The 71,833-nt window shown below is 34.6% G+C and overlaps 6 protein-coding genes across 7 annotated transcripts; 3 read left to right on the forward strand and 3 right to left on the reverse strand.

Annotated features, from left to right (window-relative positions):
* The first annotated feature begins 2,876 nt into the window (after positions 1-2,876).
* Positions 2,877-6,858, forward strand: LOC110803434 (uncharacterized). The gene is made up of 4 exons (XM_022008941.2): positions 2,877-3,174; positions 3,336-3,449; positions 5,119-5,223; positions 6,112-6,858. Exons 1-4 carry the CDS (start codon positions 3,018-3,020, stop codon positions 6,354-6,356), a joined length of 621 nt encoding a protein of 206 aa, XP_021864633.2. The 5' UTR covers positions 2,877-3,017; the 3' UTR covers positions 6,357-6,858.
* A 528-nt stretch (positions 6,859-7,386) lies between these two features.
* Positions 7,387-19,789, forward strand: LOC110803442 (ABC transporter F family member 3). The gene is made up of 18 exons (XM_022008949.2): positions 7,387-7,940; positions 8,588-8,803; positions 10,059-10,251; positions 10,384-10,592; positions 10,709-10,867; positions 12,485-12,613; positions 12,690-12,791; positions 12,908-13,054; positions 13,294-13,356; positions 13,635-13,681; positions 13,790-13,849; positions 14,077-14,159; positions 14,713-14,807; positions 15,459-15,545; positions 18,180-18,267; positions 18,493-18,578; positions 19,145-19,207; positions 19,416-19,789. The coding sequence occupies exons 1-18, from the start codon at positions 7,740-7,742 to the stop codon at positions 19,536-19,538; spliced, it is 2,151 nt and encodes a 716-aa protein (XP_021864641.2). The 5' UTR covers positions 7,387-7,739; the 3' UTR covers positions 19,539-19,789.
* Positions 19,790-20,277: 488 nt separating this feature from the next.
* On the reverse strand, positions 20,278-21,487 carry LOC110803431 (protein STRICTOSIDINE SYNTHASE-LIKE 10-like). Its single transcript, XM_022008939.2, has one exon. It carries the CDS (start codon positions 21,370-21,372, stop codon positions 20,341-20,343), a length of 1,032 nt encoding a protein of 343 aa, XP_021864631.2. The 5' UTR covers positions 21,373-21,487; the 3' UTR covers positions 20,278-20,340.
* A 10,907-nt stretch (positions 21,488-32,394) lies between these two features.
* On the forward strand, positions 32,395-38,473 carry LOC110803420 (probable trehalase). The gene is made up of 11 exons (XM_022008929.2): positions 32,395-33,720; positions 34,764-34,883; positions 35,561-35,676; positions 35,797-35,897; positions 35,986-36,095; positions 36,596-36,668; positions 36,756-36,911; positions 36,997-37,084; positions 37,389-37,485; positions 37,597-37,810; positions 38,009-38,473. The coding sequence occupies exons 1-11, from the start codon at positions 33,119-33,121 to the stop codon at positions 38,090-38,092; spliced, it is 1,761 nt and encodes a 586-aa protein (XP_021864621.2). The 5' UTR covers positions 32,395-33,118; the 3' UTR covers positions 38,093-38,473.
* Positions 38,474-48,981: 10,508 nt separating this feature from the next.
* On the reverse strand, positions 48,982-50,388 carry LOC110803414 (uncharacterized). 2 transcript variants are annotated; one of them, XM_022008922.2, is made up of 3 exons: positions 50,091-50,388; positions 49,583-49,726; positions 48,982-49,385 (listed from the first exon to the last, which is right to left on the reverse strand). In XM_022008922.2, exons 1-3 carry the CDS (start codon positions 50,149-50,151, stop codon positions 49,252-49,254), a joined length of 339 nt encoding a protein of 112 aa, XP_021864614.1. In that variant the 5' UTR covers positions 50,152-50,388; the 3' UTR covers positions 48,982-49,251. The 2 variants fall into 2 exon arrangements, 1 of the variants encoding a protein (XP_021864614.1); XR_008922708.1 differs by having other exon boundaries at positions 49,379-49,409.
* A 3,736-nt stretch (positions 50,389-54,124) lies between these two features.
* On the reverse strand, positions 54,125-71,618 carry LOC110803425 (glutamine-dependent NAD(+) synthetase-like). Its single transcript, XM_022008934.2, has 13 exons — positions 71,172-71,618; positions 64,124-64,429; positions 61,379-61,602; positions 60,074-60,177; positions 59,045-59,179; positions 58,278-58,446; positions 58,007-58,142; positions 56,840-56,978; positions 56,588-56,764; positions 56,108-56,275; positions 55,342-55,437; positions 54,633-54,761; positions 54,125-54,543 (listed from the first exon to the last, which is right to left on the reverse strand). Exons 1-13 carry the CDS (start codon positions 71,408-71,410, stop codon positions 54,310-54,312), a joined length of 2,256 nt encoding a protein of 751 aa, XP_021864626.2. The 5' UTR covers positions 71,411-71,618; the 3' UTR covers positions 54,125-54,309.
* Positions 71,619-71,833: the final 215 nt, after the last annotated feature.

The raw sequence follows: 71,833 nt of genomic DNA on the forward strand, positions 1-71,833 counted from the left end.
TTATACTCACCAAACTTTTCTGCTTTTGTCTTAATATTAGTGCAAATGTTAATCCAAAGATCTTTATGAAACGTAAGTAGCACGTCTTAAGTATTTGTTTTTATTAATTATTTATGATTTACAATTTATTGTATTATTTATTATTATTTATTATTATTTTGTGAGAAAGGAGCTTATGTTTTTTTTTGGTAAAATCATACCTTAATGTAATTTTTTTTTGCGAAAGACAACCAAAGAGAAGTTTCCGGCATTGACTGAGCTTTTGGCTATTGACTTGCATGTGTCTCTTTTAGTATATAGTAATAGATATGAAGCTAATCTACATAGGGAAAACTACTTCCTACATGGCTACATTCAACCAAACACGCATGGAGATGTAATCCGAGTCTATGATTGGATCTAACTCATTTAGCCTTTAAAATGTTTTTAAGTTAACAAGCCGATGTTTTCAGCATGAACCATGCAGCTTGATTCAACATGGTTGTAATGTAGATGGTGGACAAAGATGCACAATGAGCATGATACATATAATACTTTGTATAAATACTTACGTAAAAAATGGTCTTAATATAAAAAAAAGCAGGAGTTATGTTTCTTATTTATACTTTTGAGTTAAAAGAGTATATCTCTTTTATTTTATCGAAATATCAAGTTATTCTACTTATAGACATGTGTTTTTTTTGAGATGTATCATGCTCGCTGCGCACCCTTCTTGGTTGAATCTGTTTAAATAAAATAATTACAAGCGATACACACAATTTTATTTTATACTTCATACAATACAATGCAATGATTGTCCCCGTCACAAAAAAAAATGGTAAAACATACATAACGAAAACCAGTAATGTTTTTCTCATTTAGATACTTTGTTATAAAAATGGTTGTAGGTTATGATTCGGCCTAAACCATGTGTACCTTGGTGCTGACTAGACCCGACTTAGGATCCATCCCCACCACAAATACGATATGACATAATTTTCAAAAGGGAGGCTCATATATGACCTAAGCAACTTGTGCTTGTGTGTCTAAGCAACTTTTCGCTTATCTAACATGCTTTATTATGGTGGATTATGCCGTACCAAGTATTATTGGAATTACTGAATTATACACCCAAAGTACCGTCCAAATGGTACTCCCGGGGTAAAACGCAGCAAATACAAAACAAAACGCGCGCGGCATAGAATGTTGGATAACATAAAATAACATGTGAAACGACAGACGTAACATAAGAAATGAAAAAAATAACATAGCATAACTGCCAAAATTATAAGTATAAATAGCCTTAAAATGAAGAAAAATTACTGTTTCATTTCATTTCCATTTCGAAGTTTTCTCTCTCCTCGATCTCCACTTTCTCACTCCACAATTGTCACAAACATCCATTTTTGGAGATTTTTAAGCTTTCTTTCTCTTCTCCATTAACATTTCTTAAAAGTCTCTTCTTCATTTACATTTCTCCTCGCAATTTTTTGGAGATTTCTGAAGTAAGATGGAAGAAAACTAGCTTGAAAAACATCCGGAAAACAAGGAATTCAAAAGTCAAGGTGAGTAACACTAATTTCTAAATAATTATGTAGTTTCTTCCTAATTTTTGTTCATATTTTTTTAATTTTTTACTTACAAACACTAATTTTTTGAGTTTTTTTTTCTTTTTAATTGTACAATTGTAGTTCTGAATAACTTGAAGACGATGACACAATTGCATCATGAATTAAAATTTAGTTCGTAATTTCCGTCAATATATAAGCTAATATGTTTTCATAATTTTGTACTACGCATGTTATTTTTGACATAATATATGTTACTTTACTTATTTTATTGATTGTATATTCGATGATACCCAGGATTTTTGCAATGATTATTTAAAATCTTGCTATTTTGCAATACAGAGAAACTAACGAAGATGAAAATAATCTGAATGAGGAGAGTAATGATGATAAAGGGGATGAAAAGCTCAAGCATGATCGAAGAACAATGAAGATGAAAAAAGATAATTTTTCTCCTAAGCCAAAACAGAGTAATAATTAATTAAAATCTTGTGTTATGTATGTTATTGTATATGTTACGTCAGTATCAGTTTGCATGTGTTATTTGTTTCTTAATCAGGTATTCAGGTTAATACTTAATATGTGATTTTCTTTCTCTTCAACCTTTAACTTTTTTTTTAAATCTTTTAAACCATATTTCAGTCCATTAGATTCCAAATTGATGTAAATTTGCAACATAAGCCGTTTAAAATTTAGAGACAAATACTTTTAAACCGATGTTATTTTCCTATAGACTTATGTAGTTATGTTATTTTCCTATAGACTTACGTTATTTTCTCTTTCAAATTAGTATTTTTTACAAAGTTAATGTTATTTTTTTCATAAAAAGCGAACATATCGTTATTTTAACGCGCGAGAGTACCTTCCTCCCAGTACTCTCTAGTGTATCTAACAATTTGCTGTACATGCTTTCTAAAATATGGCACACACTTAAACTCCGTTTGGTAAGGCGTAAAACGTTTTCATTATAAAATGATTTTCTATGGAAATCATTTTTCAAGGGAAAACTCAATTTCAAACTAGTTTTCCTTCGTTTTGTACCTTAAAGGAAAATGGGAGAAGATGGTGAAAATTGAGGGAAAGAAAGGAGAGGAGGTAAGGAGGAAAGAAGGAAAAGTGATTTCCCTTCCATTTCAAATGGAAAAGGATTTTCCACCTTGGAGGGAGTCATGGAAAATTGTTTTCCATCCCTTACCCAACCAACCAACGTAAAATAATTAAAAAAGTGAAAATCATTTTCCATGAAAACGTTTTACGCCCCTACCAAACGAAGCCTTAGGCAATCACGTATAAGAACAACTCGTGCTCGTGCCATGCTCTTTTCGTGTTGGTACTCATTTTTAGGGGCGTGAGAAATTTTGTGCAAACTGCAAAGTCCTGCAGCTTGCTTGTGAAAATAAAAAATAAAAAAAATCGATTGAATCAATTAGGAGTACAATTTACAAGGAAGTACTCTCTCTGAAGCACAAAATGGCAAATTCTTCCTCCTCCTCCTCCTCCTCCTCCTCATCATCATCATCATCAGCAGCAGTGGTCGCTAAAACGCCAGATGTGGAAGCTCCTCCGTCAACTCCGTCGTCATCGGACGGCTGGATGGAGCGGATCTTCTATCCCACACTTCTCGGAGGTCTTTCTCTCTCCTCCCCACCCAATTAACAAAACCCTAATTCTTCTGAATTTTCTATTTTCTATAGTACAAATGATTTCATTCATAGTATCAAATAAACTCGACTCTGAGATTAATGACGGGCAAAAAATGGCTGACATTTTAATTTTGTTGCAAATCAGGAATTGTTGGGGGAGCTGTTGGGGCGGCGTCAAAGTATCGAAAAGTCCACGGCCTTGCGAATGTTTCAGCTACTTATGCTACTAATCTTGCCATTGTCGCCGGTTGTTATTGTGGTAATTCTCTTTATTAGTCATCTTGTTCAACCTTTTGGTCTTGATAATCACAAATCTCAAATTATTATTTTTAGTGGTTTGAAAGACATTCTGTTCGATTATGCTTATTGTCGTGTGCTGAATGATGTTTTATGTGATCCACTTTTTCAAAATGTGTATTTGAATATGCTAGTGCTTTGAAAATTGAAATTGCTACATCATATCAAATTATCAGAACGCTAGTGCTAGTCATTTGAAGTGTAAGGGTGTGTGGATATTTTGATGGATCTTGATGAGCGAACTTGCTCTTGAAAACACGACCAGTGTGTTTGTGTGTGTGTGAGGGTAGTTAGGATAAATAGTCATAAAACGGGGTGTAGTCGATAAAAATCATATTCCGCTCTTGAACTACATTGATAAAAATCATATTGCTAAATGTCGTATTTTGTTCCCTAATAAGCAGAGGATGTTCTCAGAGTTGCTAGATAGGTATCTTTGACGCGGGGTTTCAATCATAGAATGTATTTAATGTGTGATAAAAGAAAAATGAATCATTTGGGTTCTCTAGGGAAGTTGATGTGAATGAACGGAAATTCTTTTGACCTAAATATTGAATCCTAGACCAGTTCTAAATTTGTAATACATAGTTTTTAGTTATCTTTTTGCTTTTGACTTGGTTGAAAACTTGAAATGATCAATTCTCAATTCCTTAGTCTCAGGACGCTGATTGTAGCATTAGATCTTTGGGCTCAGCTCACTCGAGCCTTAGATTCTTGACAAGGTTTAGAGTTTAAGACTTAAGTCTTGCTTTCATCAAAATCCTTGTTTCTATTCCAACTCATCTACCTACGAGAAAGGGAGTTACTGAGATAGTAAGATAGTTGCATTTGAAAGTCTGCAATTGCACTCACCATTCAACCTACTCGACCTGATTATTTTCCACATGTAAGTCTCTTTTAACATGTTTTAAGAAAATGATAATCATTCTTGTGCAATAGAAGTTTTGCATGCTCCTCGAGAAACTGGACATAGTTAGTTTGAACATTTCAAGGCGAAAACTAACCTGGGATTGTGAAACAAGAAATATGAGAGTTCAGCGAGACCTATACTAGAGCCGCGAATAGTTGACCATCTTGAAAAACTGCTAATGAAGATTTGAGAGGAGTTTGTTCTTAAATCTTTCAGGGGGAAAGGGTTTGGTGTGTTACTATGTTGGCCAAATTAATTGGAGGATCGACGGCTTAACTGCTCAAGATGACGATTTTAAGTTTTGCGAAAAACTGCGGGGATAAGATGTGGGGGGTTAATTAGCCTCTTGACATTTCAGAGAAGTGTTGGGATGTGGTTAAGGTTAAACTTTTTATATATTAAACTGCTAGCTGAACACTGGACTTAACATCCCTAAGTGCAGTGATCAATGCTTAATATCAGATGAGGCTTAGGGCTCAGGAGTCAGGTCTCATGAGACTATCATTAAGGAGTTTAGTTTCTGTCTTGGGGTTGTTTTATCAAACGTGAGCATAACATGTGCTTGCCCTTGTCTTCCTATTATGATGGTTTTATATTGTTTCTGATTTAGAAAATATTTCATATAGATCGACTGAATGATGTCACTATGTACTGGCCATACCATGTGAAAATGGCATTTATATTGTAGTTTTAACTGAGAATTATGATTTCTGACTTGCAGGAGCGCGCGAGTTTGCAAGAGTAACCCGAAAATCTGAACCTGATGATCTTGTCAACTCTGCTATTGGAGGATTTTGTAGCGGAGCACTTCTTGGACGCCTTCAAGGTTAGTATTTTTTTTGAGTAATTTAGTTCATACATGGCATTAGAACTTCGAGTACACGTTGAAAAGTTATTTCTTTGTCCAATCCTTTTACGATCAGGATGTCATTCTTGTAGATGATTTTAATCACTTAATTTCTTTCGTAGAACAATGAATGAACTTATTGGTGGATTGTCTGGCATGGGTACATATTCAAGTGTCATACATGCCAAAGCTCCCAATTTTGGACATACGGGGGTCCTATTCTAGAATTAGATACAGTTGTGTGGATTTACACCTTTGATGAAATTCATTATTAATTTTAAAGACTTTCAAAGTCATTTTACACTACTATGTATATAAAGTTACAAACACTTGTTTGCTAGCTTAATTCTTATCTCCAGCCCACTTTTGAACATATATCACTCAACCTTCTCTTCATTTTTCTTGAGCATAAATATCACTCAATCTTCTCTTCATTTTTCTTGAGCATAATAGTTTAACCCCTATGATATGTAGATTAAGATAGGTGTCATGTGGTGCATTGCAATTGTGCCAGATTGCAATTTTTAGCCTTTTTTTTGTCTGCATGTGCCTTCATTTTCAGAGAAATTGCTAGACCTGTTCTTTTCAGAAGCCTTTAGATGGCAATTGGTGCACATTTATCTTCTTTAACCTCCAAATTCAGAAACTCAGCACATAATTTAGTAACATAATGGAATCCCTTGAGGAGTTGAGGATTATTGCATTTATAAGTATGGCAGTATGGTAAACTTGTGGCATAACATGTTCCTTGCCTACAAGATAAGTAGTAGAAGGCCAATTAGTTATTATCATTAGAAAGTGGATTTCAGATCTTGTCCATCATTTGTCTGATCAAATTGCTTTGTACTTGATATTGTTTCCTTACAGGTGGCCAACGTGGGGCTATTCGTTACTCTTTTATGTTTGCTATTGCTGGAACAGCAGTTGACTTCACAACACTTAAACTCCAACCTATTGTGAAAAGCTACTACGATTCATTGCTCAGTAGCGACTTGAAATTGCCTGAGTGGTTACCTATCCAGATACTTGACGAGGAAGCCCTTGCCGCTAAACGAGCTCGTGAAGAAGAATTACGTGCTCGAGCCGTAGCTATTAGGGGCAAAGAATCTTGAATTGAGGCTTTTTACTTTTCATTTTTGAAACTGCCTTTAGTCATACTGTTATGTTCCAATGTGAAGGGAATTAAGGAAATGTTGCGATTTTCCTTGAAAAAAGAGAGAAGGAAATCTAACTATTTTACGGTCACATCCTCACAGGTTGTAAAATTGAGGAGTTCTATTTCTGTTAAGTGGTCTTATTCGATATTCAGTCTGTAGAACTTTTCGGTTAAAGATGGAACCGGCGAAGCGGTCAACCTCAAGTCAGGACTCATCGATATGCTATTATGCACCTTTTTGTCCACTATATGAATGATCTGAACACTGAATTTGCAGTTTCAGCTTGTAACAGCTCAAAACTGAGTTATAGATTTGGTTTTATCCTGCTCAGATACCTAAATAAAAAGCTTTGAGCATCATTTTTGAGTTTTAGTTGTAAAATTGTATATCGGGGATTTCAGAGGCTTTTTTGGTTGATGGCTTTCAATAATGGAAATTGAGACAACATTTTTGTGTTCTTCTTTCTCCGTTTTTGTTTTTGGAGTTTCCCCAAACCCCTCCAACATATGAAGTACTTCGTAACTAGAGAGCAATGTGAAGTGTAGATGAGATTCGATCTCAGGTCTTGGATACCTCTATTTCAAGACTTAACCAACTAAGCTAGTTGACATCCACAAGTTAATCGATAATGTGCATCACATAATTCACATTTATTTGTAGTTTTACCGAGTAAAATGTTAGTCATTCTCAACTTGATAGATTATCTGTATCATTTTTGCTTTGAATTTATCTACATTTTCGATTGAAGCGAAGATTATCTTCAATTGTGAATAGTGTCAAAATTCTAAATTGGAACATCATTATGGAACGAAGGGAGTAACAACTATTTTCCAAAAATATAGTAGGCCAATTTGATATATTTTTAGATTGTCAATTCTTTTGTAGTATGATTCTTAACGCAATAGGTGAAAATGGTGAAATATTGATTGCCTCCCTACTCGACTCGAGTCAAATGAAACAATCTTCCGTTTAATTCATTTAAGGATTTTGTTCTCTGTAATTTGTTTCACTATGTAGTGTTTTTTTCTTTTTAGTCTTCCGGTACATTCATTGAGGATATTTTGCTCAATAATCTGTTATACGGTGCAGTAGTTTTTTTTTTCCTTTTCATTTTTGCATCACTTCATCGGGCATCAGGCTCTATCCAAAGCTTAAGACCTGCACATCAGCTAAAACGCCGTATCTTCACTATCCCGCACCTTCACACATCAATCTCTTCTTCATTCGAAGGAGAGAGAAACAAGGAATCGCAGACTTGCAGGGGCGAAGGAGAAGACCCTACGCTTTTGTTCTCCTCAATTCTCTCATTCTGTAGTTTCTGCTTACATTTAGTAGACGATGACGGAGGTGGCGAGCTCGGTGGTGCAAGAAGTGTTGGGAAGACGCGCTGATGACATAGACCAGCCTATCATCGACTACATCGTAAATGTCCTCGCCGACGAAGACTTCGATTTCGGGGCCGAAGGCGACGGCGTTTACGACGCACTCGGCGAACTCCTTGTAGATTCTGGCGCCGTTGATTTATCAGAGTGTCGCTCTGTTCGTCTTTATCTCTCTAATCTCTATTGATTGATTCCTTTGGTTATTATTACTATACTGTTGGTTATGACCTAATTGTCTGATTTAAGAAATTACTTTGCTATACCTATTTGCATCATTTAGTAATTGTTCTTATACTGTTGCTTTGCTAATTGATTAAGATGCTAGGGTCTGTGGATTTTTAATTTTTATTTTTGTGATTTTAGAATTCAAGGAAATGGAGCTATCAAGAACTAGGGTTTAATTGCAAGGTTTATATGATGTTTGCTAAGAAAATGTCTGGATTTCCCGAAGGAAGTCAATAAAGCGTTGAGGATGGTGAATTTAATATTATGCGAAGGATTTTTAATAGTGAAACTTTGCTTAGGCTTCCATTGTAGTGGTATACTGCTGCCTATTACGTGATATTAACCGCGGTTTTCTTTAAAAAGCTTCATTTTGCCATATTCTTAATTGTGTGTGTCAGTGTGTGTGTGGGTGGGGGAGGGGAGGGTTAGGTTTTGTAGGGTTATTTTCTGCTAGCTGTTTCATGTGAACAATTGTCCATCAAGGTTTAAAGCGAAATGGCTGTGTGCCTGTGTCTTTGAATCTGCTGTCTTCTGATTGCAACATGTTATCCGTTGTTTATGGTTTGACTATCTTGGCAGGTGTGTGGCATATTATGTGATAAATTTGGGAAGCAGGGGTTAGTGAAGCCCAAACCGACTATAAGAAGTCTAGCAGCACCGGTGAGGATGTTCGATGGGATGGACGAAGAGGTGGCGCCAAAGAAAAAGGTTGAGGAACTAGATGGCCCTCTATTGACTGAGCGTGACAAATTGAAGATTGAGAGAAAAAAAAGGAAGGATGATCGTCAAAGAGAGGTAAACCTTATTTTATTTCAAGGTGGTATGTCATATTTCTGACTTTTTACTTGTATGTGATTATGGATGCAAACAAGAGGCATTTAATATCCCCTGTTTAAACTTCTTCCTGTACATTGGTTTTGAACAGAAAATCGGATGCCTCTTGTACTAGTTTAATTTATATCCTGTTCATTGTGGACATGTTAGTTATCTGGCTTAATTGTAAACTGCCATTCTGATTTGCTTGACGGGGTTAGCTCACCATCTAAGCACAAATGAAAGGCTACACTAATATTTTCAGTACTAGAATACCATGGACCAGAAAAAAATAGCTTGACTATATTCAACCTTTTATTTGCTATGAATTAGTAGAATATCATGGATCAAAACAAATAGCTTGGCTAATTCAATGCTTTCTGAATCTAGCATCAATGGAACGAACAAGATTAGAGTTGCACATGCCTTTGAGCCTTTCCCATATACATCGCCGTAGGAAGGCGACTCAGAACATGCATTGTGTGAAATAGTGATGTGATTTTGGTCTGTCAAACGGACTTCACAAAACCTGGGTGTTAATTTAGAGTCGTATTTTAAACAATTTGATCAAAGGGAAACAATAAACTAAACTAGAAACTGCTTGTATGGGCGAATAAGCATCTCACTTACTCTCACAAGTTTTATCGTAAAACTTTGAACATCAGCCTAACGCCCTTTATATAGGCAATTTAAATTCTAGTACACTCTAACGAAGATTCCTAGATTACGTGGAAAATACACTATGACTTCTAACGAAATAACATACATCTTTTTTCTGACACGTAAAATTCAATCCTTAAGGGATTAGGAAAACCGCGTAGGACTCCTACTAAGACATTAAAAGATATGACCCTAAGCATGATGTTGACTTTGAAGCTCGACCATAGCTACTCAAATCCACAATACATTTCTTACTAAAACATTAGAAGATATCCCTAAGCATGATGTTGACTTTGAAGCTCGACCATAGCTACTCAAATCCACAACACATTTCCTACTAAAACATTAGAAGATATGTCTCGAACCATGATGTTGACTTCAAAATTTGACCATAGCCACTCAAATTCACATCAAACAGCTTGATTGGCTTCCCTTAAACTCTATTTCACTTGAGATGATGCATAGAATTCACAGGTCTTAGTGAGTGTGGTAACCTGGCATTCCTGATACCTATAGGTGGTCCATATCTTTCTTGTACGCCCTTTACATTAATTTTCTTATTGTTCAAATAATACAGGTTCAATACCTTAAGCATGTGGAAGAAATGGAAGCTGTCAGAGCAGGAATGCCTCTTGTATGTGTCAGTCATGGGCAAGACACTGGTGGACCTACTATCAGGGATATCCATTTAGATAGCTTTACTGTATCTGTTGGAGGCCGGGATCTCATTGTAGATGGTGCAGTAACTCTTTCTTTTGGGAGGCACTATGGTATGTTTTCCACCATCTGATGACCCCCACCCACTCCACCCCGCGCACGTCTTCTTTATTAGAATGATCAGTTATAAAAATGAAGCAATGTATTTGCAGTGACTCAATTAATGCTGGTATTCTCATTGGCAGGACTTATTGGAAGGAATGGTACAGGAAAAACTACATTCCTCAGGCACCTGGCCTTGAAGGCCATTGATGGTCTCCCAAGGAATTGCCAAATACTACACGTGGAGCAAGAAGTGGCAGGTGATGACATATCAGCCTTACAGTGTGTGCTTGATTCAGATATTGAACGAACCCAGCTTTTGCAAGAAGAAGCTCGCTTATTAGCACTGCAGGTTAAACTTAACTTCCAAAATCTAACTCATCATATGCTGCTTGTTAGGTGCATTACATGGTTACATTTGCTTGGAGCCTTAGAGTCTAATTTCTTCTTATCCATCTTTTTTTGTAGAGAGAACAAGAACTTGAGGGTTCAGATGGTAAAACCAATGGTACATTGAATGGAGATATTATTAAAGATCCCAACGTGGAAAGGCTGCAAGAGATATACAAAAGACTTGAACTCATTGATGCTGATTCCGCTGAGGCACGAGCAGCTTCAATCCTTGCGGTCAGTATGGACAGTGTGATATTGCTTCCTTTTGAATGTGTTCTTTGTTAATCTGGAGTTTGCTAAACATTTAAAGTCTTCTTTACTAAACTCTTCTTAGAATGCTGTGGAACGCATTTTCTTTTTTTTTGCTGAGTTTAAACTTATTCTTACATGGGTTACTGAAGATAGGAGGCACACTTAGATTTACACCCCAAGGGAGGGATTCAATTCATTCAAGGCCTGCACCTATTAATCATTAATCATTCAGTCATTTGTAAATACAAGTGGGTATGACACAACTGCTTATGAACAATTTGGATTCGGATCCGTGGGAAGTTCATCTTTGCTTGACTCGTTTGTAAATGAGCCTAGTTGAACTCCACATTATAGTTACAATACTAAATGAGCTGAATTCGGCTCATGGGCTTGCGAGCGTTCACATTTTTATGAGATTGTTGTATATCCTTAGCCCTAAGCATAAATTTCCAATTTAATTACAAAGAGAAGTTAAGTTTTAACACGGCTTGTCCAAGTCGAATACTACTAAGGTGCCTAGCGGCAATGGCATTAGTATTTTATTGTGGTTCTGTGCTTATTTTGTATTGAACTAATATGGAGCCTGGGCTCTAAATGTACCTTTCAAGCCAAGCCCGAACTAACATTTCCAGTTTGTGGCAACTTTTTGTTACGTATATGTATTTGACCTGTTACTTTTGACGGCTATCATAATCTTTTCACTGAAATGTAGCTCTAAGAAGTTATCAATTCATATTCGATGACATGGATAGTTTATGGGGCATGGGCTGCCTTGTTCATAGTTAGTGCCGTAGTGGGCTTGTCTCTCAGCAGACTTCTAGCTTTCAAATCATGTTTAATCCTTGGAAAGCAAACAGTATTTTCTTAGTGTATGCTACCGAATTGAAAATAACTTTAGCCATGTGATAGGAGCTTATTAGAAGTGGCCAGTGGGTTGGTTTGGGCCCTCCCCATCCTGTCTAGGCCTGTCCTTGAACTGCATTTACTGGGGTTTGAAGCTGGGGGTTCAGGTTGCGGTTCATTTTTTTCTCCCGGACAAACCCTATCTGCTTTGCCAAACCTTTCACTTAAAGCACTTTGAAAAGTAGAAAATTTGTCCTATAGTTGCATCGGCTGGTTTACCAGTTCAGCCTAACTGGCGCAAAAAAAGGCACAGCTCAGCCTGTGTCTAATCCATATTTGGAGTGAACCAGATCCAGTTTGGTGGCTGAAACATCATACGCCTGTCTTGCCCACCTATAGAGATCACAACACAACACCGCTCTTCGGCTGTGCCTCTAAGTGGCTCTTGCCCATGATAAAGGGTGGAGGGGGGGGAGGTGTCAGAGGTAGTCATCATGTCATACTCTAGCAGTAACAATGAGCTGCATGATTGGATCTCTGACTGGATAACTTCCAATTTCATGAAAAATAGCTGTATGAACATTACACACTACACAGTTACTTTAGGGGCATACACAGAATTACCGTAAAATATCATATGAAGCTCAGGGGCTCGGGGATGTCCTTGATGCGTCATTATTCTTGAGCTGTCTTTGTGGAACAGGTCACTTGCTAGTGAGTTACTGAATAGTTTGTTGGCAATTGAAATATTTCCAGGGTCTTAGTTTCTCACCAGAGATGCAACATAAGGCAACAAGGACCTTTTCTGGAGGATGGCGAATGCGTATAGCTCTTGCGCGTGCATTGTTTATAGAACCTGATTTGTTACTTCTTGATGAACCGACAGTAAGTATTATTCTAAATTTATTTTTCTTGTTATTTGGTGGTACATATGTAACGGGTGCCTCTGTTTTTTGGACAGAACCATCTCGATCTACATGCTGTGCTTTGGTTGGAGTCTTACTTACAGAAATGGCCCAAAACCTTTATAGTTGTTTCTCATGCCAGAGAGTTCTTGAACATGGTATGAGTTTTAATTTGGAGCCATTTGTCGGCTAGGAATTTGTTTTGATTTGTTGTACCTTATCCCGAACTTTCTCAAGTAGAGTTATTGATGATATCGTCTCAAAATTCTTTCAGGTTGTCACAGATATAATTTATCTACACGGGCAGAAATTGACGACATACAAAGGAAATTATGACACATTTGAGAGGACACGAGAGGAGCAACTGAAGGTTCAACAGAGAGCAGTTGAGGCTAATGAAAAATCCAGGTCACATATGCAGGTCAGGTTGTCAAAACTTTCTGCAATCTTTTAACGTTTTAGCTTGTTTATATTGTGTCAAAATGTCAATGATAGCTTGCAGCACCCACTCATTAAAATTTCACATATTCAAATCTTTTTTTTCTCAATTTTGTTCAGAACGTGGCCTAGTCCATAGCATTCCCTTCAAGGTCCCATATTTATTTTGTGTAAATATCTGGTTTGTTGATGTGTGATAATGTTCTTCTTCCTATGTTGCAGGCTTTTATTGACAAGTTCCGTTACAACGCGAAGCGTGCATCTCTTGTTCAATCTAGAATCAAGGTGCTCATTGATTTTCTTCTAACTTTGTTGATTTATGATGTCTTTGCTACTTTCTGGATAATCTAGATTCTCAATTTTCCACATTATGTTCAAGGAGACAAGCGTGCATTTCGTTGAAGTTGGTTTAGCATACCTTCCAATTAGGAAGTATTCCATGGCATAAAATATTATTCCATGATGTTGGTTTCCCTCTCCAGATGATTAGTAAATAACTTTTCCAACATGTTGAATTCTTACTGTAACAATTTTCTCTTTTCTATAAATTTTTATCTCGTCAGGCACTGGACCGCTTGGGTGTTGTGGATGCTATTGTTAATGATCCTGAGTATGCATCGCCATCTTCTTACCTTTACTTTGACATTTGAGGTGGCTTTGGCTTTCATTGATGCCGTATGGTTTCCTCAAGTTAATATTTAGTTATTTTCTGTGGCAGTTATAAATTTGAATTTCCCACACCAGATGACCGACCAGGCCCTCCTATCATAAGTTTTAGGTATACAAATCATTCTCATCTCTTTGTCTGGTTTTGATTTAATCAGAAGTGTGTTTCGCCTTAATCTCCATACAAGCTGAAGCTAATTGTTTTTATTCTTTTGGAAAGCATGGAATCTGGTTCTTCAATGCTTAGTTCTTTTGGTTTGAATTCAATCTTTGCAAATAAAGTTGTGTAATGTAGCGAGAAATCGAGAATTAATTCTTAATTTTTGAATGTCGTTACAGTGACGCATCTTTTGCTTATCCTGGTGGACCGACATTGTTCAAGAACTTAAATTTTGGGATTGACCTGGACAGCCGTGTTGCTAGTAAGATTATCATCTTTGTTCTTTATGCCTTTGTCTGCTTGTACGTGCTTATGGATTTCCCTCCTGTAACCTGTGTGATTTGTGTTCTTCTGTTTCTTTTGTCTGACTTAGTCATCTTAATGCAGTATGTGAAGTTGTGGAAAACTGCATATTTAAAATTCCACGACTTGTGCTAATTTTGGGTCTATGTTTGTCTGTTTGAATGATCTCCTTGTTGTCGATGAATCTCTTAAGTTTGGTGTTATTAAATCCGAAGTTATTCCGAACAGCTCCGCCATGCTGCCTTTTTGTGTGATTATTTTGAGTATGCCTCCAATCTGTGGACATATTCATTAATTGGTTTTCTTTAGCTTAAATAATATTGAGGATCATTGTTCAGTTCAGAGAGGCGTTTGCTTTATTCGTAACTGATAGTTCCTTTAGTTTAAATGAGCATTTTGTTACTTGATAAATGATCTTGGCTTGAGTTGGATCAAGCATCTTTTCAATTGGAGTATTTGAAAAGTCTTGATTATTGGATCTTTCTGATCAAATCTTTGATATTATTCTGCAGTGGTTGGTCCTAATGGTATTGGTAAGTCCACAATACTCAACTTGATTGCCGGGGAACTGCAACCAAGCTCAGGAACTGTTTTCCGTTCACCCAAGGTATACAGTGTGTACATTGATACACTTTATTATAATACCTTTATCCTTGTTGCACCCAACTTCATATTGTTTCCGGCGATTTGGTCACTCTAATCAGCCATGGCATTTGTAATATTCATGTGTAAATAAGATTTATGTCCATCGCCAATACAAAGCGTCATTCTTCTTTTCCAGAGTCTTAAAACCTTAAAAGTCTTTTTGTCTTGGGATTGTAATGTCGTCATGTGTGAAGTATAGCAGTACCTTTTATACTTATATCTCTCTCTTTTTGATTTGCACTTTATCTTTTGACTATTCTACTTGATCTTGCATTGAATTCAGGGAAATGCCTCTTTCTATTTATTCTTCCTTGCCGCCTCTCACTCTCTCAGCCTATGATAGCTGGAGTGAAATCGGCTTCCTGAGCTACTTTATCTATAGATTGATAGTCCCAGGGTCACTTATTGTTTTTTCTTGACCTTGTCACGCGTTGAACGGCCTGTGTTTTTGTGCTTGTTTGGTTTCACTGGTCACTTAGGCTAGAATTCATGCTTCTATGAACTGAAAGTAGCCCATTGCTCTCAAACAAGTTCGTGAATAAAATTTTGGGTGCATGCTTTCTCATGTTTGTTTAAATGGCAGTCAGTTGCTAATCTGCTATTCTTTACGCAGGTCCGTATTGCTGTATTTAGTCAACACCATGTCGATGGATTGGACTTGTCCTCTAATCCCCTTCTCTATTTGATGCGCTGCTTTCCGGTAAGTGTTTCAGCAACATTATTTTAATTGTCTATTACATGATATCATGCCATAGGATTACAAATAAAGACCATTGCATTGCATCATGACTGTTCCATGTAAGGCCGTTTTGTAAAGGATTTTTAACTTGCTATTCCTTGGAACCTGTCACACGTACTTTAAAATCAGAGCGTGATGTCCTTTTGTATTGGTTGTTAATTAGTTATGTTACTTCTTTAGCAGTTACAATCAATTACTACTCAACATTCTTATCAAACTAATAAGGTGCTCAAAAGTACATGTTCAAGTATAGTGTTTAAAAAAAAAAAAAAAAATTCAAAACAATACAACAACAACAATATCGAAGCCCAATAATGGGATCTGCTACATGAACCATAATTTTAGTTAATGTGGTCGACTGGTTGTCAACCATTTCTATCAAGTGCTATATGCTCCTTTAGCCCAAGTTCATTATATTATTCTTACTCCTTCCATCCAAGTCATCTTGGGTTTTGCTCGTCTTCTTCTAAGATCTTCCAGAACCCACCTCTCTACTTCCTTACCGGCGCATCTTCTGATCTCCGTGTTACATTCCCAAACCAACGTAATCGGCTCTCCCTTATTATATCACTGGATTATCACAATATTTGCAACTCACTTTCCTTATGATATTCATTCCTACTTCTACCTCTTAACTCTTAAGGTGTTCCACTTCCCACACATCTATCTGAATGTGCGCTCTTTGCCTCTTTCTAATATGCTCCTTCCTGAATAAGAAACATTATGTGATTGAATATCTGGATATTAACCTACCAACACAGCCCAGGACTCTCTCTCGAAACCCGGGTCAGATATCTCCTAAATTCTGTTCATATGCAACTCGCAAAATTCTTCTGATCCATATAACAGCGCTGGTCTAATAATCATCTGATAGAATTTTTCCTTTAACTTCAAAGGTATGCTACTGTCACACAATACCCCTATTTGAGTCACCCAGACTTAATCCTATAGGTTGCATTTTGGTCAATTTGTCAATTCTTATGGAGAATTTACCCGAGGTACTTACACCACTCACTTTTGGGCAACTCCTAATATCCAAACCATGATTAAGAAAAAAAAGGAAATCAATTTACCAAATCAGGCAGCAGCAGCTTTGGTATAGGATGTGATGGCTGTGAGATGCAACTATGCCACCGTTGCTTTGTTCACGAATCACGATTACAAATGTGGCCACATGTTAAATATGCACAGTTGCATGTTGCTATATTGTATTGTGTTTCCTTTTGCATACTTTGACTAAACAGTTTTTGTTGACAACGTGAGTCCGCTGTTGAGACGTACTAGTTTTAGTTTTATGACATTTTGTCTGCAAGCTTATGGCTATGTTGCTTAAGAATTGGTCCCCCCCCCCCCCCCCCCCCCTCCCCTCTCTTCTTGTGCTTGTGTGGTCACTGGTAACAGTTCCCGGTGTCACTTTTCTGCTAGCTGCAGCAACCCACTGGCTACTGTCCCTTAACTCCTTAAGTGCAGGAGACTAAGCAACTCTAGAATAATGAAAAAGTTTCTCATTGTTTCTTTTCAAAAGAGGTTGAAATAGAGAGCTTTTGATTTTGAGCACTGGATGGGCCTCCGAAGTAGACATCTGCTGCTACTTCCTTTAATAGAAAGATCAGTGCAGTGTTTACAAAGGTGCGCATGAGGCGCAAGGCGTTTGGAGCCAACGCCTTTTGTGGTCTGGGCGAGGCGTTTCCGATGAGGCCCACCTAAGGCGACACTATTTTTCACAATTTTTTTTATGGAGTACTCCCTCCGTTTCAAAATGTTTGTTATGTATTCCTTTAATAGTGTTTCAAAATGTTTGTTACATAAAGAATCTTTCTATTTATAAATTTGTTACTATTATTATTTTTTGAGCCAACTTGTATTTCTAATTGGTCCAACCTTCCAACTCAATAAATATCATGCAACCAAAAGTCACATTATGACAAGTTAGCAATGCGTGTGATTTTTAATTATTGGTTCATTTTGATATTATAACAATCTTATTGGTTATTTCAATGATTAGTGGATTGAGGTATATTTTTTTTAATAAAAGATGAAAGTAGATTTGCACTATATTCAAAGAGAGTAATAAATGTTAGAATTTGGAAAGATGAAATCAGATTTATTATGGAATCTAGAACATTTAAATTTAAAAAAAAAAGAATCTTAATTATACATTAATAAACGTGTCAAAATCCAAACGTAACAAACATTTTGAAACGGAGTGAGTACTTTTTATTAGGGGCGCCTTACTTCAATGAGGCGCGCCTAAGGCGTTGGGAACACCAAATCGCCTTGGTGCGCCTTAAGCATTTTTATACATTGGGTCAGAGTCCTACTCAGATTTTAAAACTAGTTAATGAAAGAATAACGAAAAAGTGGGTGTGGATTAATTTAATCGTACTCCGTAGTTACTTTCCAATGCAGTTGACCATATATACAGTAGCATTTATTAAATAGTTTTAGCATAGAGAAAAATATGGAAAAGTGGTCAACATATTATCCTTTATATGAGGGAATTATGAGAGAAAACCTGCTTTAATGGCTTTTGTTGTATTGTATTAGAAAGATGATGATAGGACTCTGAAAATAGTATTTATTTTATCATTTCAGGGTGTACCTGAACAGAAGTTGCGAGGTCATTTGGGTTCATTTGGTATAACTGGAAATCTTGCGCTCCAGCCTATGTACACCTTATCTGGTATGCTCCTTTCCAGCACATCAGTATGCTAGACTGCTAGTAATTATGGTCATCAGGGAAATTAAGTTATTATCTTAGCTCGCAGGATGGATGAGAAAAACTCTGATAGTCTGATCCATACCTTTTACGTAAATCTTGTATCGATCTAGGCTGTAGTTGGCTCTGCAATTTATGGTTGACGTTTTGTGAAACTCCAGTAATAGACTGAATGATTTTATGTAACAGGTGGTCAAAAAAGTAGAGTTGCTTTTGCAAAGATTACTTTCAAGAAGCCACATATGTTGTTGTTGGATGAGCCGTCAAATCATCTTGTAAGTCTCATTTTTTTCGTTGCAATTTTTGGTTTAAGAGAGTTGAACCATGTGTGCAGAGACCCCAAATCTATCAGGTGGATGAATTTGTGGACCTCTATTAAATCTTGTGCTTTGTTATCTAGTCATATTGTAATACATTCAAGACCTGGGCTTGACATTTTCTCTTCTCCAATTTTGGCATTTCAAATTAATATTTAAATGAAAATGTGAATGGCTTATTTGTTCACATTAATTGGGAACTAAAATGAAATAATTGGTATATGTATCCACTATATTAGATGGTTGTTTCTTCTGTCATCATACACTATAGCAAAAGATTGTTAACCTTAATCATAGAAGTTTTCCTCCATCTGGATGTAATAATGTCTTAATGTTATTGCATTCATCATACCACTTTGATGTTTGAGGCAAATTTCATGACTACACTGATAAGTAAACACTCGTATATGTCAAGACCTTCTTCCATGTGTTTTGTGGGTTGTTGGTCTTTGTAGGAAATGTTGCTTCATCTGAACTTGTTTGGGCATCATATGATGATTATTGACACTGTAAATGAACTGCAGGATTTGGATGCTGTTGAAGCACTTATTCAGGGTCTTGTTATGTTCCAAGGAGGAATACTGATGGTATTTTTTCTTTTTACCATTTGGCTTTAGCTACCATTTATAAATAATGTTTTATTTTGACTCTTGCTACCTTTTGACGGTAATGGTAATGAGTTACTGCATTCATTACCATTGCCACCATTTCTTATACCACATACCAAACCAACCATTGTAGCACAAACCCACAACAAGCTTTAACTGGATAAATGGTGTCTTTGTCTATTTGCAGGTTAGTCACGATGAACATCTGATTTCCAACAGTGTTGATGAGCTTTGGGCTGTGTCTGATGGGATAGTGACTCCTTTCCGTGGAACATTCCAAGATTACAAGAAGTTACTGCATTCATCTTGAATCAAGTCGGTCAACAGAACATGAGTTTTTACTTAGTGGTCATAGATTGTCACAATTATGAGTTGACAGAAATGTTTGAAAAAATTGTATTTTAGCTATCAGAACATGAGTTTTACATAGTGGGCTTATATTACCCCGTCTCCGTATCTAAAGTTGTGAGAAATGACGGAAATGTATGCAGATGCAGACAATAATGCGATTTATGTTGATGCGGATAATTATATACGAAGTACTTGTATTATTCTTTTTAAGCTGATGACAGTTCAATTTCGCGTATATTTTCTCCCGGGAAACTTGTAAAATGTTGGCTCGTGGAAAGAACGAAGTGGAAAACTGTGGAAATTATTCTTGGACTATAGGGCCATGAACAATTACTTCATGCTTTATTGACATTGTTGGTACAGGAAGAGTGGAAGACAAGTGATGTTACAATTATGGACAATTAAAAAGGGCGAGCGGGTGTCCATGGATTGACCCAATAAGAAGTGTAGTTTCCTTGTGCTCTTGTTCTAATTACAATGTTATATATGGAGTCACTTATGACCAACGATAAAACCCGTTGGTTGACTTTCTTTTAACACAGCGCAAATCAACCCAACTCAGCCCACACAATACATGGAACTGAACTGACTCTTTGGTGCATTCAGAGCGAGGAAGTACTACTTTACAAAATCTTAACTAAGTGAAAATTCTTAATTTCATATAATTATTCAAAAGGAGTAACGTATATAACTTTGAATAAGAAAAGTTCTAACTTTATTACAAAATACTTCACCAGAATTCAACTTACAAAAAAAATTAACTAACTAGTATGAATAATGTAACCTTGAATAACCGAACCTATCCACAAACTATTGTTGATTTCGGTAACATCACTAGCATCAACAATAGAACGAGCATCTAATGTTTCTAGAATAACTCCGTCTTGGCTAACTCTGACAGGCTTCGCGGGATTCTGCGATATCCAAAACTCTCCCTTTGAATTCCGGTTAATATTATCTGGTCGTCCGGCAAGTTGGAGAAACAGTTCGACGGTTCCGGCTTTAGGACCGGTAAGCCAGTACTTCTGAATTCGATAGAATGTTGTTTCCGCAACAAGAATGAAGTCCTTGTTCTTGCTCAAAGCGACACCGTTTGCAAACGAAAGACCTTTGAGAAGAACAGTTGTGTGTTTCGTCTTTCTGTTATACCTTAGTAGTCTTCCAGTTCGATCATTCCTATCAATTGAACGAAATTCCCATCGACGAAAACGCGAACTTGAGTCGGTGAAGTAAACATCGCCGGTGTCGGAATCAATGTCGAGTGCGTTAAGGAAGTGGAAGGGAATCCCTTCTGCACCGGTGGAAAGTGAGGTGGCGACACCACCCTTACGGCCAACCTTGACCAATCCAACACTAGAATCAGCAATATATAAGTTGCATGTTTTGGAGTCGAATCTCAAACCAAGTGGTCTGCCACAATTGTCTTCTGCAGGTGAGTCGTTTAACCCGTCACACGAATCGGATCTACCCGGATGGGTTACTGCGAAAACAGTCCAACCCACTGAAGAGCCTTGCCACTTTAGTACCCGCCCATCTGAAACTCCGACGTACGGACCATCGCCTTCGCAGTCGAACGCGACGGACTCCGGTCCAACGGCGGTGTGTCCGAGGGGAAGACGATGATATTGTCTATGTCTTCCATGTCGTGGCTCATGTTGAAGCCCAGGAATATGAAATCCAGGTACATTAAATCTTGGAATAAAGCGAGGAATATGAAACTGAGCTTCGGTTTGGATGACGAAATTGTTACTGGTGAGGATAAACAAGGCGAAAAGGATCAAAAGCTTCTGCATTGTTACTGGGTTTTATGAAAAGCTAATGAAGTTTGCTGGAAATTTTCGACGTAGGAAAGAGAAGAAGTGTGATGGGTTTTTGATTTGGAGTTGAGAGAAAGGTGCCATCAATTTATAGGAGTAGCTAGCTGGCCGGTAATACGAAATCATGTAGTAATAGGATTTGAATTACAAACTAGTAACTCACATGTGCCGCCTTACTAAGTTACTAATCCTAATCCAATAATACTTTCCTATACTTCGTCGTGTTAAAAAAAGAGGGAAGTTTATCTTCTTATTTTTTTCCGTTTTTGTTTCAAGTTTAGAGTTCGATCTACTCTTACTAGGTAAAATATGTCCGATTTAGTATTTACTTAGTTACCAAGAAAAAACTAGGCGGACTGCCTAGCTAAGTCATCCTTTTAAAAAAAAAAAAAACTAGATTAGGTTCTGTGTATTGACGGATAATCGAAAATTACTATTTGACCATCTTTTTCATAAAAAATGTTTACCCTTAAATCAAATACGGACGTAATTAATAAATCTTAAACGAACTAATTTGATCATCTAATGTATTTTATGTGTTTAATATGATAATTTGACCAAAATATTCGATATGATTAATTAATTTGACCAAAATGTTGATTAAATATATTTTCTATTATTGATATGAATATTAGACTAAAATAATATACAAATCGTCTAATGCTAATATAATACGTAGCCTTGTAATTTTTTCCATACATAAACAGTTTATACAAAAGTAGAGAAAAAAAATATAAAACATAGATATGTAATTTTAGGAAATGGGTTTTTGGAGGGAAAATTTTGCACCGGGAAGTGACATGTGTCATTTCTGGTATCTGTTTTGGTATAATGTAATAGATTCAATGACTCCAAAATAGAGATGGTCAACGAGGGGTGGGTTGGGTGGGTCGTGGGTCGAGGATGATTAACACACGACATACACAATGTAGGTCAGGGTGAGTCGGTTGTTGGCCGGCTTGTGTTGGGAATAATGGAAAGGGTCATGGACTCATGGTTACGTGGGTCATGGGGCGTGTGGGCCTGATTAGGGGTGTGCAAAATTTTGTCCGGACCAAAAAATGGATCTGATCGGACCGACCAAGATTGAAGGAAATTGGTCTGGTCTCCGGGTCGAGAAATATCAATTTTCGGTCTTCGGTCCGATTCAAAATCGGGGTTTCCTTAACAAAATATAATACTTCGTATAAACTATTTAAACATTTAATTCTCTCCTTTAATATGTTGTAAATGTTACTATATTATGATATATATCATTTTAACTTCCAAAAAAAAATCTTAAACAATTGGTTTTTTATTTATATTTTTTTTCTTTTTTACCATAATTTTTAGAAAAATAATAATAATATAGAATTAGGTCTAAAACCGGTTGTTTACAGAAATTTTCTAGCCTAGGCAAATAAGATAGAAAATAATGTAACAAAGTATTTTTATTGATATTTGAATGTTTGGGTACAATCTCTGTAATTGATAGTTTACAAGAAAATAAACTAAGTCCTCTGATTCTGTTCCACAGCTGACGGTAACACGTGTATGACACCTGAGTTTGAGTTTAGGGTGACAGTCGTCTGATGACGTCAACCTGAGTTTGAGTTTAGGGTGACAGTCGTCTGATGACGTCAACCTGAGTTTGAGTTTAGGGTGACGTCCGCTTAATGATGTCAACCTAAATTTGAGTTTGGCTAAGCAATCGACACAAATTTGGTGTGTTTATTGACTACTTTCAGAGAGAATTCCAAGATAATTTTATGAGCTCTTGAGAATAATGAATTTCTGCCCCGCTACTGAAGTAGGCGAGTAGTATTTATAGGAGATGAAAACTCCTTTACTGGACTTGATAGGTTTAGGCTCGGGTCCATTTTGTGACTTGAGAGTCTTTAACCTGGTCCACTCGTTTTGTTTATTTTGGGCTAACAATATGACCTAGCCCAACAATATATGATCCAAATTGTATTTGAGTAATTTGGATATTTAATTTAGGTGGGCTAAAATAATTAGAATGGATTAATATTATGCTATCGGTCCAAATTAATTAATTTAATTCAATCATAATAGACTACAAATTTTTAGTGTCTACACCGATCCAAATCGGTCTGGGTCCGATCCAAGCACCATCGATCAGGTATTCGAGTCTTGAATTGTAAAATTTGATTTTCGATCCGGTCCAGTACGGGTTTGGACCAATGGACATCCCTAGCCCCCACGGGTTTAGGCGGGTTTTGGGATGTTATTACCAATTTTAAAAGTCCTTCCGATTAAAGATTACAAGTATTGATAAATAGTCCAATAGTTTTGTAATTGGTGTAGGTTAGTAAAACTAATTAAGCTTTATTAAGATTTGGAGTTGCAATCACAGAGAAATTACAAATTAGTGAATCTGAGATTTCTTAATTAAACCAAAACTTGGAGTAAAAGCCAAGAAATTGTCAAAACTTGGAGTAAAAGCCAAGAAATATTTCGTAATTGTAATCCATATATAGCTTACCCGGCCATAATCTGAGTTGTGTATAAATATTAAATGGAAAAATCCCTTGCCTATCTTATTAATTACTACGTACATTACGTAGTTCTATATTCATAAGGTCCTAATTAAGGTTGATGGTGATCGATTATCCCTTTTTTGAGCGTTTGGTTCGGAAATGCGTTTCTCTTGTATTAATTGCAAGATTGTGGTTATGGAGAAACGCATCTTCGAACCTAACATTCAAGAATTTAAGGGATTCAAATTGTTCGAGGAGGATGATCAAAATACAGAGATGCTTCTTCTTGTTTATACTTTATACAACCATGCCGTGTTTATGAAGCGCTATAGCCAAAGTGAGTTACTGTTACTCGATCCTTAATTTACTTACATATAATATGGTCTTTAGTGTTAAAATCATGGAGTAATTAAATTAATCTTTAGTGTATAATCAGATTTTGTTATTTAAGAATCATTATATTAAATCCCGTTTAAATCTTTAACCTTATAAAATTAGTTTAGTTATAATACTACAGCTAATTTATCAACTTTTGTTTCTTGTTGAGATCGTTCGAGTTGTATACTCCCTATAATGGCATGGTGTTAGAAATTCTTGTCTTTGTAGACTACAGTTTCATATTTTGGTGTATAACGATATAACATTGAATCTCAAGATTATGTTTTACGGAGTACTTCATTAGGCGTGAACTTGAAGATTCTTGATATTGTTACTAAACAGGGCAAGATCGTTGTAATGTTTCTTTATTTTGAGAGTTAACTCTGAAAGTCTGGAGTGAAATAAGATGTGTTGCTTCTTATGCTACATAAACTTACAAAGAAACCGTAAATATGTCGTTCAACGTTGTAGGCACGTAAAATTCGTTAATGTGTTACGTTTGATGTTATTCAGGTCAAAAGTCAAAGTGTTGACTCGAAATCATTTGACGTTCTATTAAATTAATTGATTTGGGTTCCCATATTAACTTGGCCCATTTTAGTTATTTTACTCAAACCCGGATATTTAAATAGTTAAACCTCATAAAATAGGTTAAACTGTTATAAATGAGTCTGGCTACCAAGTCCAAACAAAGAGGCCCAATGTACATCAAATATTTTCAAATATTTCATTTGGAGAGGAATAGCAGAAAACATACAAAATATACAAATCAAGCATACAAAACTGACGTGCTGTTCTATTCTACATCAACATTCTTGAACGAGATCAAGCCCAAAAACACTTATTCAAGAATCAAATCAGTCTGTAAACCAAATCAAACAAGTCTGTGAGGAGTCAAATTCAAAGTGTAGATCGAATCAGAGAAACAAATATTAAGAGATTGTACCCAAAATTACACAAATTAATAAAATATATTTTGTTCACGTCATTGTGAGTTTATTATTTTGCTGACTTGAAATTTGTGTTTACAAAAATTTTCCATCTTATCTCAGGATCTAAACAGACGATTGCAACCCGATTACACCTGCAAAATGGTTTGAGCATACAGCAAGACTATCAGCCTTGTTAAGTGAATAAAGTTCACTTGAGTTATCTACAGAAGTCTAGATTTTTAATCTTTGACTTCAAATGTTATACTAGTTGGGCATAGGGATGGCAGCGGGTTCAGGATCCTATCCGGACCCTGTCAGACCCTACTCTAAAATTAGGGTATGGATCTTTATTTTTAAGACCCTATAGGGTAAGGGTAGGATATGGGCATATGCTGTTTTTTTTAGGGTAGGGTAAGGGTCTTAATTTTTCAGACCCGTACCCTATCCATACCTTACCCGCGGACCCTTAAGACCCATACCCTACCCATACCCTATATTTAGACCCGCTTAAATTTTGTTATTTTTGTGTACTTCACTTTTTTTGTAGGATCTTGATGATGAAGTAGATGATGATATGGACGATAACTACTACTAAAGTATTGAATGGATGCCTATTTATTAACATTAATGTTGTGTAGTTAAGAATGTGGGATTTTGTAATTTATGAGCTTCGTACTTTAAAATGTATTGTACTCTTAATCGTTTTGATTTGAAATTAAAAAATTAGCGATCGGAGCGAAGTTTTTGGAAAGTAGAATCGCACAAACCTTTTTATATATTATATATTTTGTAATAGAACTTTAAGTGCACATGAACTACCCATAATTACGGGGTAAGGATAATTTTTGAAGACTAGCTATTTATTTGTTTTAAAATGCCTTATTAATCGTTGTTTTTGTATTATTTTTGCATATTACATATAATTGCATACAAAAAAAGGAAAAGTTATAGTTTTACGCGGACCCGCATAAGACCCTAGACCCTACCCATACCCTGTCGGACCTATAGGATCCGAGTAAGGGTCTTATAATTTTAGACCCTATAGGATAAGGGTAGGGTATAGGTATATGTCAAAAAGTTAGGGTCCGGGTCCGAGTCCGGGTATTACTAGACCCTACCTAGATCCTACCCATTGTCATTCCTAGTTGGGCAGTAGTATTTTGTACGGAGTATATTGTACTGGGCTGCAAAAATTTGGGCAATAGGCCCATAACCCAACACAACGACTTGTGAATTTGGTAATGTTCTCTAACTTACAATTACATGATCATTAACCATATGGATTAATTACACTGATTATACATTTACACTCATAATTTAAAAAAATGGAGCATATTGATTTTCATGGGTATGTTACTATATTTAGGGGAGGAGGAACAAAGTAAAACCATTATTAGTTCAATTGAGGGAGAATTTAGTTCTGGTAATCTGATTCTTCCTCACCTTAAGCATCGACTTTCACAAAGCCGAAATTCTTCATTATTTTTATTCATTGCATTTTCTTTTTCACATTCCCTTTTGATTCGATAAAGTATTAATTTCTGTGTTTTGAACAAAAAGATTCCTTCTTCAACTGGGCTTCTTCCCCAGATTTCAATTCCCCAAATCCTAATTTCGATTTTTTCAGCATTATTTGCAGCTGATTTTCTCGGAAAAGGCTAGGGATACACTTGGTGTACAAAGGTATCTTGCACACCACCAATTACACAATGCCATCTCACAAATCCCACTAAAAAAAGAGAGGGAAAAGCTTTCTGAAATATTTTTTTTGGGCGGCAAATATTTTCAGCCATTTGCGCCATTCTGTTCTTTGAGCGGGATTTAATTGCGCCAAAATACCCATTTTTCATATTTGCGCCAAACACCTCTTCACCTCAAATTTTCATCTTTCACCTCCACTAATAATAAGAGAACTGCAAAGAGCCATTTTTTTCTGGTTTATATTGCTAAAGCAACTGCAAAGTATGTGATTTATTTTTCCCACCCTCTGAATTTCTATTTATCATTCTATTTTCTGTCATTTTCGAATGCCTTAACTATCTAAATGAGTTATAATTTTTTTTCGAGGCATATAAAAGTCTGCCATTAAAAGAACTTCCATGGATTTAGTGATGCATATAACCTGTTTGATGAAATTACTAAGAGATTTTCAATCATATTTATTATAGTGTTTCAGTTGAGATGTACTGGAAATGATGAATTGAAAGTGACAAAAGCTGGACCTATTGCAATGGCTGGAAAAAATAGTTAATATTGCAATGGATGTAACTATTATTCGTCTTCTACGAATCTGGAGATGATGAATTGGAAGTGAAAATGTTGAACCTTTTGTATAGCAATAAACCTGTTTGATTAAGTTATGATTTTGATTCTAGAAATTGTATAGAAGATACTCCTAAATGTGTTTTGGTTGTAGAATTTGTATAAAAAATACTCATTAAAAAAAATGAATAGGGAAAAAATATATTATTTTTCAACAACCACATAGGTTCGAACACGGGTTTAGCTGGTGTAAGGGTAATCAAGTAACCAATTTAACGGGGGGTATCAGCACATCATAGTGGGCTACCTAAAATTTTATACAAGATACGATAGCTAATGAAGTTCATAAACAGTATGTATTCCGATTTCAGTATACATGTAATGATCCCACAAATTAAAACACGATCTCTTCAAATGCAACATTTATTAACAAGATATTTCACAATTAAAACACTCCGTCAAAAAATAAACCTGTGTTTGTTGAACTTATTCATCAAAAAATAAAAATAAAACAAATTTATCTGAATTACCCTTTGTGCATCAGGAATCAACTTGGGTTCATAATTCGACGTGGTGAAGACTCTCGTGATGAAATTAATTCATTTGTCAAGTGAAAGCTTTCACGACTTAATTCATTCGTGATGAAGTTATTTTCTTATTTTATTGTTTTATACGAAGAGGTGATTTGTTAATTGATACCATCAGAATTTAAAAAATATATATATATGATTAAACGAACTAAAATCATACTCCCTCCATATAGATAAAAATGTTTTATGTTGCAAATGTTAACGTGCCGATACCCCTTTGTCATCATGGACTTATGGTCATTGCTTTACCGCTTGAACTTCAATATATTTGCGATCAACATGCCTTCCAATCCTGGCTCTAGCAAAAACAATGTTTTTAAAAAATGACATCTTTTTATGAGATCATTGATTTTTATAAGTCGTATAAATTGGTATTGCAATTGTAGACGTGCTGATACCCCTTGTCATAGTGGTGGTAACTTCAACGCTTTTGCCTAACATTCACCCGTGTTCGAATCTTAACAATAGGTTAGGATTTTATTTTTTAAAAATCCCACGTTTCTTTCAATTGATGAACCAAAATCATTATGAATTTTATTTGTTGTGTTCAAAAGTAATTATAGTTGATCCTTTAAAAACAAAACATATTCTATGTACTATAAACCCTTCTCTGAAACTAAAATCATGTTATATGTAAAAAGTTGATTGTTTTGATCATTTACATAAAAGAGATTATATGTAAAACAAACCCCTCCTAAAATTAACACCATGTTAATTGTATTTGTTGTGTTCAAAACTAAATATTTTGTGGTCCTATTAAAAAAAATAGATTTACGTAAAATATACCACTCCCAAAAATTCGGAAAACTTTGATCAAAATAAATAATTGTTTAGAAATCATCTCAATCTAAATCCTATATAAAAAAATAAAAAATAATAAAAATTATGTTACAAATGTTAACAAATCATTTATGGGATGATTTTAATAAACTATAAATCATAGTTATAGAATTAAGAATATATTTTGGGTAACTCGTTACTTTTATGGAAATGATTAGATTTAGTGTAAAAATCGTCAATGTATAATTATAAGTATCATTGAAATATATATATATATATATATATATATATATATATATATATATATATATATATATATATATATATATATATATATATATATATATATATATATATATATATATATATATATATATATATATATATGTATGTATGTATAGTATCATTATGAATAATATGAGTTATTTTTAACCGCCTATACTTCGTGATATGTGTAGCGTAAAGTTTGTTTATGGGGACTAACACAAAATTTATTATCCTCATTGTTTATCAACATTGGTTGTAACAATTAATTAATATGAATATTACATTTAAAAAAAATATAAGTCAAGATCTTAAGAAAACCCAAAATGATAGTAAAGAATAATATTGAATAATACGCGAAAAATGTCCGTATGACAATAATTTGTGTCAAGTTATATATATTTTATTTATGCTAACCTAATTTTATAATGGTACACAAATAAATAAATAATTATTTAGAAATAATCTCAATTTTTTTAAAGTTATATACTCCGTATATTTTATTTACATTAACCTAATTGTATAACGTTACACAAATATTATAATTTGAATGAAAAATAAATAATTGTTTAGAAATAATTTCAATCTAAGTCCTATATATAAAAAAATAAAAAAAATAAAAATTATGTTGCAAATATTACAAATCAATTATGGGATCATTTTAATAAAAAAAATCATATTTATAGAATTGGAATGTTATTTGGGTAACTCATTACTTTTATGGAAATTATTAAATTTAGTGTAAAAATCGTCAACATATAATTATAAGTATCATTTAACTATATATAGTATGAGTTATTTTTTCACGCCTATATTTCATGTTATGTGCAGCCGTAAAGTTTTTTTATGGGGACTAACACAACATTTATTATCCATATTGTTTATCAACATTGGTTATAACAAATAATTAATATAAATATTAAATTTAAAAAAATATATAAGTCATGATCTTAAGAAAACCCAAATTGATAGTAAAATATAATATTTAATAATACGCGAAAATGTTCGTATGACAATAATTTGTATCAAGTTATATATTTTATTTATGTTAACCTAATTTTATAACGGTACACACATATTTAAATAATTGTTTAGAAATCACCTCGATTTTTTTTAAGCTATATTTTTTTTTAATTTACGCTAACCTAATTGTATAACGGTACACAAATGTTATAATTGAATGAAAAATCAATAATTGTTGTGAAATCATCTGAATCTAAATAGATAAAAATTAAAATGTCATCAGATTATAGTAGGGTTTAGGGATCATTTTAGTGAGTGATAAAGACTCGTTGCTTGCCACCATGATTATTTACAAGGAAATAACATATTATTTGAATTTGTCACAGATCATTTACGAGATCATTTTAGTGATAAAGAAATCAGAGAACTGAGCTAATTTTGTTCTACTTCGTACAATTTTTTGGTAACTTGTTACTTTTATCGGGAGTACGCGAATATTTAATGTCCCTATTATCAAAGAGGTATATTGGAAATATAACATTGGATTTATATTTACTCTAGAAAATTATTTTAAAAACTTTACTCTTAGGATCGGAAGTTCAATAAATAGTTCCTTGTACATAATTTTTGTTTATCATACTCGGCGTGTAGTCCAATGAATAGTTCTTTGATTTTCTCTAAGATAAAATGATCCCGTATAACTATCTATTCAGATTAAAAAAAATGTTGTGTTATGCATTTACAAGGATTCGAACACAGGGCCTCTATAAGATAATGTATTGCGGTGACCAATATGGCAAGGGGGTATCAGCACATCTACAACAATATCATAAATATATTTATTGTATTTATTTTAATAAGTTATTTCAGTTTCGCTTTTGATTTTCTCTAAGATAAAATGATCCCGTATAATTATCTATTCAGATTAAAAAATATATTGTGTTACGCAGTTGCAAGGATTCGAACACGGGTGCAGGGTACATAATCAAGGTGCGTCTTGGTGACCATCTTGGCAAGGGGTATCAGCACCTGAATATTTACAATACAAAGTATACAACAAGAATGATTATAGATTTTATGATAAGATTTCAATTACATCCTACTGTGTTAGATGGCAATAAAATGATCCTCTAAATACATTATATATTTTATTGAGCATGAACAAAGGAAATCTGATTCTGCGTTTCCAAGATTAATCTGAACTTCAATTGCAATTATAGATTTTATGTTGCAGTATAAATTGTTAATTTATTAAATCTGATTTTATTTAATCAGGGATTTGTTGCAAATTCATAAATTTGGGACATTCCAATTCCAATTGCAAATTCATTAATTTGGGATTTATCAATTGCAAGTAACCACCATGAATCCGCCCAAAAAATAGCACCACCACAATTTTCGATTGTCTGTGGAGGGGGAAAATGAAGGTGGCGATCATCGAAGAGAGAATTTTTTTTTTTGGGCATCGGCACGATGAAATTCTGAGGATGGAATTTAGTTAATGAACCCTAAAGCCGCCGCTAAAAGTCACGGTTCAGCCGCCGCTAAAAACTCAAGTAAAATAGATGTGTAACTCCTAACATTTTCATAAACATCTACCCAGTAAGTTGTTTACTTCTTGTTATAATACAAAATTATGACCCACCACCAAGATTAGAAAAGATAGATATAACACATGAATGTGTTATAATATTATCTACGATTATAAATGATCATTTCACCTTTACATAAATCATATGTAGAATTCTCAAACTCGGTAAAATTAGATGTCTTATAATATTATCTACAATTATAAAATGTGTTATAATATTATCTACGATTATAAAGGATCATTTCACCTTTACATAAATCATATGTAGAATTCTCAAACTCGGTAAAATTAGATTAAAAGATTTATGTTTGCAATGACTTACGTGCTGATACCCCTTGCTACAATGGTCACTACTAAGCTGTTACAACATCTACTCTATCTGCGCAAACCCGTGTTCGATTCTTCTCAAGAGGATAAATAACCAAATTTTTTTAATTGCGGATCAAAACTATTTTACGGGATCATTTTAGTCATGAAAAGATAAAAATATTAGATGATTTTTTGGTTACTCGTTTCCTTTATGGGGAATGCACTCATTGCATTTATGGGGAATTAAAGATAATTAATTGCTGATTGTTGAGAACTTAAAACAAATTTGAAATTCAAAATTTAAATTTCAAAACACATTTCAAATTTTAGTTTGAAATTTTCAAAATAGAGGAATCTTTTAAAATTGAGGTGACATATTATAAGTGGTGGTGTGCAAGATGCTCTTACACACCTTGTGTACTTCTATTATCATCCGATTTTCTCTTCAATTTCAATCGAAATTCCGAGATTTTTGTAGTTTTGGCTAAATAGATTTTAGAGTATAAATGCAGTTATTGCTTTTAATTGGAGCATTTAAGTTGATTGTGTGATTCATGCATCATGCTTATTTTGTCAATTCAGAAAGAATGTCCCATTTTTTAACAGGATTAGGGATTTTTGATTGATTACTACTTAAGCCTAAACATCTAATAAAATCAATCTCTTTTCGTGATTCATGCATCATGCTCTCGAGTGTAGGATCTAAACCACCGTATTTCCACTTAATTAATAATGGGTTTTGATTCGCTTCTAAGCAACAATCATTTGTTTTGAGTGTGAACAAAACAATAATTTGTTTTTGAGTGTGAACTAGTCCTACAACAAAGGCACAAACGTTGTTCCCTCCTTAAAATACCCTCTAATTACTCATTAATTGCACTAGGGAATCTAACTTTTTACCATTATAAATTTATAATCAAGTTCTTCATCATCTTCCCAACTCAAATTGGTTTATTAGGCCATTAATTCTCTCTCCTCTTCTCAGGAAACTTCCATTTCCATGGTTATTTGTCTGTTTAATTGATTGTTTTGTTGACTTTCTTTGTTTTTTTATATCCCCACTTTATTTTGACTTGCTTTTGTAGTCGTCGGTTTGGAAAATGATGTCTTCAATCTCAAATATTATTAAACCATTCACCCAGAATTTCAAAAACCCAGAATTTGTATCACAAAATGGCCAATTTTTGTGCTAGAAGTTACATTTTTACACTCCTTTTTTCACTATTCCTTCTAATTTTGCCAATCATGTCACACCCACAAAAAAGCTGCAGTGTTCTTGATTCAGGCCCTGTAACTTCCACAATCCCTCTCATATCTTTCCTAGAAGAAATCCAAGAAACTGCCCTCAATACCTTCGGACCCAACAATTTTGATCCTAAACTGTATATCGATTTCTCAATGAAATCTAATCTCTCCATCACTCAACAAGCCTTTTCTAAACTGCCAAGAACAACCAATGGCGGCGTCGCCTCCGCCGCGAAATTGCAAAAGTTCATCCAAGATTACTTTAATGGTGCTGGGGATGATTTGATTTATGAACATCCAGTTGATTTTGTGGTTGAGCCACATGGGTTTTTACCCAAAGTTAAGAATCATGAGGTTAGAGCTTGGGCATTGCAAGTTCATGGTTTATGGAAGAATTTGAGTAGAAAGGTTTCACCTTCTGTGAAAGAGCACCCTGAGTTGCATACCTTGCTGCCTTTGCCTGAATCATGTGTTATTCCTGGTTCAAGGTTTAGGGAGGTTTATTACTGGGATTCTTATTGGGTTATCAGGTTTGATCTTCGATCTTTATATTTTTCAACATGATTTTTTATTTTATTTTTATATTATAGATTGAATTTTCTTGGCTTTTAGTTGGTTGAGTTGCTTCACTGTGGTACGACCGGTTGTACATTGAAAATTATCGATTTGTTTAACTTAAGATAGTAGCGGGTTGTTCTTTTCCACTTGTTGCGTGGTTTGATGTTGATGTTTTATCACTTTTCATGAATTAGTGGCCGAAAGGTTCTCTCTATTTTATATTGGTAAATATAAAAAAAGAATAAAAAACAGTACTTCATGTTTTATCAAGTTTAAAACACCGAAAAAACCAAGAAGGTTGACTATGTTAGTGTTTGTGTTGTTAAGTAATGTAGTACTTAGTTTTCACCAATTTGAAAAATCTGTAATTGATGCTAAAACTTTGAACAGTCAATTTATTACTTTAATAATTGTATATGGAGGATTGGAGTGTTTTGACTTGTGAGCCAAACCTTTTCACTTATCTGAAGTTATATAATCCAGCTTTGAATATTCAATATTAGCATGATATCATCACCTAGAAAATGCTCATGTCATGCCAGGTTCTCCTATTTTTGTAAGAAGGACAATTAGTCAATTACAGATAGCGTACCGTAGTTAAACTGCCTATTATAAATTCAGAACACAAAAAACATATAATAAAGATTGGGCAGTCTGTCAGTTATACTACTATTTTAAGTTCAGCTACTATATTGCTGATCTGATTCTAATAGTTTGAATCTTGCATCTGAAATGCTGTTTACTGAATGTTCTGTTTGCATATGGACTTATGTTTTTCTCTGTTTTGAAGGATAGAGCCATTGAGGCATCTGAACTTAACAATATTTGGCTTAAATGAATGATCTATGCCCTAGATCTCTCCTATTCTCATGAAACTGCTTGAGTTCCTTATTTTATCCATGTCTATCTTGGAATATGACAAAAAAAAATAATTGATGAGACTGTAATATGCAAGTATAATAGTATGTGAGATCCTGCTGGAGGAACTTCTTATGGTATTCATCTCTTCTTGCAGGGGCTTGCTAGCGAGTCATATGCACAAGACTGCAACAGCAATTGTGACTAACCTCATTTATTTTGTTGAGAAGTATGGCTATGTGCTTAATGGTGCTAGAGCATATTACACCAATCGAAGGTGACTGACTTAATTGTGTACTACATACTTGATTAAATCATAAATGAACCTGATATTAGTGGTGAACACGATTAGGAGGCAGTATTTACTAACCTACTGTCATATCTTCATTATCCGTCTTAATAGTGGTTGGTTATAGGGTTACACTTACCACACTTGCCAAGGACTTGATCAGAGTTCTGTTTCCTGGGAAGTAAAAGAAACTATTTGGTTGACTAGAGAAAGTAAAAGTTTCTGTAAAAAGTTACACTTCTACATTAGAAAACCACTCTAGCCTTCTTACTTATTGGCATTTGTTAATTTTCGTTCAATTTTTCCTAATAAATCCCCCTTCCTTTATGACAGCTTGAACATATTTAACATTTCCATTGAAATTTGGGATTTCATTGGATAATTACATTAATAACTCCCTCTGTCTGATGCAGTTTGTCCAAGTAAACTTTAGGAAATAATAGAAGTATTAGCCAATGAGCTGGAATGAAATCAATAGTGTGTATGATTGGGTGAGTATAGCATTTGTTGAAGAGTGTGATAAGACGGACCAAAATAGAAATGTAGACAAATCGTTGCTGCATGAAATTTTGTAAATCATTTGGCTGCCAAATATTTTATACATGCTATGCAGGCAACTATCAATTAGACCACGAAGCATCTAAGGTTTTGTTTGTAATTTTCAGTCAACCTCCTCTATTGAGTTCAATGATACATGAGATTTACCAAAGAACTGGTGACATAAATTTGATTAAGAAGGCCCTTCCTGCTCTAATCAAAGAACACGGATTTTGGAACTCAGGTGCCCATAACTTAACATTTTTCTGCTTTTTTCTTTGTCTATTATTCTCAGCATTTCCCGTTATTTTCTGTTTATACTGACTCCTGCTGTTACACTATCAAAATCTACTCGTCATGATAGGTGTGCATAAGGTTACAATTCGTGATTCCGAAGGCTGCAGTCACAACTTGAGTAGATATTATGCTATGTGGAATAAACCAAGGCCGGAGTCTGCAACTATGGTATTTTCGATTTTCACTTAGCAATCAAAGAATAAGAGCTGCACACAGAACTCATTTATTTAACTCCGTTGGTTCGTCTATTCTGCAGGACAAGGAAACTGCTTCAAAGCTATCTGATGCAGCTGACAAACAGAAGCTTTACCGTGAGGTGGCTTCAACTGCTGAATCTGGATGGGATTTTAGTACAAGGTGGATGAGGTAAAGTTTCCTTGTAATCTGATTCAATTGATTAAGAATATTCATTTTCAGTTTTTGATGTTGTGTTCTTGTATATGTCATGGTTATCTCTCTTATCTGATTAATGAACATCCACCAGAGTTTCATCCGAGGTTTAAAAATTCAGAGGATAACCGTAGTTTCCTTCTTTAAATGATGAAAAATCATAGTTCTAAGTTTTCTCGTTCCATGTACTTCTAGGGTTTATACAAGATTGAATAATGGCCGGTTAACTTGTTCACGGGAAATCAGACTTCTTTGCTCAAGTATATGTAACTTCTGTGATAGAGTGTAGTAGTCCAGTGAGTAAGACCATCTAAGACTCTAAGAGGCATAGAAAATCTGTCTGTTATTGAGATATGGTCTTTCTGTCTCTTTCAAAATGTATCAAAACTCCGGTTTCTGGAGTTCATGTTGGGTTTTTATTTACATTTTGTTGGCATGTGAGTATATGGGGTGAATAAATTACTGTCTTTTTGCAGGAATTCTTCTGATCTAACAACATTGACCACTACAACGATACTGCCTGTAGATTTGAATGCATACATACTCAAGGTATGTTTTAGGTATATGGCTTGAGGTTATTTGGTGTGAGGTTATTTGGTGGTGGTAATAAGAATTTATTTTGTTTGTTTGCCACAGATGGAGTTTGATATAGCGTACTTTGCAAAAATTGCTGGAGATAACAGCATAGCTGCACAATTCCTTGAAGCATCTAAAGCAAGAGAGAAAGCGTTCAACTCTGTCTTCTGGAATGAAAAGATGAGCCAATGGCTTGACTGCTGGATCACTTGCAAGGTGACAAGTTCTTGTGAATCTTTTATGTATAAATATAATAACAATCATTCTTGTAATTTGTTAACCTTTTTAGTCAAACTCGCAGGATGATCAAACATGGGAAGTTTCTCATCAGAATCAGCATTTATTTGCTTCAAACTTTGTCCCTTTATGGATAAAGCCATTTGAATCAGGTATTTATCTTTCTGCTCTTTGTTATTCATGTCATAGCTCCTGCTTATGTTCAGGTCACTTAACTCTGGTGGTATTCCTCTGCTTTTGACAAGAAGATTACATAACTTGTTGTTCTTTGTTCCTGTAGTAGCCAAACACAGCTAACTGATCCACCATGCATTTGTTTTATAACTTACACTAATAAGATCACCTGGTTGAGTGGTAGTGGTTCGAATATATTTATAGCGATGAATACTTGTGTAGTGCATGGGATCATAATTGATGAAAGATAGTTTAAATAAATGACTTCTGTTTTTTTTGAAGCTTCATTGGCTGAGAAAGTCATGAAAAGCCTTGCAAATTCAGGCTTGGTTCGTGCTACTGGTATTGCAACTTCTTTGACAAACTCGGGTCAACAATGGTTATTTCCTCTTACCCTTCTTTCACAACTCCAATCTCTCTCTGGAAAACTTTGTTTTTGTTTTTTTGTTTTTTGTTTAGTATACTGATTCTATAGAGACTGCATAAACAGGGATTTTCCTAACGGTTGGGCCCCTATGCAACACATTATTATTGAATCTCTAGCAAAGTCTGGGTCCAAGGAAGCCTATTTGATGGCAGAAGATATAGCAATCAGGTGGATTAGGACAAACCATGCAAGCTACAAGAATACTGGAGAAATGCATGAAAAGTACGATGTTGAAAAATGCGGTGAATATGGAGGCGGCGGTGAATACATACCACAGGTATATTATCAGAATATTAGGCAGCACACGAATATTATATGAAGCCATATATTAGGCAAAGACAAGAAGCTAGTTAAACCTGTGAAGATAAAGTTGTTAGAAATTTATGTATTTTCATTTTTCAGTGTTCCTCAAAGTAAATTTATATTCTTTGATTAAATTGTTGATTTTGCGCTGATAAAATTGTTTAACTTGCAGACTGGTTTTGGCTGGACAAATGGAGTTGTATTGGCATTATTAGAAGAATTTGGATGGCCTCAGGATAGGAAGCTTGATTGTTAATGATTTGGGAGCTGAAATTTTGGTTGCTTTCAGCTTTACAAAGCAAAAAAGAGCAATAATGTATGTCTCCCCATCATTCTGGTGTTCCTAATACTAATTATTTGGATTGGAAAATCATGGAACATAGAAGTAATATTGTTCAACTGGTGGTTAAATAAGAATTATATTAAACCCGAAATACGTATAGGTTTATCGTTACCATAATCGACGAGCCCATGACAGCATTATGGATGGGTTTAATTGGAGGCAAGCTGCTACCATGATATTAGATATCATCTAATTTTTCCATGAATGTTGTTGTTTTGTTTTGCCCATTTTCTTGTTTTCCACTTCTAATTGCTGATCTGCTACTATGAACATATTATTGGTATCAACATCCAATGGATTTCTGGTGCTCTTGGTTTAAGAATCGTTATATTTCGCTTCTGTAGTCAGTCACAAATTGACCATTCACCAGTCACACTTTGAATTAATGTTGTTTTTCCACTTCTAATTGCTGATCTGAAACTCTGATCATCAGAAAGAATTAGCCTGACCAGGCACTCTATGTTAGAAAAGGATATTAGATATATGAAGTACTCCGTATTATATACTTCCTCCGATTTTTAATACTCGCAACGTTTGTGATTTCTACACTATTCACATGTTATACTTTGACTATTATTGGTGATCGATTTATACATAAGTTAAACATAGTCAAGTGGGATCTTATTAGATTCGTTTTAATATGTATTTTCAAAATATTAAACATAGTCAAGTGACAAACGTTGCGAGTAAAAATGAACGGAGGAAGTATATATATACTGCTTCAAACCAGATATATCATTCTTACTGTTTCAGGAAAGTCTGAATTATCAAATAGTGCAAAGGGGTTGTAATGGGTCGGAGGTGGGTCGGGCGATGCATCCTCCGCCTCAACTTCCTCCGTATTTATTTAAGAGATACACTTGCCCGGGCACAGGTATTAAGAAAAAGAATTAAATGAAATAAAGTAATAAAACAAGAAGGGTTGAGTATATATTTAAATAAGAAAAATATGTGGGAACCATGCCATTTTAGGGAGTAAGGGGTGGGGGTGGGGTGTTGATATATTATTTAATTAGATGGTGGGGTTGATAAGTTACTAAAAATGCAAGTGTATCTCTTAAATAAATACGGTCGGAAAAGACAAGTGTAGCTCTTAAATAAATAAAGAGGGAGTATCCGCTAAGGATCCATTCGCAACCCGACCCATCCATCACCTGATCACCCAGTTATCTTTCATCCACATCTGATCCATCCATCACCCATATATTAATCGGGAGAAATAAAATATAAAATTATTTGGACACTTTCATGATTAGAATTAAGACCCGGGAATAAGGTGATTCATGAATTAAAATTAAAATTTAATATATATGCACGCATTGTTCCGTTGAAAATTACCTACACATATCAAATTACCAACTGCTAATAATGACCAAATATAGTGTTGCTGATTGCAAATCTTTATTTCTTAGTTATAGTTTATCATTATTACACATCAGTAATCGCAGATCATAAAGAAGCTCTAATTTTCATCCATATATATTTGTTCCGGGTGTGGAATGAGAACAGCTGACTGTGGGATATTGGATTCCTGTCGAGAGTGCCGGTTGGTATCTGCACAACAGAATGGATTAACTAGCCTCGGGGGTGGTTCGAGGATCCCCCCTCCGATGCTTAAGTAAGATTACTGAGAGATTATGAGATGATTAAGAGATGATTAGAGAGTAAGAAAGAAGTGTGTTTAAGTGTTTGTGTACCTCATAGCAATAAATGAGGTGCTCCTTATATAGACCAATCCAAAGGTACGACCAGGTAGGTCCCTTGTGGTTAGATAGCGACCTGTTGATAGTGACCCTTGGTTGGTTGTCTTCATGATAATGCCGGTAGGGGGTCTTGCAAATAATGCCAGTAGAGGATATTTACCTAAGATGACCAGATTACCTGCAGGTTAAGTTTACATATGGGGAGTTCTGCCGGTACCAGGTGGTGCCGGTAGGACACCCCGTACAACTAGCCCCCTCAGAGTAAGCGCATATATGACAATTGTTGCGCTTGCTCTGAGTTTAATGGGAAAAAATAAGCATTATTTTGATACCTGGTGGTACAACTAGCCCCCTCAGAGTGAAGCGCGGGCGCTGACTGTGTTGCGAGTGTTTCTGAGAAAAGACCGCGAACAGTTTGCCGACTGCCTTCGCTCTGAATGAAGAATTTTGTTGCTAGGTCCTTTGGAAAAAAGATTTTGACGACTAGCCCCCTTGAAAAAAGATTTTGACGACTAGCCCCCTTGAAAAAAGATTTGGACGACTAGCCCCCTTGAAAAAAGATTTGGACGACTAGCCCCTTGTAAAAGGTTTGGACGACTAGCCCCCTTGTAAAAGGTTTGGACGACTAGCCCCCTTGAAAAAAGATTTTGACGACTAGCCCCCTTGTAAAAGGTTTGGACGACTAGCCACCTTGGGAATACTTCAGATGACTAGCCACTTTTCGAATTTTTTCCCTACAAGTGGCGGGAGATTGCTAGCCACGTTCTTCCACGTGGCCTTCATCCTGCGCCTCATTTTTTGTGCCTATTTTGGGCCGTTGATTTCGATCGTAACTGTCTCTTCAACTGCTCGACTTAAGGGGCATGACCTTTCACATCCCCCCTCTTTGACCTATAAGACCCCAAAACTTCTTCGAGAATTTACTTTTTCAACCATTTTTACTTCTTTTGAATTTTCGATTTCTCTCTCTTCCCTTGCGGTTTTGCGTTGAACTCCGTTGCTGTTTTACCAAGTCTTTGCTGTTGTGGTGATTTGAATTTGCCAAGGTTACTAGCCTCTTTTCCTTTTGTTACCGAATTCTGGGTTTTCCTTCCCCTCTTTTATCTTTGTGGTTGATTTTTTCTTCGTTTCTGTGTTTTTTGTAGGTTTTTCATGTGTTTCTCTTTGACGTGGTTCATTGTATTTCAAACTCCAGAAAACTCGTAGGTATCCCCCCTTCTTTTCTGCTCCTCTTTGATTTCTTAGCTTTTTGCTTTTCTTTGCTGTGTTAAACTTTTTACTACCCGCCGCCTTTAAAAATGACCAAAACTTTGGGCGGGGACAATCCTTCTTCTCAACCTTCTGGGTTTTTTGGTTGGAGTGTTCCTCGAGAGAGTAATTGTAGTTGGGCCCGGGAGGAGCCGTACTTTCAATCTAATTTAAGACGGACCGCCATTCGTGAGGTGTATGACGAGGGTTTGAGTCAGGCTGAGAGAGAGCGTTGCTTTGCCCTACATCAACTGCGGGCTCGAATGATAAGGGAAATGCAGTCTCATGAACGCCCTACTCCGGCTACCGAGCCCGTTTTAGATGTCTCCCCTATTTCAGTGCGATATCACATTCGCTCTTATCGGGAATTTTTGGATTCCGCCGGTAGTGGCCATGGGCAGTATGGAACTAATACTGGCAACTTCGGTGTTTCTTTTGGTCAGGATGATAAGATGGCACCAGAACAACCGGCTAGCACTAGCGGCCGCCGCCCTGGTAAAGAGCTTGTTACTGATGATGTTGATATGGCTATTGGCGAATACTCTGATGGTGACTCCATTTTTGAGGAGTCCGCCGGTAAGGGTGTTGACGAACACAGAAGTGGTGGTGGCGATGAAGCCGGCGTGTCTGGTAGGGATGGTATGGAAACCAACGATGAGGGTATTGGCTCAGATGATGATGATCCTGCCGACGTTATGTTTTATGGTAATTTCACCAAATACCCCTGCCACCAACGGCTACTTTCACTTCATATTCCCCTCTTTCACTTCATATTCCCCTCCCCCAGCAACTGTTACAGAACAAAACCAGCAACTGGGGGAGGGGAATATGAAGTGAAAGAGGGGGCTGTCAAATACCAAATTAAGTTAGATGCAAGGACTTGTGGTTGTGGAGTATGGCAAATATCTGGCATACCTTGTAGACATGGCCTTAGGGTATTTACCACCAAAGACTTGAGGCTACTGATTTTGTGTCTCACTACTTCAAAGGGCAAGCATACAAGTTAACTTACTCAGAGCACAAACACCCCATGCCTGACCCAACCGAATGGCCTTCTTTTGACCTTCCTATTATCCTCCCACCACCCATGAAGAGAGCATCAGATAGACCCCCTAAACTGAGAAAAAGAGGTAAACATGATCCAAAAAGGGGAAAGAGAAACAGCACTGTGAGGTGTGGTAAGTGCAAGGAGGTGGGACACAGTGCAAGGACATGCAGAGGTGGAGCCACTGCAAAGCAAAAGAAGGCTTATGCTGCTGCTGGTGGTGGTGGTGCTTCTGGTTCTGCTTCTGCTATTGCAGTTGGTTCTGGTGCAGCTGGTTCACAGCAAGGGGGGAGATCAAGGTGCTTCCAGTTCACAGCAACAGCGTAATGCATCAAGTAAGGGAACCGAAAGGAAGCGTACTTGATTTTGTGATTTATGCATAACTTTTACTTTTTGATAAACTAATCATGTATATCTTTTGCCAATGGGAGCAAGTTTTTGTAAAGCTACACTTAAAGTTTTTGCGTGTCGGGGGCACACTTTTGTAAAGCTACTTAATTCGGAAATGAAATGTCATATTATTGATTAAATGTCATCATTCACTTTCTCATTACAAATACTAGAATCAAAAACATTAGAATGCCAATTTTGATAGTTCGATGCATTAATTTATTTTGGTGCTTGAGTTTCTTCTTCATTTGGTGAATTTCATCATTCAAGCTTTTATTTTCTTCAATTCCTCCTTCCTTTGTGCCACCTTTGTTGTTTCTCATTGGCAGTGGTTGCTCAATGCTTCCCTTGCACTACTTGAAGTTGTCACATAAGTCACACTTGTAATATAGTCTTTGAGGATTTTTCATTGTTTCAGAACTTCTTATTGCAAATTTGTTCCCACATATGTTGCATGTTTTGTTTGGAAATACAACGTATGAGGATTCATACGTTGTAGAGGAAGATTGAGATTGAGAATATCAGCTCATTTGAAAGTGAGTTGGGAAATAGGGAAAATATGAGTTGGTTAATGGGAAGAACAGAAAGTTGTAGTGAAGAGTTGTTGCTGCTCCCCCTTTAAATAGAGAAGGCTCACCAACGGCTAGTCTTTTTTTTAAAAAAGTAGTCTTGGTGAGCAGGGGTATCTGGTGAAATTACCATAAAACATAAGGGTACCTGGTGAAAATCTAAGAAACCTCAGGGGTACCTGGTGAAATAAATTACGAGGGTACCTGGTGAAAAAAAGTTTCTAACGGCCACTTAACGGCAGGGTTAAGTCATGCGAGAAAATGAAACTTGAGGGGTACTTGATGGATTACTGAAACAACGAGGGTATCTGGTGAATAAACTTAAACCTCGGGGGTATCTCATGAAATATCCGCATATTTATTGTATTTCTTTCTCATTTTTTAGTGGGTTTGATGATGTGTCAACAAATTAATGAGAATCTTGTACACCTAGTGTACATGTAGCATTTTGCCCTGCCCCAATGAGCAAGGAAGTATTTTCAGATATCTGATATATGTGGCAACAAACATATCAGAGTAAAAGACAAATAGCTAACAGACAAAATAGGGAAAAAAAGAAGTATTCATGTTAAAAAAAGTATCATTCTGTAAAAAAAAAAAAAAAAAGTGTCATTCTTGTTTAAAAAAGTACCATTCAATTTATGTTTTGTCTTTTTTCCAATTTTGTCTGAGAATTCCCTTACAAGAAGGGGGGGTAAATTGGGGATCCTTCTTGCAAGGGGTGAGAATCGAACCCCTATCACAGAGGTGGAAGGAGGCCCTTACAACCACTAGGCAATCCTTGATCCTCACTTCAATTCAGATTTCAGAGCTACACAAAAGTGACAATTTCTTAATTACGATTTGTTTTTATAATTGGTATTACCTAGGTAAACTTAAGCTGTGTCACAATAATGACATGACATGCTTATATGTAATGATTTAAATTAGAAACTAAAATATTTAATCACATAAGATATTATACATATTACAAAAAAAGGTAGAAAAATCTTAATATTTTAATTTGTTTCCTTCTTCATATCGATTACCTCATTTACATATTTTCATAGTAAAAATATTGTATTAATAGTATAAATATTCTGATGGCGCATAGCCTACGTGACGCCTATATGTACCCATTAAACTCGGACACGTAAGATTGCGACAACTAAATGTCGTCCCAACTTTCGACCTTTGTCATCAACCCAAACTTAATAATTAATTGATTCATCATGAAACTAAGGCCCTATTCTTTTGGACTTTATTGTAGTTCCATTCAGTTCAGTTCCATTCATTTCAGTTCCATTCATTTCAGTTCAGCTTCATTCAGTTCATTTCAAAAGAACGGATTCATCTTTCTTTGTAATTATTTTTATTCTTGATATTGCAATTAATATTGACAATTATTACTTATTACTTATATATATATATATATATATATATATATATATATATATATATATATATATATATATATATATATATATATATATATATATATATATATATATCATTATTATTACTTAAATATTACTATTATTATAATATTATATGTAATAATTGTTATTAATAAATAATTATGATTATTGTAGTTATTATTTATTATTATGAGTATTGTTATAAATATTAACATTATATTTATTATTACTATATATATATATATATATTATTATTATTATTATTTTATTATTATTTATTATTTATTATTATTTATTTACTATTTACTATTCATTCAGTTCAGTTCAGTTCAGCCAAATAAAGTCCAGAAAAACAGGGCCTAATTACTCACCTTTGACAACATATATGCATCTAACAATTGCAGATCCAAAAGCTATCTCTTCCTCAGCTTCATGATACCAAATCTATAATAAGTAGTACGTCATTGCTACAAATTGATTCGTCGAATCTACGTATTTCGACTTAACTTTTACTCCGATTAGTGTTTGATTTATCTTCATATTTATATCTTTAGTTACATATGGGGTCATTTTCTTTACATATAAATAATGCATAATTATGGATTTATGGGCCCCTCTCGTATTATTGCAGGAAGTTCACTAATATTTACAAATAATGCAGATTTTTGTAATTAAAATGGTACATCAACGCTGCGAGTCTGCGACATTGTTTTTTTGGGAAGTTGTATTGTGAGTTATGACACGATAAGAAAGATATTTGCTTAGTTAGTAGCGGCTTTTAGTTATGGTGTGAGTGGGCTCGGCCCCTTCGGGAGGAAAATAAAGTTTGAATACGGAGTATAATTGTATAAATATCATACAAATTACTCCCACGGTCCCTTAATACTCGACATGTTTTGACTTTTTGCACTATTTACATAATTCACTTTGACCATATTTTATTTCTAGTATATGAAATAAATGTTAGTATATAATATATTGTTGGCTTCATCTTAATATATATTTTCAAAATATTAATATTTTTATAAGTTTTTATAATATGTAGTTAAAGAAATTGGTGATCAAAGTTGGCATTGGCAAACGTGTCCGGTCAAAACAGGTTAAGTATTGAGGGACAGAGGGAGTTTTATACTAAACTCCCTCCGTATTTATTTAAAGAATACACTTGGCCGGGCACGGGTATTAAGAAGAAGAATTGAAAGAAATAAATTAATAAAACAAGTGGGGTTGGGTAGATATTTTAATAAGTAAAACAAGTGAGGACCATGTCATTTTAGGGGTAGAGGATGGGGTGTAGATATATTATTTAATTAGATGGTGGGGTTGATAAGTTACTAAAAATGACAAGTGTATCTCTTAAATAAATACGGACGGAAAAGGCAAGTGTATCCCTTAAATAAACACAGAGGGAGTATTTCTTAATTCTTAATACTGGCTCGATAGCTTCTAAAATTGTTTAAAATCCGTCACTGGTCGCGGTTTCGATTCTTACCCGTTCTCCCGAGTTTGCTAAGTTCGTTTGGAATCAAAAAGAGTTTATGTGTAATTCTTTCCATTTCTTGAAAATAGTACTCCTATATAGGGATGGCAAACACATCCGAATTCGAACCGAGTCCGAGTCGATCCGAAGGAAAATATCCGATCTGAATCCGAGAAAATAAAGTCCGAATCTGAATCCGATTAAAAACATCCGAATCCGAATGTATATGGATCGGATATGTAGTCTGCAGAGACTCCGACCCGAATCCGACCCGAGTCCGAATCCGAGTACAAATCTGGCCCAAAATTATTTCAAAGTGTATTATTTTTGGTAGATAACTTTTTTAAAGGAAGTTCATAATTTAATCTAATATATTTAATTAAAGCGCATATATTTGTAATTTATTAATTTATTAGAAACTCATTTGATTTTGGTAAATGATAAATAGGATTTCTAATCTATTTTAAAATTAAGAAATACAAGTTCTATGTAAGTAAAGTTAACGTATGATTTGGATGTGGATATGGATTTGGATTTGGATGCAATTTTTTGAGTCCGAATTTTAAATGGATTTGGATATGGATATGGATACAATTTTGGAGTCCGAATTTTAAATGGATATGGATATGGATGCAATTTTGGAGTCCGGATTTTAAATGGATCGGATTTGGAGTTTACTACATCCGACTCGAATCCGACCCATTGCCATCCCTACTCCTATAGAGGTTGCTAAGTTGGTTTGGAAAAAAAAAAAAGGTTTATGCGTAATTCTTTCCATTTAGAGAAAATAATACTCCTATATTTTTTCGATTTTATTGAGATAGGATAAATTTGTATTAATTAAATAAAGTACAGTGACGTACACTTTTCGATCTTATGGAATGGAAAATGTTATATGCAGTACTGTATAAATCAAACATCGATCAATACCGTAGATCAACGCTTATATTTCACCTCTACTAATCAAATTGGCTTCTCAACACTTTGATGTGGTATAGAGTCTATGGACGAGGAAGTATTTTCGGATATCAGATATGTGTGGACAAATGCATATCATAGCAAAAGACAAAATAAGAAAAATGACAAAAAAGAAATTAAATGGTACTTTTTTAAACAAAAATGGTACTTTTTTTAACTGAATGGTACTTTTTTTTTTACAGAATGATACTTTTTTAACATAAATGGTACTTCCTTTTTTGTTTTTTAGCTATTTGTCTTTTAGCTGATATGTGTGTTGCCACACATATCTGATATCCGAAAAAACAACCTCGTGTATGGACACTCAATTTATCCAAAACATGGAAACTGTTTATAAAATAGCCTAATTCCAGCATCCTTCTGTGTTCCTTTACAATGTCAATTTTTCTTATTGAATTAATATTAGCTGATTTTTTTATGCTTTTAATTTATACGCAGTGCTGAGTACATAAATTTTTATTTTTTTAAGAAGGTATGATGGACCCTATTAAACTGGTTTCTCGCACACATATTGAAGCAAGGATCGACATTTTGATTCTTATATAGTACCCCGTATTAGTTCCAGACTTTCAGGTACTCCCTCCATTTCTTTTTTATGTATCCATTTGGAATCTGGTGTGGTTTTTAAGAAAATTGGAATCTTGGTTTGTATGGGTATAAGTGTAATGATTGGGTGTAAGAGAAATGATTGGGTGTAAGAGATTATAATAAATAAAGGAGTGAGAAAATAATAAAGAAATAAGGTAAGAGAGATGAGTGATAATGATGAGTGATAAAGGAGGTGAGAGAGTGGGTATATGGGGAAAGGAAAAGAATTAAATATTATGGGTGGGGAAAATTAAGTGGGAATATGGGTAGAATATTTAGGTATTTTGGTAATTAAATAGAAATGTAAGGGTATTTTAGGATAAAATTTATGTCCAAAAATAGAATAGATTCTAAATGGATACAACAATATGAAACGCTTAAAATGGAAACGGATACAACAATAAGAAACGGAGGGAGTAGTATGCAGTATTATGTTTTTTTTTGGCAAATTTGCCAAAAAGGACCTTTTATAACTCAAATTTTGCGAGAAAGGACCTTATATAATTTTTTTTGTGAGAACACACCTTAAAGTAATTTTTTTTGCGAGAAAGGACCTAAGGGAAGTTTCCGGCATTGATTTAGCTTTTCCGGCCATTGACTTGCACGTGAGCAGCACGTGTGGCTTACGTTGGCTAAAGACATTGATTTTCCCGAGTCTTGAATTTTCAAGCTTGATTTTATTTCGATTTTTTTTTCAACTTTAGGTTTTAAAGCTTAGAATTTTGGAGGAAAATTGGGTGTGATTAGCAAAATAAAGCCACGCGTGCTTCTCACGTGCAAGTCAATGGCCGAAAAAGCTCAGTCAATGCCGGAAATTTATTTTTGGTTGTCTTTCGCAAAAAAAAAAATTACATTAAGGTGTGATTTCACAAAAAAAAATTATATAAGGTCCTTTCTCGCAAAAAAAATTACATTAAGGTATGTTTTCACAAAAAAAATTATATAAGGTCCTTTCTCGCAAAATTTGGGTTATAAAAGGTCCTTTTTAACAAATTTGCCTTTTTTTTTGATCTTTTTGGGACATCTTCATTTTGAATCGAATTTTATAGGTATATTATTTCAAATTTTGAGTCAGCAGCGGGTCATTCGAATTGACTGTCAATCCCTTTCTTTTTAATTGACCGTGTTTTTCAAGAGTTGACTTATGTAATAGTGATTAAACATAATCGATATTATAATTAAGAAATACGTAGTACATTCATAATAGTTCATAGAAAATTACAAGATGACCAGTTACTAGGCTGCTAGCTTTATCAAACCCATCAAATAAACCACATCGGTGGATGGATCGAAGAAACACCACAAACAAAAACAAATACAAATACAAATACAAGATGGTACTTCCTCCGTCTTTTAATACTCGCAACTTTTGTTAGTTTCACGCATGTCAATGCACAACTTTGATCATTTATATCTTCAATTCTCTTTATGCAAAAATTATAAAAAGTTGATATTTTGAAAATACACATTGAGACGAATCTAACAAGATCCCACATGACTATGTTTTATCTTATATAAAAAGCACTAAGAATAGTCAAAGTAGATTATATGAATAGTGACAAAAGTCCAAACGTTGCGAGTATTAAAAGACGGAGGAAGTACATAATAACCATTTATTCGAACATAATACTTGAAATTATATTATAGCTTAAGATGAAAAATACGACCCATCGATCATATTATGGAGAATTCAAGGGTATTGCTCTTTGGAACGATACACTCGGAGTTAATACACTCCATTTTATGACAACAAGTGCCGGAAAAAAACCCGCATGTTCCATATATACGCACGCATCCTGATCTGGGATCTGTCAAAACATATAAAAAAAACACTTTTTCAAATAAATTTTAATTTAATATGGTAATTCATATAATTCTGCTCGTTAATATTTTTTTAAAATTTTTTTTAGGGAAAAATTAGACATGGCAAATTAAGATACGTTAAAGTAGTAATACTTTACGAGTTTACGGAAAAGAGTTCAGTTCATACAAAGAGGTAACATACCATCAACACATTGTCCTTTATAGCATTGCGTTCCAGGACAACAAGAATTCATGAAACTACAAGATTCAAAGTAAGTTTGACATGATAGTGGTCTTCCGAGCATCATCCGTGGAAGGTCATTTTTCGCAGCAGTCGTTAATTGAACTACAAAGTAAAAAAAATTCATTATTAAGAAATCACAAAAATAATTAACAAGTACTTCCTCCATTTTTATTTAAATGACATAATTATTTAGGCACGTTTGCCAATGCACGATTTCAAACGTTAATATCTTTCATTCCGGATAAGAAAAAATTATAAAAATTTGATATTTAAAAAATATTTATTGAGACGAATCTAATAAGATCCCACACGACAATGTTTTTTCTTATGTATAAATCACACAAGAAAGTCAAAGAAGCATGTGTGAATAGTATCGAAAGTATAATTGTGTCATGTAAATAAGAATGGAGGAAGTATTATGCAAATTATAAAAAAAAATTAAAAAAAAAAAAAAAAAAAAAGGTACCTAATGAAAGGATGAGAATAACTGCAAACAAGGACTTGTAGGAAACTAGCTTGCCTTCCATTTTTTGCTATAGAATCTAATGTTTTTTGTTTTATGAGATATGCCTTGGTATGGTAACCTTACGCCTATTTATAGAAGTAGTATTTTTTTCCCCTTTAACAATAGCAACAATGCATGATATATATATACTCCGTAATCATATTCAATTATTGATTGCCTCTCTTGTCCAAATCAATGTCCATGGTGAATTAATTGGTGAGGATGCAAATACACTCAACATAATTAATTAATTGATCTAGCTCGTCATTATAAGTTTTGGGTACATTTTATTTTATTCTACGTAGTTAATTAAAACGGTAATTAATTGTAGGGAAAATATGTTGTCAATAGTAAATAGTTTTGTTTGGAGTGGCACCACAACCGTTGATATAAAGTAATGTGTGTGATTACTTGATTGGTAGAAGGTACACTTGTTTTTATGTAGCTCTACATGTAACCAGACCATTTTTGTATTATTAATCCTTCAAAAAAAACACATTTTTTTTATTGTTTAAAGTACATGTTTACCGACTAAAATCATATTTTTATATATAGACAAAAAGCACAAATCATTAAGTACGACACAACAACTAAAATAAAAAGAATTTTCTGAAAAAATGTATGTGCTTTTAACTTGTAAAATTGTGCTTTTATACCGAAAAATGTGCTTTTAAATTGAAAAAAGTTCATTTTAAACCGTTAATATGTGCTTTTGATCCGGTTGCATACTTGCATGTAGAGCTACATACAACCGGCCAATCAGGTGTACCTTCGACCAATTGATAATTTGTGGTCAAAAATTACAAGGTGCATCAAGTTATATGTAGTTTTACTTGTAACCGGGTTAAAAACACATTTTTACGGTTTAAAAGCACATTTTTCAATTTAAAAACACATTTTGCGGTTAAAAACACAATTTTACAATTTAAAAGCTAGCAATGAATACAGGGGAAGGAATTGACATTATTCACAAAGGCAGAGAATATAACATGGTGGCAGATGCTTTGGCAAAGCAAGGTCTTACAAGGAACGATGACTTCGTAGCATGGTTTAAGTTCATGCAAATAATATTCACTGTCTCATGTAATGTAAACCCTGCTGTTGTACCAAGTTGGTGCACTTCTCAATCGGGAGGCTAATCAAGCGGCTGATTTTATGGCGGCAAAAGGAAGCTCTTGTATTTCTATGTCGCTTTAGTTTTCGTCTTTTGATCGACCTTCCCTTTCCCTTATCATCCGCAAGGATGCCTTAGGTTATTCCTTTCAAAGGGGCTAACCTGGTTTTTCTTTCCTTATCCAAAAAAAAAAAAAAAAAAAAAAACCCTGCTGTTGTACCAAGTTGGTGCACTTCTCAATCAATAAAACCCATAATTATAAAATTAAAAAAAAAAAAAAAAACTAGCACATTTTTACGGTTTAAAAGCATATACATTTTTTCAGTGAAGTTCTTTTGGTTTTAGTGATTGTGTTGTACTTACAATATGTGCTTTTAAATCGGATTGTGTATTTTGTTTGTAAAAATGTGATTTTAGTCGGCAGATATGTGCTTTTAAACAATTAAAATATGCTTTTAGAAAAATTAAAAATACAAAATCACATGCAACTGGGTGTACCTTCTACAAATTGATTTATAATGATTACTGATTAGCCCAACTATATATTGTTAGCAACCAACACACGGTGTTTATTGAGGCTTAACTTGTATATTGGGCTCATTTATGTATTTAGATAACTATTAGGCTTAACTATTCTTAACTTGTTGCTTTGTCGAATCAAGCACATGCCACGTGTTGGGCTCAATATAAATTCATTTTACAGTACATGGTTTTTTGAAATAGTAGATGATTTTTTAGGGTACTTGCAAATAATGGCATTGGGATTTGGGGCCCTAAAGCACCCCCTCCCTCTGATAAGATTTACAAATAATGCAGATTTTCAAGATAAGACTATTAAATCATTCATGAATCATGCTGCGAGAATCGAGATTGTTGATAGAAGCTAAACAACTTAATCCCTCATATCTAAATGTTTTTTCCATTTTCTTTGACACACACGCAGTGCACATTTTATATTATTAATATTTTTAGTTATATGTTATTAAAAATTATAATTTTTTTTTTTGTTGAAGTACTTATGGAGACGAATCAAACAACACCCCACATGATTATGTTTTTTCTTATATATTGAACGTAATTAATAAGATTTTATTCTATTGTGAATAGTGTAAAGATTTTAAATGGGAAAAACATTTAGATTCGGAGCGAGTACAAGTCTCTACATTATAAAAACTAATATTTGGGCCCGGGCGATGCCCCGGGTTAATACACGGATACAAATTTTAAATAAATTCAATACTCCATAATTATTAAATTGTCAGTTATTATGTTTTGTTATGAAAAAGTGACATATAATTTGATTTGGATTAGTGGTTAATTGTTTGGTTTACAAATTAGAGGTCATGGGTTCAAGACTTGTACCACACATATTTATCATTTTTAAATAATTGTGTATTAGATGGAACATTGATGTGAGATTAGTGTGAGTGCCACGTGGCACATAGGCTTGCTTATCAACGCCTTTTAATATATAGTATAGATAGATAGTAGAGAATATACACGATAGAAACAATTTTTAGTCATCCACAATCAATTACTCGTATAATTATGCAATATCAATGAGATCTTATTCTAATAGTTAAAATTGAAGGCATGTGCATCTTAGATTTGAATTCCCCGGTCCCATTAATAATTTAATTATTTACCTTTGTGGCTTATTCTTATTAAAAAAAAGCAACTTTTGGGTAAGACCGCCTTACCGAAAGATCGCTGTGATTGCTTAACTAATCGGTTCCATTGCTTAACTAATTAGTTTTGGTGCTTACTAATTAAGTAATTAGTTCTGGTGCTTAATTAATTAGTTACATGCTTAACTATATGGTTTCAGTGCTTAACAAATTAGTTCAGTGCTTAAATAATTAGTTCAGTGCTTAACTAATTTGTTTCATTGCTTAAATAATTGATTTAATTGCTTATCTAATTGGTTCTATTGCTTAACTTATATAATACCAAGGTGGTGTTTTGTGTAAGACAGACTCATATAAAAGTTTGTAAAAAAAAAAATTATAAGGTTTCTTCCAAGAAAAAGTACAACAATGCATTAGTGAAAATAAATCTTAACTAATACTCCGTATTTAGTACTCCGTAATAATCACTAATTAAAATCAACTTAAGTTCAATTAAATGAGTGGAGCAAAAATAGTCCTATAAATTGACAAAACATTACCATTAAGGTTGTCTTCTCTTAAGACGAAAACTTACATGTATACATTTATAGTAGAGTTTTTTTACTTTCTATTAAGCTTATGAAAAATCAGGTGAGCGTCTTGTTCGGATTGAAGAGTTAGCTACACAAATTTGGCAAAGTAAGAGGGTAAATTGTAATTGGAATACGAAAGGGTAAATCAATAAAAACACTATTTCTAAGAGAAACTTGAATTTTTTAAATATTTTTTTTTAAAAATAAGGGCATAATTTTACTATTCAGTGAAAGTTCTTGCTTTAGAAGGATTTAGGATTCAATTTTAATCAAAAAATACTACTGCATTAATTTAACTCAACCGGGACAACTTTATAACCCAAGTTTTCTTATTTCACTTAGGGGTCGTTTGGTTCACGTGGGGTAAAGGGAATGGAATCAAGAAAGGGTATGGAATTGAATGGAAAGGAAATCCCTATATTGTCACAAGCTGTTTGGTTTACAAAATCAAAAGGAAACCAATTAATTCTCTCCACCTCCCCTCCCCTCCCCTCAATCACTCCACCGCCACCCCACTCCACCGTCACCCCATCCACCTCGCCTCCCATTCCAGATCTTGCGCCGTCGCAAACCCATTCCACCGCCTCCCCCACCCACCGTTCTGTCGCAAACCGTCACTCCACCGTAGGATCCTGAGTGTGGGTTAATTATTGGCAAAAACTCGAGCAGATAAAAATGATATGAAAGTGAATATCAATACGTCACAAATATAACAATGCAATATGAAGTTGTGTGTGTACACTTAATTTTTTTTTAACCGAAGTTCAATACAGAAAAAAGATAACAAAACATGAAAATTCTGCTATTTGCATATGGTAGCAAATTTGTGAGCATGTTGGTCCTAGATTTCTTTGAGTCATGCCTCTTCATTTGGGAAAGAACTTGTGTTGTATGCCGTTACAATTTCCCGATCCAATAATCATGCCACCAACATGATCTGACACGAGTCCTGGTTTATCTTTGTCATCTGATTCCGCTAGGAGCATTTTGTTACCATTCATCTTCTTCACTAGCTCATCAATTTTGCGAAATTGAAATGGCCATGTTGAGTTGTACAAGAACTGTCGCATATCAAACCTGTTGTCCTCTGGTGAGTAGCTCTGTAAAGAAACCAACAACCAAAAACATGAGAATGTGCTAGTTTGTCCATGAAAAGGTGTTTTGTGGGAAAGGAAGGAAGGTATTGTACCTCTGCATGATATGAAGGCGTAAGTACGGTCATCTTGTGTCGATTGATGGAGTAGTGCTTGAAGAAGAACTTCACCTTTTCACCAACTTCTGATGGTGTCAATCTTGAGCCCCATTCGAAGCAAAGATTCTGCAAGAAGTTGCAGTAAAATAGATAGCAAACGCCATCACCATCTCTACCAAAACTTAATGGAAAATTGATAAGTGTTTAAAAACTCCGATACATGTTAAGAGTATGATCCACATGTCAGTTGGGTTCAAGTGATTATCCATTTGAATTATGGCCCAGTGAGTTTATCATGGTATCAGAGCTGACGTTCTTGACCCATTATCAACACCCAAGAAGGGAAGGCCGAGTGAATTGAAGAATGCAAGATGGAGAGGATTTTAAGAGCTCTTTGGAGCAAGAAGCCCAACATAATTGATTGCCCCAAATAGGCCGGGTTCATTTGACCTCATGTTGGAAGACCAAAGAAGGCCTAATGAGGAAGTAGTGACCTAATCCAAATTGCAACAAATAAGATTGGCTCACATGTGAGGGAGAGTGTTAAGAGTATAATCCACATGTGAGTTAGGATTAGTTGTCCCACATGAAAGAAATAGAGAGATATTGACTGATATAAGATTAGTAGGTTACCCCATCTATCACCAATTGGTTTTAGGATGTAAACCTGTCAGGATTATATGTAGCAAATAAGCACATTTTATACCTTGAACATGGATACCGGACCACAACGGAAAATTTTACGCAGTCTTCCATATACTGAGAGCTCCTCATATGTCATTCCAATGTCGGTTTCATCTCGCTGTGAGCAAAAAATAACATGGACTGAGAATTAATATTCTATAAGTTCTTTTTCTTAAGGCTCTTCTCGAATGAAAACACTACTCTCTCTGTTCCTAAATAAGTATTCTGTTTTTCTGATTAGGCGTTCCCCTTAACTTGTCATATTTCTATTTTTGGAAATGTACTTTTTCTACTTTTCAATAAATCTTGATTATTTTTTCTTACACATTCTACACTTTTTCCACGTCTCTATCCCACATCCGTTTTTATTTGTAATATTTATCAATAAACAATCATCTACTTTTCCCCTTCCCCATCAAAACACTCTCAATTATTGTTATTTTTACACACTTTTCGCATTTCTTAACACCCGTATTTCTAACCAAATAAAACATTTATTTAGGAACGGAGGAAATAAAATCTTGATTATTTTTTCTTACACATTCTACACTTTTTCCACGTCTCCATCCCACATCCATTTTTATTTGTAATATTTATCAATAAACAATCATCTACTTTTCCCCTTCCCCATCAAAACACTCTCAATCATTGTTATTTTTACACACTTTTCGCATTTCTTAACAACCGTATTTCTAACCAAATAAGACACTTATTTGGGAACGGAAGGAATAATATAAAAGGGGCTGATGAACATGAAGGAATTCATTAAAAGCTAATTAAATTCTGACCTGGGTATAATTAGAGCGTATTGGTTCTAGTTCAGCAGTTGGGGGTGCAACTTCAACCTCTGTCAAGGAAGAGTAGCCAAGATGGATGGCAGCCCAACGCAAAAATGCTCGAAGATCTATCTTACTTATACTTCCAATAGGATTTATGTCTGCTGAGCTACAATCATGCTAAGATACATAGATAGAGAATTAATTTAGCCACACATTTAGGTTTGATTCAGGATAACTTAAGCTTAGTAACGAAAGAGATTTTTTAAGCTTAAAATGAGAAAAATGTAAAGTGGTAGTGATTCTGACAAAACCTATTTTAAGGTAGTAAATTAAAATAAAATTTTTATAAGATAGTAAATACAAAATTGGTGTATGTTTAAGGTAGTAAATACGAAAATTTATTAACATTAATTAGTAACACATTTAGCGCTTGATTCAGGACAACATTAATTAGTAACACATTTAGCGTTTGGTGCAGGACAATGTTACCTTTGTTAAGTTACCGCGTAATGCCTCATCAACATTGGTGCTACTAAGGACGAGGTAAAACCCTGATCTTTTATGAACCCAAGGCATAAGTGAAGCCAACATAAAGGCCAATACCATTCTAAGACGAGCTTGAATGTTCTGCAACCCTAAGTTCTCAGCATTTGAACCTCCATCCACCTGAATTACAAACAAGACCCATTAAAAAAATCTCACACTTGTAAAATGAAGACTATAGAAGTGATGAGTGCTCACCTTAAAACGAGGGAATTTTCCTGTTAGTGCCTGAAACCAAGTGAGTACGGATGAAATAATATCATCTATGCATACATCAAGATGCCAAGACCCAACCTCCTCTGCAAGCACTTTGGCGCGTGATCTTGAGGCTACAGAGCTACACAAAAATTGTCCACTTTTAACCATTGCTATCGGTGTATCATACTCCCTTCATATTCATTTAAGGGATACACTTGACCGGACTCGGGTAATAAGAAGAAAAATTGAATGAAATAAAATACCGAGTAATAAAACAAGTGGGGTTGGTGACTTAGGGTAGATATTTTAATAAATAAAACAAATGGGGACCATGTCATTTTAAAGGGGTGGGGGTGGAATGTAGTTATGAAATTATCTGTTTAATAGGGTGTTGGGACATAGAATATATTAGATAGATTATTTAATTAGACAATGGTGTTGATAAAATACTTAAAATAGCAAGTGTATCTTTCAAATAAATACGGCTGGAAAAGTCAAGTGTGTTCCTCAAATAAATACGGAGGAGTACTAATTACAATGATTTCATAAATTTAATCAGCAACATAACAAAAAGATATTGGAAAAATGAGAAAAATTTAATGTCCCAATGAAAAAGTGTGAGAGATTAAATCAACCAATGAATTTAATATATTGGTCAAAATAATAATTGGACACAAATTTTGATAGAATATTAAATCATTTATGTGATAATATAAAAAGAAATGTAAATAACATGTTGGGACACAAAAAAAAGGTTGTATGATAAAACAACGGCCGATTGGAGTCAGAAGGTAAAATGAAATTTGTACTCCCTCCGTCTCTTTTTGTTCTTTACGTTTTCCTCTTTTGGTGTCCCAAAATGTCATTTACATTTCCTTTTATATTATCACAAAATGCTTTAATATTCTATCAAAATTTGTGTCCATTTATTATTTTAATCAATTAAATTCATTGGTTCATTTAATTTAATCTCTTACACTTTTTCATTGGGCATCAAATTTTTCCCATTTACCAATATCAGATTTTTGATAAAAGTGAAAATATTATAATAAACATAATTTGCCTTGTTTAAATAAAAAAATAGAGAAATCTCAATGCACATTAATTTGTCGTTAAAACGGGTGAAAATTATCAAACGTAAAGAAAAAAAAGAGACGAAGGGAATACTTATTTTCAGTTCCCATGTAGACGGTGTAAAAAATACGCTTGGCGAACTCCTTGCTGTCAGTAGGGAATTCACCATCAAGATATTGCCCAATCCTTATTGCATCAGCTTTCACTCGTTCATCTCCTTTATAAATTTCTGCATAATAACAGGCACAGTATATCTTCTTAATTAATGACCCATGCATAGACAAAATAAAAATACTTTTATGGCATAATATATACTACGAAGTGCTATATATGAATAGCTAGATTCATGATGAAACTAAATCACCTTTGACAACAAGCTGACACATGCAGCCAACAATTGCAGCAACGCATGAGCTATCAGCACCACCAGAGAGGGGAAGCAGTAAACCAGAAGCTACACTTCTTCTTAAGTAGTCCCATAGCCAACAAGCAGGTCCGAAACCTATTTCTTCTTCAGGTTCATGGTACCTAATCTACAATAACTCATTGCATTTTAACATCTATCTTTCTTGGCAAAGATATTTACAATCTAATAATCTATGATTGGTATATTTTTGTACTATGTACTCTTTCTGTCCCTTTTTATTGCCCTTACTTTTGAGGTAAATCTAGAGTTGGCAATCTCTGATTTGTCTCGACCTAATAACTCAACAAACCCGACCTTAAGTTTCTGAGAGAAATCCGAACCCGACCTGAACTGAACCCGAATGACCTGAATTTGATCCGATTTGACTCATTTGTCATACCTTTTTTTATTAATATTAAGTTTTACATTATTTCTGATATGTTTTGGCATAACCCATAAATCGACCCGAATGACCTGAATTTGATCCGATTTGACTCATTTGTCATATCTTTTTTGTTTTTATTAATATTAAGTTTTACATTATTTCTGATATGTTTTGGCATAAGTGCATAACCCATAAATCCACCCGAATCTGAGCCATTAACCTGAATTGCCACCCTACTTTGAGGTGTCTACTTGAGTAATGTTGTACGGAGTAGTATGAATAAAGCTTAATTATATTGGTTCGGACTTTACACCCAAAAGAAAAAAAGGGTCGGACTAACCTTAATCGGGCGGGAAATAGGTTCCTCCAAGTGAAATGATCGACAAAGCTTGTAAGGTGCTCGTATAGATGGCACACTTGTTTTACTACCCGCTTGCTCTTGAAAGCTACTCAAAGAACCCCTAAGACTTGCAACCTGTAACAATTACGTGGTACAAACTATGATTAAACAACGATGAATACGGCCCGAATACATTTTACCACAAATGCACAACTTAAAAATAATTTTTACCATTAGTATGAGATAGAGTATGGCCTATGAATTAGACTTTCCTCAGCTTTTATATGTGATCAGCTACACCATCAATTTAATGATGTTCACCCTTATAAATAAGCCCAGCGCATTGGTTAATGGAAACTAAAAGTAACACCAACATAGAAAATATAGTAACACCAACATAGAAAATAAAGTAACACCAATACGTATACACAAGAAAGTCAAGTAACATCAGTCACACCAAGTTGATGGTGTAGTTGGTCACACAGGAGACGCGTTGTTAAACTTTTACCCAAGAATGGAACCACGTACGTACCACATATTTAGATAATACTTTATCCGTCTTTTAATATTCGCAACGTTTGGACTTTTGCCACTATTCATATAATCTACTTTGATTATTCTTAGTGTTTTTTATATAAGATAAAACATAGTCATGTGGGATCTTGTTAGATTCGTCTCAATGTGTATTTTCAAACTATCAACTTTTTATAATTTTTGCATAAAGAAAATTTAAGATATAAATGATCAAAGTTGTGCATTGGTATACGTTAAACTAACAAACGTTGCGAGTATTAAAAGACGGAGGAAGTATTATAATAAGGATTGATTACATAGCTTAGTACGTACTCGGTACTCCTATGTTACAAGACTCGTGACTTTGTATCTAGATAAATTTGTAAGTTTGTGTGGTACTTGCAAACTAACTTTCCATATTTTTTTATTAATACAAAATTAAAGATATAAATGATTAAGTTAGTACTCCTCATTGGGACTACGATCTTAAAATGAACCATGTAGTAGAAAACTTACAACATCAAGGTCCACTTGAGCAACAACAACCTCCACATCCTTCAGTGAAAATTGGGAGCCTTGCGCAACCACATCTCCATTCACAACAATACAACAACATCCATCTGCCTCATCAATCCACGGGGAAAGAATTAGATAGGCAAAGTGTTAGATAAATAGTCTTCATTTAGTTGTTGTGGGAGTTTTCTCCCATATGGAAGAAATTTGATCTTTTGAGTGTCTTTAAATATACCCATGTAACTCATATATTGAATATGTGTTGGGTTGAGTTGTTGGGCCAAGTGAAGCATTGGGCTACTTAGGATATATTTCGGTTATTCATATTAATTAATTATTTATTTTAAATAGCATAATACCAAAGGGCAGTTATTTATCCCATCAGCAATATAGTGGGAGCTAATATTATCCTAAGGACAGAGATTAACTCGTCCTAATCTAGTTTTTGTATTTTCGTTTTTCATAATTCAAACTTTAGTATTTAACATAAAGTACGCACATATCCTAAATTTCTGAGGATAACTAAGGTGTTTTTCTCAAATCTTAGCAAAGCAAACATATACTGCGTAAATCCGTTTTAAAATGATCTTTACAATTATTATTTGTATAAATATTAAGATAAAATATGAAGAGTGCATAAAATTGTGGGTGAATATAATAAAATAGTAATAAAGTAAGATAAGTGTGTAAAAAGATAGGTGAATGTAAGAAGGAAATAAATAAATTAAGAAAAAATGAGTGAAAAATTGTAAATGTTGTAGAGTAAGAAAGATAAAATAATAAATTTTTATGTCCAAAACTAATATAAAATACAATGTAAAATATACGGATTTTTCATGAAATAAACTTCGAGGTTTGCCTTAATGCACCAAATACCCCTAAACTTTCCAGAATGCACCAAATTCCCCTAACGTATGCAATACTATCTCAAAATGTCATTTTGGCTGACGGACGTTAACCCCGTTAGTCAGTTAATTACTTAAAACATATTACACCGAATACCCCTTAGGTTTGATATAATGCATGAAATACCCCTATTTTTTAATTTGGTGCAATATGTTTTAACTAATTAACTGACTAACGGAGGGTTAATGTCCTTCAGCCAAAAGAGCATTTTGAGATATTATTGCTTACGTCAAGGGTGTTTGGTGCATTCTGGAAAGTTTAAGGGTATTTGGTGCTTTAAGGCAAACCTCAAAGTAATTTCATGAAAAATCCGCAAAATATATTATGAAACGGACTAAAATTGAAAATATACAGATTATTTTGAGAAAAGAAATTAAGCATCCAAAAGAGATACCGACGTACCGTAGTATAAGCGTCCGCCATCACAGCCCTGGTGGTTACTATACATGTAAAGTCCACCACGATTAAGGGTAGCACCAATAAAACCACGCATACGAAGATCGAGCTTTCTTAGTTGATGGTGACTTCCGCTTGAATTCATAAACACTTCAACACCATTCAATGCGAGCTCGGCATGAGGTGGAACCGGAGAAAACAGCTCCTCGCATATTTCAGCAGCTACAACTCTGTACAAACAAATTCTTTTCTTAGCAAGAATTGAAGAACAAACAAGTTTATTTTTCAAAGAAACACATTTTAGTTACAAATATGGATGGGTTTCCATATCAGCGCTAAATATTTCACTTTAAAAGGAGGAGGGAATGAAATTTGAACCCGTGATATTTGTGTCACGCTGGCTATTGTACTATACTACTATCTCAAATGGCTAACTTAACTAAAATGTTAAGCTTATGATTGAAGTTCCGCTATTCTTTGTATACTCTGTCAAACATAAAAATAAATCTATGAATAACCGCACCAGCTAATGACCCTAACCCAAACTGCCTGTAACTAGGTCTAGTACATTTGAGATTAGTTGTACCATATGGCCATATTGAAAAAAATATAGGAATGATAAATACTCCCTTCATATTTGAATATGAGATACACTTACCATTTTCGGTAGTATTTAAATGGATCTTTTACTACAATGGCTATTTTTATAAATTTATTTACCAAAACGGCTAATTTTAAATTATAATTCCCAAATTAGCTAAAAGTTTAAATATTTAAGAAAAAATCAACGAACTGGTTTAGTTTTTTTTTTTTTTTATATATATATATATATTTTTAAATAGTGAAGCGGCTGAGTTATTTTTTTTTTTTTTTTTTTTGGGGTTTGCAATTATTTTTTTTGGATTTTTATTTTTCTTAATACCTACCATTCTACACCTTGAACGGGAAGTCGATCAATATCACTACTATAAAGATTTCCAACTCAATTGACGGGGAGTAATTGACATCCCTAAATCCGACTTTATGTTTTCCTAATGAAGATTCTAAGAGCAAAATTGATAAGTATGTAATTTTCTTTCTATTTGTTTAAAGTTTTTTTCATGCTTAGTTACATTCAATTATTTAATTGGAGTGATTAGGGAGTTCCCAACTTCCAAGTTTTGATATGATAATAGAAGCAAACAAGAGAAGGCATATCTAATTAGATTCTCCTTGTTTGAATTATACTCGATTTCAAGGAGCTCTCAAATTTGATAAATACATAATATTATTTGTTATTGGAAATTTTGTGGAATTTTGGTCTTTAATTATAAAAACAAGTAACCCATTGGTACATAGGTTAAATAGCCTACTCCTTTTTTGCGTTCACCACATGCGTATGCATGGCCATGCTTCTTTGTAAAATGAATACGGTTGGTAAGTGTTCCACTTTATTTTAAAACCTCTCATTACTTATGTAGCATTATTTGTAAATAACTAATATTTAGACCCAAAAAATATACTCCGTAATAAGTACAAATTCCAAAAATTAAATAGAAGTACAAATAAAACCGGTTCACTATTTATTAAAAAATAAAACTAGACTGGTACATGATTTGTGGCTCAAAGAAAAAACAATTATTTTGGGAAATAAATTTTAGCTAGTTTGGGAATTAAAATTTAAAAGTAGTCGTTTTGGTAAATAAATATGTTAAAGTAGCCAATTTGGTAAAAGATCCTATTTAAATAAGAGATAAACTTGTCATTTTTAGTAACTTTTCAATATCACCATCTAATTAAATAATATATTTAATTTAATCTATGATTCACTACCACATTAAACAATTAATTTCATAAATCCTCAATCCCACACCCCTCTAAAATTTAATGGTCCCCACTTATTTTACTTAATTAAAATATTTACCGAACCCCACTTTTTTTATTACACCCTCCGTCCCAGATTAGTTGTTACACTTCTAAATTAGGAATGACCCCACAATTATTATATTGTCTCCCTCTTCCCACTATTTTTTTTTCCCACACCTTCTCTCATTCAATTAAAAAAATATCCCACTAACTCCTATCACATTTATTTTTTCAATAAAATAACAATTGATAGCCAAACAACCACTTATCACCTAAAACTCTGTGCAAAGGTAAATGTAACGACTAATTTAGGACGGAGGGAGTATTTTATTTCATTCAACTATTCTTCCTTAATACACGTGCACGACCAAGTGTCTCTCCTATTTAAATACGGAGGGAGCAAAGTAACTTACAAGCTAGATTGTTTGGTTGGGATACCACTCTTATTATTACTCCCTCGAAAAGCTTTCCTTATAAGGTCGTCCCGGATTACTTGCAACGTTTTTTAAAATGAAAACTTTTATTTAATATTATTCAATTTCTCCTTTATCCAAGAACCCACTTACATCCATACTCCCTATAAAAAAAACATAAAAAAATTCAATGTTTGACACACAGATACCACTACTTATATTAAAAAAAAATACCCCACTACCAATTAGCATCTAATTAAATAATAAGTCAATTATAATACATTAAACTTTGTGACTGTCAAACCGTTTCGAATATTCCAGAACGGAGGGAATATCAATTGGTTTATGATAAAATCATTTTGGACTTATACGTGGTTAGCTAGACTTTTACATTCTTTGTGGATCAGCAATATAACATAAGTCAATAGGTCCATTTTAGTAAATTAATTAGCAAGTACGTGCGAGAAGATAAGAGTATTGTAACGAAACATACGTGTCCAAGAACTGAATGAATCCATAACCAAAGGGCACTGTGTATTGAGATATGGCGTCTGCAATAGCAGTAGGTAGCTGAAAGTCCACCATCTGGTGTTTTTGCTTCCATGCAGTAAACCAACGGAGCTCTCTGTAATTACCATCATTAGCAAGCCACATTTTCGGACGTATCATCATAATCTTTCTATTCATACATATAACTTGGCAATTGTAACGCTTCGATTCTCTAATTATAGGCATTCCGAAGCTACATAGTATACCATCCGTCCAATCTCCGATCAATATTTCCTTCAAACACTCCCATCTGCAATTTCAACGTCCACTACGTGTTAAGAATTGAATGAAATAAAATAATAAAATAAGTGGAGTAACATGCATTACCTATGTAAGGTATCAGTTCATTAGGGTCTTTTATCTTATCTTCCAAAAGAAAAAAGAACAACAACAAATTTATAGAGATGAAACGGAGACACAAATTCTCATTAAAGGTGTGTACAATAAGTATATATTTATATTGCATATCGGAGTAATGTTAACTCAAAATGCTTAAAAGTTACTCATTCCGTCTTTTTTTTTATTATTATTCTTTACATTTTGGATCATGCAAGCTATTTAACAACTAATTGATGACTTTGATGTTTATAAAGATTTCTCCTTTTTTGAAGAAGTTCTTAAACTTCTGATTACTAAAATGTAGGAGAGAAAGAGAGAGAGAGAGAATTTTATTGATTGAAGAATTGTTACAATCCATGAAGCAAGAGATCAACAGCCTTATTTATATGGCTGATGCTGTTGCTATACAATCTGTTGAGCTAACAACTAACTACTTGTAACAACTTAACTAACTGACTGCAGCTTGTAACAAACAACTAACTAACTGCAGCTTGTAACAAACTTATTACATGTCATCAATCTGTGTTTGCTGCCATGTCACTGATCTTTGTTTCCTGATCTTCCAAGCTGAACAACTTGGTTAGCAATGCAGTTAGTAGTTGTTGATTGTGCTCGTTGTTGTGTTTGTTGTGATCAGTTTGATCATTAGTAACAACCTGATCATGTGCTCCAATACCCCCCCTCAAGCTAGGGGCTGAATCATGAGAAAGCATACCTAGCTTGGACAGTAAATGAGAGTGTTGAGGAGAGGACAAGACCTTGGTGAGCACATCAGCTAATTGATCAGCAGTAGGAACATAAGTTAACTCAATTAGGCCTTCAAGGACCTTGTCTCTAGTAAAATGACAATCTAATTCAATATGTTTGGTACGTTCATGATGAACTGGATTCTTAGCTATATGAATGGCAGATTGATTGTCACACTTCAATTGAATAGGAGTTAGATTAGATAATCCCATTTCCTGTAGCAACCTAACCAACCAAGTTATCTCAGAAGCAGCAGCTGCCATAGCTCTGTACTCAGCTTCAGATGAGGATCTGGAAATAGTAGTCTGCTTCTTTGATTTCCAAGAAATGGGGCTATTTCCCAAAAGCATCACATAACCAGTTACTGACCTTCTTGTATCAGGGCAAGCTGCCCAATCAGAATCACAGTAAGCCTGTAAAGTGAGACTAGAAGAAGGTTGAATAGAGATGCCTTGACCAGCTGTATGTGCAACATATCTGAGCAGGTGATGCAATGCCTTTTGATGAGACAACTTGGGAGACTGCATGAACTGACTCAATGTTTGGACAGCAAATGATAAGTCAGGTCTAGTGTGAGTGAGAAAATTTAATTTTCCAACTAAACATCTGAACTGGTTAGGATCAGTAAAGGGTTCATCCTCCAAAGATGTAAGTTTAAGTTTAGCTGGTAAAGGGGTCTTAGCTGGTTTAGACACATCCATTGCACAATCTGCTAGGAGTTCTCTAGTGAACTTGGATTGAGTAAGAACAACCCCATTGTGTGTTCTGGAAATTTCTATCCCCAGAAAGTAATTGAGCTCACCCAAATCCTTAATGCTGAACTTATTGTGTAAGTGTGTCTTCAAAGCAAGAATTTCTGAGAAATTTGGACCAGTTAGCAAAATGTCATCTACATATACTGCTACTAGGGTCTGTGAACCATTCAGAGTCTTGATAAACAATGAATAATCGTTTTTGGACTGAATGAAACCCAGTAGAATGAGTTCAGAAGTGAGCTTGGCAAACCATTGCCTACTAGCTTGTTTTAGACCATACAGAGACTTTTTAAGCCTGCAAACTTTGTGATCAGGATTGGGAATACCATCTGGAACCTTCATATAAACCTCTTCTGTGAGATCACCATGCAAAAAGGCATTATTGATATCTAGTTGATGAACAACCCAAGAATTGGTGACAGCCAAAGCAATTAAGCACCTAACTGTAGCCATTTTAACCACAGGTGAGAAAGTTTCCCCATAGTCTATTCCATACTTCTGTGTGAAACCTTTGGCTACAAGTCTAGCCTTGTATCTTTCAATAGTGCCATCTTTCTTCAGTTTTATCCTATACACCCATTTGCAACCTATGGCCTTTTTTCCCTTAGGAAGAATACAAATCTCCCATGTATCATTAGCTGTGAGAGCTGCAAGTTCTTTGTCCATTGCTGAAATCCACTCTTTGGACTGAGAAGCTTCAAGAAAATTGACAGGTTCTGTTTCTTTGATGATCTGGTTTACTAAAACTTTGTGACCATCAGGGAGATCATCAAAACAAACAATGTTGCACCAACTGTTGTTAGTGGCAATACAGACAAAATCACTCATCCAAGTTGGTGGTTTGTGAGTTCTGTTTGATTGTATAATTGGAACATTATTAGGTGGAGTAGGTATAATAGGTGGTTCAGTGTTTTGTTCAGTGTTTAAATCTGGTGAAGGTTCAGTGTTTGGTTCAGTGTTTGGTTCAGTGTTTGGTATTGGTGGAGGTTCTGAGATATCAAAAACATCTGGAATATCAAAATCAGTTTGGAGATCAAAAGGTGTATGAACTGGAAGAAAGATTGGGTTTGTGTTTGTGTGTTGGTTAGCTGAAATGTGAAAAGGTAAGTGCTTCTCATGAAATTGAACATCCCTGGAAACAATGATCTGTTTGGTTTCCAGATTCAACATCTTGTAAGCCTTTTGATCAGGTGGATAGCCAAGTAAAACACAGGGAACAGATCTGGAATCTAATTTGGACCTGTTAGCCTTGATTGTTGATACATAGCCAAGACAACCATATACCTTCAGATGATCTAGAACCACTGCAGTCTTATTCAGCCTCTCATAGGGGATATCAAAATCAATACTACTTAAAGGCATTCTGTTGATTAAATGAGTGGCTGTAAGGAGACATTCACCCCAAAACCTAATTGGCAATCTTGATTGGAAAAACAATGCCCTGGCAGTTTCTAAAAGATGCCTGTGTTTTCTTTCTACAACCCCATTCTGCTGAGGTGTTTCAGCACAACTTCTTTGGTGTTTAATGCCATTCCCTTGGTATAAAACCAATATTCTGCCCTCACATAACTCCTTGGCATTATCAGTTCTAATACATTTGATCTTCATGTCATACTGAGTGTGAACAAAAGTCAAGAAATTGGACAAAATAGGAACACAATCAGATTTATTCTTCATCAAAAAGGTCCAAGTGTTTCTTGAAAAATCATCTACAATAGTGAGGAAAAAAGTACAATTGTCATGAGTCTTGACTTTATATGGACCCCATACATCAATATGTAGTAACTCAAAACATTGATTAGTCTTTGTATGACTAATTGAAAAAGGTTGCCTACATTGTTTTGCTCTTGGACAGATCTGACAGAAACTATCACAATGCCTACCTACAGATGGTAAAGCCTTATTGACTAGATGCAACTTATCAAAAGGTAGATGCCCCATCCTTAAGTGCCACAGTTTAATATCCTCACTAATTGTGGCTAACACTTCTGAACTTGTAATGACATTATCCTTCGATGTCTTATTCTGCAAATCACCTCCAACCACAGCATACAATCCTGACTCTAGTTTACCAAGAACCACTGATTTCTGGGAATGCTCCTGAATCAAGCATTTATTATGAGTAAAAATTATATGGCAAGACAAATCTTTGCATAACTTGTGAGTTGAGATCAAATTAAATTGACAAGTAGGAACATGAAGAACATTTTGGAGAACAATGTCATTACTAATCCTAACATCACCCACATGTGTAACCTGAACTTGTTTGCCATCAGCTACTGTTATTGTTTTAGCATCTTTATCAACTTTAGAATAGGTGTGAAAAAGATCCAGGTTAGAACATATGTGGTCTGTTGCTCCACTATCTATAATCCACCTTGAATTAAAAGAAGTGAGTAAGCAAGTACCTGCTACATTTACTTTGTGATCAAATTGTTTTTCTCCATCATTGATGAGACTCAAGAAATGTTGGTACTGTTCTTGTGAGATATGAGTGACATTCTCATCATTCTGCACATCATCATCCCCTTTTACCACTCCTGCAAACCTCTTATTTCTGTAATTGGCTGGATAGCCATGGAGCTTCCAACACTTGTCCATAGTATGACCTGGCATGTTGCAGTGATTACAGTAATAAGCTCCCCTTTTGTGAGTCACAGCAAACTTCTGATTACCAGGTCCCTGTATAACTTTTGGCTGATAACTTTTGTATGCATTTCTCTTATCATCAGCAACAGCAAAAACCATGGGATTAACTTCTTGTGCTTCAGACATCTTCTGTTGCCTCTCATCTTGAACAAGCAACCTGTATGCAGTGGTTATGCTTGGTAGAGGATTCATCATCAAAATATTTGTTCTCACTTGTGAATGTTTCTTGTGTAACTTCATGAGTAATTGAATCAGTCTTTCTTCCTCCTTTTCTTGCAAAAATTTCTGACTCACATTACATGTGCATCCAGTACAAACACACACTGTCACAGGTTTTGCACTGCTTAATTCATCCCAAATCATCTTGATTTTGGTGAAGAACTCAGTAATGCTGTCATCACCTTGTGAAACTTCATTCAATCTTTGTTGTAGCCCATAAAATTGTGGCCCTGATGTGACAGAAAAACGCTCCTCTAAATCTTTCCAAATTTCCCTTGCAGTGGTTAAGAAGACTACACTCTTGTAAATTGTAGGACTCAAAGATCTTAACAAGTAAGACATGACCATGCTGTTGCACCTATCCCAAGCATGATAATCAACATGATCAGAAGCTGGTTTAGGTAAGGTACCATCAATGAAACGCACCTTGTTCTTGATCGCAAAAGCAAGCAAGATACCTCTCTTCCATTCTGCATAGCCCTCTCCATCAAACTTATCAGAAACCACTGCTGCATAAGGATTTTCAGAAGAGTGTATGTAGTAAACACTGTTGGGATCTTGCATAGAACTCATTTCAGAACTCATTTCAATCTAACAAGAATTCTTTCTTGGATCAACTCTGTGTTTCAGAAACAACCAAACAGAAAATTTCAAGTTTCTTTGAACTTTGATTATGAAAGATAATGTGTTTGCTGTAATCTTAGCAGTAAATGAAATTTGCGGAAAACTTGCAGGAACTATGCCTGCTCTGATACCATGAAGAAGTTCTTAAACTTCTGATTACTAAAATGTAGGAGAGAAAGAGAGAGAGAGAGAATTTTATTGATTGAAGAATTGTTACAATCCATGAAGCAAGAGATCAACAGCCTTATTTATATGGCTGATGTTGTTGCTATACAATCTGTTGAGCTAACAACTAACTACTTGTAACAACTTAACTAACTGACTGCAGCTTGTAACAAACAACTAACTAACTGCAGCTTGTAACAAACTTATTACATGTCATCAATCTGTGTTTGCTGCCATGTCACTGATCTTTGTTTCCTGATCTTCCAAGCTGAACAACTTGGTTAGCAATGCAGTTAGTAGTTGTTGATTGTGCTCGTTGTTGTGTTTGTTGTGATCAGTTTGATCATTAGTAACAACCTGATCATGTGCTCCAATATTTTTTTATTTAAACAATGCAAATTACGTTAATTAATAATGTTTTCATTTTAATTTATCCAAAATATGACATTGGAAAAGCGTGGAAGATTTAATCTTTCAATGAGAAAATGTGGCATGTAAAAATGTTTGGTGCCACAATAAATTGAGTTGATTAAAATAATCACTTGCACGAATTTTGATAGAATATTAAGGACATTTATGCAACAATATAAAAATAATATATTTAAAACGTATATTTTCTCCGTTCCATAAATATCGCATCATAGTTGACTTTTACTTCTCTAACACATTACTTTGACTCTTAATATCTCAAACGTGTAACCCCACATGACTACAATTTTCTTACATATGAATCACAAAAAATAGCCAAAGTCGTAGTATGAATAGTGTTAAAAACAAATGATGCGATATTTACGGAACGGAGGAAATATAAAGATTGAATTGGGACACCTAAAACGGAAAGTGTAAATAATAAAAAGGGACGGATCGAGGGAGTACCCCGATATAATGTACTCCGTACTACCTATGTTTCATAATGATCTTTACGGTTATTGTTTGCACAAATATTAAGGTAAAAAAGAGAGTGTATGAAAAAAAAGTGAGAGAATATAATATAATATTAATAAAGTAATACATGTGTAAAAAGGTGGGTACGTGGGTGTAAACAAATGAATAAAGTAATGGAAAATGTAAATGTTTTGGGGTAAGAGTGGTAAAATAGTAAACTTTTATGTTCAAAATATATATAAAAAAAAAAAAAAAAAACATTATGAAAAGAGTAAAATCAAAAGTGTAAAGATCATCTTGAACGTGATGTAATAAAAGTATAATAAAAAATATTTTTTTCAAAATCACTAATAATGTAGTGTATAAAGTTATCATTTAACCCGTTCAAATGTTATACAACAATTTTTTTATCATACATATGTATTTCCTAAAAGTTAATCAAAATATTTTCATACATATATTTATATTGTATATCAGAGTAAAAAAGATAATAAAAATTGGGTAAAGTACGTTATCCTGATATACAATAAATAATTTATTATACATCGGGTGCTTGGAAAACATTTTGAAGTGATCGAGAAAGAAGAAAATGTAGAAAGAGAAAATTACGCATGAGTGATAGTATCAAGCTCCAAGAAGTGATCCTCGCAGCCATAACCGGTGATTTCGAGCTCGAGGCCTAATCGAATGGCAGCGCCGGCATCTTTAGCCCTACAAATTGATTCCTTGATGTTCTTCATATTGCACTCGAAGTCCATTGCCCATTGATTCAAGTTACATGCAGAGCCGGCCCTGGGGCAGGGCATAAGGGGCCGCCGCCCTGGGCCCCAGGGAAAAAAGCCCAACATTTATTAAGCCAATATTCAATGAAAACTTAGACAAGCATGCACTGTAGAACAGTGGTTGTTTGCCTGATATAACAGGGCGTCCACCAAGGTTCGATAACTACCGAGGTGGTAGTTTGTTTTTATTTTTTTTTCGTTTTTTTGTTATTTCTCATTTGCTAGAGCCGTGTACTATCCTTATAATCCTATATTTTCTTCTTCTTTTGTTAATATAATCACACTCCTTGTTTTAATTTGGAGTTTAGCAAAAATAATTGGATTGTAGTTTATTGTACTTCAAAAATTATTACCGACTTGCTAAAATTTCAAGTTCCATTTCCCTTCAGTAATTCATCATTGTCTTATGCTTGATGATTAATGTTTAAAATAGTAGAATATAATTGATGTTTAATGGCACAAGGTTGAAAGTATTCAAGCCTTCATATT

Source organism: Spinacia oleracea, chromosome 6 (genome assembly GCF_020520425.1).
Source record: "Spinacia oleracea cultivar Varoflay chromosome 6, BTI_SOV_V1, whole genome shotgun sequence".
In the NCBI taxonomy this organism is placed as follows: domain Eukaryota; kingdom Viridiplantae; phylum Streptophyta; class Magnoliopsida; order Caryophyllales; family Amaranthaceae; genus Spinacia; species Spinacia oleracea.

Bases quoted from the DNA above. Each gene is read 5' to 3' on its own strand.
- LOC110803434 (XM_022008941.2), top strand. From the start codon at position 3,018: ATGGCAAATTCTTCCTCCTCCTCCTCCTCCTCCTCCTCATCATCATCA. The intron at 3,175-3,335 runs GTCTTTCTCTCT...GTTGCAAATCAG, and splicing joins CTATCCCACACTTCTCGGAG to GAATTGTTGGGGGAGCTGTT. The intron at 3,450-5,118 runs GTAATTCTCTTT...TCTGACTTGCAG, and splicing joins TGTCGCCGGTTGTTATTGTG to GAGCGCGCGAGTTTGCAAGA.
- LOC110803442 (XM_022008949.2), top strand. From the start codon at position 7,740: ATGACGGAGGTGGCGAGCTCGGTGGTGCAAGAAGTGTTGGGAAGACGC. The intron at 8,804-10,058 runs GTAAACCTTATT...CAAATAATACAG, and splicing joins AGGATGATCGTCAAAGAGAG to GTTCAATACCTTAAGCATGT. The intron at 18,268-18,492 runs GTATGCTCCTTT...TTTATGTAACAG, and splicing joins GCCTATGTACACCTTATCTG to GTGGTCAAAAAAGTAGAGTT.
- LOC110803431 (XM_022008939.2), bottom strand. From the start codon at position 21,372: ATGCAGAAGCTTTTGATCCTTTTCGCCTTGTTTATCCTCACCAGTAAC.
- LOC110803420 (XM_022008929.2), top strand. From the start codon at position 33,119: ATGGCCAATTTTTGTGCTAGAAGTTACATTTTTACACTCCTTTTTTCA. The intron at 35,898-35,985 runs GTATTTTCGATT...TCTATTCTGCAG, and splicing joins GGCCGGAGTCTGCAACTATG to GACAAGGAAACTGCTTCAAA. The intron at 36,096-36,595 runs GTAAAGTTTCCT...GTCTTTTTGCAG, and splicing joins TTTAGTACAAGGTGGATGAG to GAATTCTTCTGATCTAACAA.
- LOC110803414 (XM_022008922.2), bottom strand. From the start codon at position 50,151: ATGGAAGGCAAGCTAGTTTCCTACAAGTCCTTGTTTGCAGTTATTCTC. The intron at 49,727-50,090 runs GTACCTTTTTTT...TTTACTTTGTAG, and splicing joins TATTCTCATCCTTTCATTAG to TTCAATTAACGACTGCTGCG. The intron at 49,386-49,582 runs GTATGTTACCTC...ATGTTTTGACAG, and splicing joins TAAAGGACAATGTGTTGATG to ATCCCAGATCAGGATGCGTG.
- LOC110803425 (XM_022008934.2), bottom strand. From the start codon at position 71,410: ATGTTGGGCTTTTTTCCCTGGGGCCCAGGGCGGCGGCCCCTTATGCCC. The intron at 56,276-56,587 runs GTAACATTGTCC...TATGTATCTTAG, and splicing joins TACGCGGTAACTTAACAAAG to CATGATTGTAGCTCAGCAGA. The intron at 54,544-54,632 runs GTACAATACCTT...GTTTCTTTACAG, and splicing joins CGCCTTCATATCATGCAGAG to AGCTACTCACCAGAGGACAA.